General features: G+C 43.6%; 1 protein-coding gene across 1 annotated transcript; it reads left to right on the top strand.

The window, feature by feature from the left end:
- Positions 1–24,158: 24,158 nt before the first annotated feature.
- Positions 24,159–68,145, top strand: CDC16 (cell division cycle 16). Its single transcript, XM_073664842.1, has 18 exons — positions 24,159–24,426; positions 31,865–31,919; positions 34,181–34,278; positions 37,296–37,334; positions 38,544–38,684; positions 40,306–40,465; positions 49,001–49,092; positions 52,578–52,711; positions 53,173–53,252; positions 53,354–53,403; positions 54,028–54,101; positions 57,643–57,768; positions 58,135–58,287; positions 58,372–58,435; positions 58,547–58,608; positions 59,965–60,100; positions 62,224–62,314; positions 67,390–68,145. Exons 1-18 carry the CDS (start codon positions 24,379–24,381, stop codon positions 67,656–67,658), a joined length of 1,872 nt encoding a protein of 623 aa, XP_073520943.1. The 5' UTR covers positions 24,159–24,378; the 3' UTR covers positions 67,659–68,145.
- Positions 68,146–72,089: the final 3,944 nt, after the last annotated feature.

The following is a 72,089-nucleotide window of genomic DNA, read 5'->3' as shown; positions in this document are numbered from 1 at the left end:
TTATAAGGTAGACCCTCCCAGGAGTACTGGCTAGCATAAGAGGCCTGGTCAGTCTGTGAGCAAGCAGGAGTTCCCCTGGCCAGGTGGAGTTGTAGGCCTCCCCGTCTGTCTGCACTCTTCCTGACTACCTTGCTGTAAGCAGGTAGAAGTAGCCCACGTCCCTGAGTGTACCGTGTAGTGCTCACCTGTATGGCTGGTGACTTGGGGCCTTCTGTTAGCCTCCGCTCCACGACGGCGGTGCTGGTCCCTTGCTTGTGACTGAGCCTCCGGGCTTCTATGGCCAGAGGACCTGAAATCCCCTGCCGGCTGGTTTCTGCTGCTGGATATATAAGTCCTCACAGCCTCGGACTCCTGTGTCCGGTTCCTATTGTCTTCTGCCAGGGCGAGCTCTGCTCAGCTTCCAGCCCCTGGTCTTTAGCTCCTAGCTCCTACAGAGCTCCTTGCTGTTACTTTCCCTTGCTCTCACTCTGACTGTTCTCTGTTCTCTGACTCACTCAGCCCCGCCCCAGATCCAGTTTATAAGGGCAGAATTCTCCCCTCCCAGGACTGGGGCAGGAGGATGTTGCATGTTTAAGGGATCCTGACCAGGAAACCTCCCACTTGCTCTCCGACGTAATATCTCTATTACTGTGGTGACCAGACCCCTGGGGTGCCACACATGGCTCTTGTAAGGGGCATTGCAGTTCCTCATAATTTTTGGAAAGCCTTCCATTCACTGCTTAGGCCAACAGTGCACAGGAGACCCAGTTGCTATAAATCGAAAAAAAGGTTTAGTTAACGCCCTCTGACCTCCATGTCATTTCCAAGGGGCATTGGAGTGCCTCGAAATTTTTGGTAGGCATTGCACTCACTGTATGCCCTATAACTGTGTAGCCGAACCGCTCCTTTTGTTACAGAAACATATCCTACAAGACATATCTGGTTGACTGGCCTGATATTGATGTAAATGGTCCCTGTTCCTCCTGCTCTTTCTCCTTTGCCACTGCCTCATCCATCATTTATCACCTGAAGCTTTGTTTTAACGGGAGTCATAGAACTTGGATAGTAGCAGGAAAACATCCAGCAATCCTCGGAGGAGGTAGGATATGCGCCAAAACGCTGACCACCTCAGGCCTAGCCGCTACTACATACATGCGCTTGCATTACAACAAAACAAAGCAGATGCTAACTTCTATCATCCTCATCATGCTCCTCACCTTGGCACTCTCAACTCCCCTGATGGAGAAGCCAGGGCCCACCGGAGGAGTCTGATAGTCCGGTGGGCTCGGCCAATGCTGCCCTAAAGCAGGCCAGGCTAAGAAAAGTGTGGGAAAGGTTACCGGGACAAATAGGGGTGGCTGGGGACCGAGTATGGACACCCGGCCACCCCCTGGAGGCTGGGGAGCAAGCGGGGACACCCGGCCACCAGGCGGCTGGGGACTGAGTATGGATACCAGGCCGCCGACACAGCCATGGCGTGGTGGCCAGATTCCGCCTCCACATGCCTAAAAGGCCCAATTTAAAGTGCAAGCAAGCAAGCAGTATGGTATTGCAGCCTGGGGGTGGGTGGGTGGCAGGCTGCATACTTGCGCTTGCATTGCAAGGAATGGGAGTGGTACAATTGAACACTGCCCTGGGACAAGGACTTGAATGGGGATAGTTGCAAGTCTGCAACGACAGGTGCAAGGTGGGAGGCATCTTCGCATGTACCATGAACAGGGGTTTGGCATGCACACACTACAGCGGAATAGGCTCTCCTTCCCACTAAATGCACTGGGGAGGGCACAGGTAATATTTTGGTATACGCGCTTAATCTTATGTATAAGGCACACCAGGACAAATAGGGGCGGCTGGGGACTGAGTATGGATACCTCGCTGCCTAAGCAGCCATGAGGTAGTGGCCAGCTTCGGCCTCCTCCAAACTAAAAGGCCCCATTTCAAGTGCAAGCTAGCAGTATGGAATTGCAGTCTGGGGGTGGGTGGGTGGCAGGCTGCACACTTACACTTGCATTAAAAGAAAACATAGCAGATGCTAACTTCTGTCATCATCATCATGCTCCTCACCTTGGCACTCTCAACTCCACCGATGGAGAAGTCAGGGCCCACCGGAGGAGTCTGGTTCTCTGGTGGGCTCGTCCAATGCTGCCTAAAGCAGGCCGGGCTAAGAAAAGTGTGTGGGGGGATGTTCCAAGGAGAAATAGGGGCAGCTGGGGACCATTTATGGACTCCCGGCTGCCCCCAGGCGGCTGGGGACCGTGTGTGGACACCCGGCCGCCGGGCGGCTGGGGACTGAGTATGGATTCCAGGCCGCCAACACAGCCATGACGTGGTGGCCAGATTCCGCCTCCACATGCCTAAAAGGCCCAATTTCAAGTTCAAGCAAGCAAGCAGTATGGTATTGCAGCTTGGGGGTGGGTGGGTGGCAGGCTGCATACTTGCGCTTGTGTTGCAAGGAATGGGGGAGGTACAATTGAACACTGCCCTGGGACTAGAACTTGCATGAGGATAGTTGCAAGTTTGCATCTTCTGATGCGGAAAGGATCACTTATGATGGGCACACTTTTAGACAGTGACCTGGGAGTCAGAGATGCTTCCAGGGGTCTTCCCCATGCTGTTCCCATGTCTTTTCAGCACTTTATGCATGTGTCACACAGCACATGGCCAGATAAGGTTGTAAAATGTTAAAATGACATTTCCCGGTGAATGCATTTGTCATAGTTGAAAGCAATACAAAAGTGCAAAAACGCATAAAAAATGCTACTTGTGAACATAGCCGAAGGTGTGGAGGAGTATTTTTGTTTTTGGTGATTTATTTTAACTTATACACAAGTCTTTTCCCTGGAAAGGAACTTCCTTAACATATTTCACCGGAAAAAAGTTTCACTTTCGTTTTTGAACGTTTTATTGTGAGCCCGTAAAAGTGGCTTAATACCTCTGACCACGTTGTTGACAGCAGTGACCTGGGGGTCAGAAATGCTTCCTGGGGCGATCCCCATGCTGTCCCCATGTCATTTGAGCACCGTCACTATCGTTTTGGGCACTTGTTAGGCTTTTAAAAGACTGCCGGGGGTGCCACCGCAAAAATGCTCAAGTCTCCCATAGACTAACATTGGGCTCGTTGCTCGGGTCGAGCACCCGAGTATCACGGCGAGCTCGGCCCGAGCTTCGAGCACCCGAGCATTTTAATGCTCGCTCAACACTATTCATAACCTGTTAGTCCATACATCTAGAAAAACTGGGAAAACAGTATTAATAACCAGGGTACAAACATAAAACTTTAAATATATACACTGTGCATTTTAGATCTGCCACCACTGCCAAGAATTCTAGCTTGAAGGAGCTGTAATTCTCCGGGTTTCTTTCAGTGGGCCTCAGCTTCCGGCTGGCGTACGTGATCACCCTTTCTCTGCCCTGTTGGTTCTTTAACAGTACGGCTCCCAGCCCCACATTGCTGGTGTCTGTGTGGAGGATAAAAGGCTGGCCATAATTGGGGTAGGCCAGGATCTCATCCCCCGTTAGGGCCATCTTCAACTGGCGGAAGGACTCCTCTTCCGGCTTGTCCCACTTGAAGGGTGGCTTTTGGCTTCTGGTCTTGGATTGACCTATCAGGAGGTCCTGCATTGGAGCTGCCATCTTTGTGAACCCGGGGATGAACCTTCGGTAGTAGCCTACCAACCCGAGGAATTGCCTCACTTCTTTGATGTTACAGGGGCTTGGCCAGCTCTTGATGGCTGTAACCTTGTCGGGGTCGGGGGCTACTCCCTCTGCACTCACCACGTGTCCTAGGTACTGGACCTTCGGTTTCAACAGGTGACTGTTATGATCTGCTACAAGCACTAAGGAAAGAAAGGAGATCTGTCCCTACAATAGAACTAAGCTAGATCCCTACGATGTAACGGGGAGCCTGATCCTGTGATCAGACCCGCTAAAGTCCTCGGCTAGTCTGTACGAAGACCTATAGATGCAAGGGCGGGATTCCTACAAGAACTAGGGACTGGGATAAAGTTGGGCTCCTCCTAGCAGAAATTGTAGCAGTAAAAGACAAACACACAACATAGAACATAAAGGTCCGAAGACCTAGCTAAACTGACTGAGAAAGGTAACTAAGCACCAGGCAAACTTAAGGGTAGAAATTACAATGAAGTCCAGCAAGACCAGGAGGGCGGAGCAGGATTAAATAGGCAAACAAGATCATGTGACCAGCAAGATAGAAAAAACCTAACAGGAGAGTTCTAACAGTGACACTTTGACGGTTTCACCTTCAGGCCATAGCCTGCCAGGGCTTCGAACACCTCGGCCAGGTGCTTTAGATGGTCCTCGTAAGTCTTCGAATAGACAATCACGTCGTCCAGGTAAAGTAGGACCGTCTCGAAGTTTCGGTGCCCTAGACAGCATTCCATCAGCCTCTGGAAGGTCCCAGGTGCGTTGCAGAGCCCGAATGGCATACAGTTGAATTCGCTGAATCCCATTGGGGTGGTGAAGGCGGTCTTCTCCTTGTCAGCCTCTGCCACAGGAACCTGCCAGTACCCGCTAGTAAGATCCAAAGTAGAGAAGAAATTAGCTGATTTTAGTGCGGCTAAAGACTCCTCTATCGTAGGTAACGGGTACGCATCTTTATGGGTCATTCGATTGATTTGTCTATAGTCCACGCACATTCTCATGGTACCATCTTTCTTTTTTGCCAGAACCAAGGGGGCTGCCCAGGGGCTACAGCTGTCTCTAATGACCCCGGGTTCTTTCATTTCTCTCAGCATGCCCTTTGCGTTCTGATAATGTGCGGGGGGTACAGGCCTGTATCTCTCTTTTATTGGTGGGTGGCTCCCCGTGGGGATGTGGTGTTCTACTCCCTTTACTCGGCCGAAGTCTAGTGGGTGCTTACTAAAAATTCTCTCGTACTCTTGAACCACCCGGTAGACTCCTTGTTTTTGGTGCAGGGGAGTGGAGTCAGCACCCACATGGAGTTTCTGGCACCAGTCCTCCATGTGTTTCTGGGAGCCATTACCCTCCACCGGGGGAGATGGAGGCAAGGGTTCCACGACCCTGATAGCATTGTGCTTGACGGCAAAAATTTGGCTAGTGTAGCGTACCGGGGCAAGTGTACTTCCCTTTCCCCGATGTTTAAGATCCGGACGGGCACCCTTCCATGGCGGACATCAACCACCCCCCGGGCTCTCAAAATGGTGGGCCTGCTGTCTGAGTACACGGGTTCTACCATGGCTTGATAGTCTCTCCCTCTTAACCCAATTGCAGTCCGACACCAGATCATCATTTCGCTTTTGGGAGGCATGGAAATGGGGAACGGGTCGCTCATCCTCACGCTACCGATCTCACCACCAAACAGTTCTACCTGTTGCCGTCTCATCAGGGCTCTTATCTCTTTCTGGAGGACCCTCTGTTGGCTGGAGCTCGCATTCATCGCCACCTGCTGCAAAATCACAATTACTTCTGAAAGACAGTTTTCAATCACATTAGTACCAAGGTTATTTTAGGGTGACTTTCACGACGGTCAATATCCACAATGATCACTCCCTGTGCCGGCAGTTCAACCTTACCAATCTTGATAGTCATCTCTCTGAACCCCACCTGCGGCACGGGTTGGCCATTGCTGGCGATGATGCTTAAGTCATCGTCTGGATAACGTGTTATATCAGTGTCACTCCAGTACTGCTTGAAAAGTACGTAGGGGATGGTAGTCACTTGAGACCCGGTGTCCAGTAGTGCACTCATGGGGATACCGTCCAGCACTACGGGTATGACCGGGCGTCCCCCCACGTACTTATTGCGCCAATTAGACGGGCCTGATGACCTTATGCCTGGGAGTTGGCCCTCTGCCCCAGGTCGGACCCATTTAAAGTACAGTACCTGACTATGTGTCCTGGCTGGCTGCAACGGCGGCAAATCGGCTGTCCATCCTCGGTGTAACGGTCGGCGGGCCTCCCTCTGAACGACGGGATCCTCCTCTGTCGACGCCACGAGACATCCTCCGGACTGGAAGTCAGCTTGATTGGTCTTGATGGTTCCATCTGCAACAACTGTACGGTCCTGGTCAATGCAGCCACACTCTTGGTTAATTCTTGGACCTGATGGTACAGCTTGGCAGGCTGGGATGGATTTAGGGCCTGCGCATCAGCCCCCACAAGGTCTGCGGGGTAGGGCTCCGCCCCCTGGTGGTAAGTGATGGCAGGGCGCCGGGACGCTACAGCGCCACCTGGTGCGGGTTCTCGAAGCACCCGGATGGCCCTATCCTTGAACTGCGCAAAAGTCAGATCGGGGTTCTGTAGGGCCATGAGGTGCAGCTGGGTTCTGTGGGCGCTGGACAGCAGACCTTCTATGAACTGGTCAGTCAACAGTTTATCGATATCCTGCACGCTGCCAGGGTCAGCTTTTTTGATTGCTCCCAGAGCTTCTTGCAGGTTCAAAGCATAGTCTCTGATACTATCTTGGGCTCGCTGCTTACAGCCATAGAACCGCATTTTGATCTCTGCTGAGGTACGGGTGTCAAAGGTACCCCGCAGCAGGGTCAGAATGTCCTTTACAGTCCTTTTCTCCTCATCTGACCATGATTTCACTTCCCGCTGGGCTGCACTGGTTAGCTGCCCCGTCAGAATGCTCATTTTCTGTTCTTCTGTCAAGGAATAAACTTTAAATAAACTGTGCAGTCTTTCCTTAAAGTCAGTTAATGTATGGGACTCCCCTGAGTATTGGGGCATCCAGGCAGCTCTGGGGATGTAGGGCATGGAGAACGGCATCAACGATGCTGCAGCCACGCTGGTGGTAGAAGGTCCCTTCGCGTCCGTCATCTTCCTCCCCCCTAGTTAACCGTGGCCTACCTTCCGTTGATCCTCTTCCATAGGCCGCGGCTCCGCTGGTGCTGCTCCGGGCGAGGACATTGCGTCGCGTCCTGGTGACGTCAGCGTCGCTCTCTCTCCTTCCAGAACCTTGCGCAGCGTCGGTGCGTAGGGCGGGGCTTCAGGTCTCGCGCGGTTTGGACGTCCACGCCCCTCTTCTTCCCGCGCGGCGTCCCGAAGATGGCGTCCGTTGGCGGGAAAACGGCTGAAGATGGCGGGAAAACAGGTGAAGATGGCGGGAAATGGCTCCGGATGGCGGGAAACTTCACTCAGGTAAGTACAAAGTCTTTTTCAGGCACGCAATACCCGTTTGTGGTGGGTTGGTCACAAACCTGCCGACTACGCCAAAGCTGACTCACCCCCTGGGCCGTGGAGTACCCGGAACCGGGCTTCAGTTCAATGATGGGGGTAGTAGTGGCAACCCGATCCCGTGGCTCAGGGTGGTCAGACCAAATGCTGTGGCAGTCTATTTGTAGGGTTATGAAAGTCCGACTACGCCACCCGTGGATTGCGGTCAGGGATGACCGTCGCTGCAAGGCAGACCGCTGAGGCTGATGTTGGGGTGCAGTACAGGGATATGATAACTCCCCATGGGAAGAGTGCAGCCTCAGGGCAGTGTATGAGTATGCTGGGGGTGATAGTGCAGGCCGCAATAATCAGAGTTCAGAGACCGCTTCAAACAGTCCAGGGTCTTTATTGCAGGTATTTCTAATGACCAAACAGGAGTACTGGGTAGGAATGGGCCTGGCTGTCTGAGAACATTCGGGCGAGCCCCACTGGTCAGGGTGAGTGTGAAGGCCTACCGTTCTCTCTCTGCCCTTGCTGACTATCCCCCTTTTCGTGGTGTGATAGCCCACGTCCCTGAGCTGGCCGTGTACTTCGCCTGTATGGCTTGCGACTCGGGCCTTAGGTACCTGTTACTTCTCCCTGCTGTACTGGTCCCTCTGTGTGGCGGAGCCTCCAGGCTTCTTAGGCCAAGGGACCTGGAATCCCTTGCGGGTTGGTTATCTGCTGCAGGGCTTGCAACACTGACAGCCTCGGACCCCAATGTCCGGTGGTGACTCTCTCAGCCAGGACCGGCTCTCGTCGCCTCTGTCCCTGGCTTGCAGATCCTCCTCTGCCTCACAGACTCCTCAGCTGCAGCTGAACTGTCCCTGCTTCTCTGGGACCAGTCTCAGTCCTGAGCTAGGTTGTCCAGTTCTCTCTAACCCTGCCCTCAGCTCCAGCTTTTATAGGGGCAGCCTGCTCCCCCTACTGGCCTGGGACAGGAGGTGCTGTATGCTAATTGTCCCTGACCAGGGAACCTCTCTCCTGCTCTCAGACACAGCCTTTAATATTTGTGGCATCCAGGCCTGGGGTGACACAAATGCACCTGCAAAAAGTGAAAATCCCATAGTGGGACAAAGTAATAAAATAAAAAAAAGTGAAAAAAAAATTGTAAAAAAAATATATATACACTGCTCAAAAAAATAAAGGGAACACTCAAATAACACATCCTATGAATGAATTAAATCTTGTCATTGAATACTTTGTTCTGTACAAAGTTGAATGTGCTGACAACAAAATCACACAAAAATCATTAATGGAAATCAAATTTATTAACCAATGGAGGCCTGGATTTGGAGTCACCCCCAAAATTAAAGTGGAAAAACACCCTACAGGCTGATCCAACTTTGATGTAATGTCCTTAAAACAAGTCAAAATGAGGCTCAGTATTGTGTGTGGCCTCCACGTGCCTGTATGACCTCCCTACAATGCCTGGGCATTCTCCTGATGAAGTTGCGGATGGTCTCCTATGGGATCTCCTCCCAGACCTGGACTAAAGCATCCGCCAACTCCTGGACAGTCTGCGGTGAAACGTGACGTTGGTGGATGGAGTGAGACGTGATGTCCCAGATGTGCTCAATCGGATTCAGGTCTGGGGAACAGGCTGGCCAGTCCATAGCTTCAATCCCTTCATCTTGCAGGAACTGCTGACACACTCCTGCCACATGAGGTCTGGCATTGTCCTGCATTAGGAGGAACCCAGGGCCAACCGCACCAGCATATGGTCTCACAAGGGGTCTGAGGATCTCATCTCGGTACCTAATGGCAGTCAGGCTACCTCTGGCGAGCACATGGAAGGCTGTGCGGCCCTCCAAAGAAATGCCACCCCACACCATTACTGACCCACTGCCAAACCCGTCATGCTGAAAGATGTTTCAGGCAGCAGATCGCTCTACACGGCGTCTCCAGACTCTGTCACGTCTGTCACATGTACTCAGTGGGAACCTGCTTTCATCTGTGAAGAGCACAGGGTGCCAGTTTCTATTCTGTGTCCCCTCACACTTTTCTCCCAATACCGTCTCCTCACACAATTCCCCTCAATAGCCTTCTCACATACTTCTCCCTCCCTCATACTGTCTCCTCACATATCCCCCCCACTCACCATCTATACCCCCTTGCTCTCTATACTCTCTATAATTTCACCTCATACTGTTTCCTCAAACATTCCCCCCATACTGCCTTCTCATTCACCCCCCTCCAGACTGTTTCCTCATTCCTTCTCCCCCCTCTCTGCTCCACTTCATATACTATGTCCCATACTCCCCATACTGTCTCCTCCTCAATTTCCCCCTGCTCCCCATACTGTCTCCTCATACATTCCCCCCCCTCAACTGTTTCCTCACACATTTCCCCTTCTGGCTTTCCATACTGTTTCTTATACATCCCACTACCCCTATTATTTCGACACTCTTTCCCTACTCACCCTGCCTGCGCTCCTCATACTGTCTCCTCACACATTCCTTCCTCAAACTGTTTCCCACACAATTCCTTGTTCGCACTTTCCATACTATCTCCTCATACATCCCCTCACCTCACTATGTTTCTGCACCATTTCCCCCCTCTCCCTGCCCCGCTCCTCATACTTGAGTGGTCCTACAACGCCTGGGCATGCTCCTGATGAAGTTGCGGATGGTCTCCTATGGGATCTCCTCCCAGACCTGGACTAAAGCATCCGCCAACTCCTGGACAGTCTGTGGTGAAACGTGACGTTGGTGGATGGAGCGAGACGTGATGTCCCAGATGTGCTCAATCGGATTCAGGTCTGGGGAACGGGCTGGCCAGTCCATAGCTTCAATCCCTTCATCTTGCAGGAACTGCTGACACACTCCTGCCACATGAGGTCTGGCATTGTCCTGGATTAGGAGGAACCCAGGGCCAACCGCACCAGCATATGGTCTCACAAGGGGTCTGAGGATCTCATCTCGGTACCTAATGGCAGTCAGGCTACCTCTGGCGAGCACATGGAAGGCAGTGCGGCCCTCCAAAGAAATGCCACCCCACACCATTACTGACCCACTGCCAAACCCGTCATGATGAAAGATGTTTCAGGCAGCAGATCGCTCTACACGGCGTCTCCAGACTCTGTCACGTCTGTCACATGTACTCAGTGGGAACCTGCTTTCATCTGTGAAGAGCACAGGGCGCCAGTGGCAACTTTGCCAATCCTGGTGTTCTGTGGCAAATGCCAAGCATCCTGCACGGTGTTGGGCTGTGAGCACAACCCCCATCTGTGGACGTCGGGCCCTCATACCTCCCTCATGGAGTCGGTTTCTAACCGTTTGAGCAGACACATGCACATTTGTGGCCTGCTGGAGGTAATTTTGCAGGACTCTGGCAGTGCTCCTCCTGTTCCTCCTTGCACAAAGGCGAGGTAGCGGTCCTGCCCAGGCATTGTAGGGAGGTCATATAGGCACGTGGAGGCCACACACAATACTGAGCCTCATTTTGACTTGTTTTGATGACATTACATCAAAGTTGGATCAGCCTGTAGTGTGTTTTTCCACTTTAATTTTGGGGGTGACTCCAAATCCAGGCCTCCATTGGTTAATAAATTAGATTTCCATTGATGATTTTTGTGTGATTTTGTTGTCAGCACATTCAACTTTGTACAGAACAAAGTATTCAATGAGAATATTTCATTCATTCAGATCTAGGATGTGTTATTTGAGTGTTCCCTTTATTTTTTTGAGCAGTGTATATATATATATATATATATACATATATATATGTATATATATATATGTATATATATATATATATATACAGTACAGACCAAAAGTTTGGACACACCGTCTCATTTAAAGATTTTTCTGTATTTCCATGACTATTCACACTGAAGGCATCAAATCTATGAATTAACACATGTGGAATTATATACTTAACAAAAAAGTGTGAAACAACTGAAAATATGTCTTATATTCTAGGTTCTTCAAAGTAGCCACCTTTTGCTTTGATGACTGCTTTGCACACTCTTGGCATTCTCTTGATGAGCTTCAAGAGGTAGTCACCGGAAATGGTTTTCACTTCACAGGTGTGCCCTGTCAGGTTTAATAAGTGGGATTTCTTTCCTTATAAATGGGTTTGGGACCATCAGTTGTGTTGTGCAGAAGTCTGGTGGATAAAATGCTGATAGTCCTACTGAATAGACTGTTAGAATTTGTATTATGGCGAGAAAAAAGCAGCTAAGAAAAACGAGTGGCCATCATTACTTTAAGAAATAAAGGTCGGCCAGTCCGAAAAATTGGGAAAACTTTGAAAGTGTCCCCAAGTGCAGTTGCAAAAACCATCAAGCGCTACAAAGAAACTGGCTCACATGAGGACCGCCCCAGGAAAGGAAGACCAAGAGTCACCTCTGCTTCTGAGGATAAGTTTATCTGAATCACCAGCCTCAGAAATCGCAGGTTAACAGCAGCTCAGATTAGAGACCAGGTCAATGCCACACAGAGTTCTAGCAGCAGGCACATCTCTTCAACAACTGTTAAGATGAGACTTTGTGCAGCAGGCCTTCATGGTAAAATAGCTGCTAGGAAACCACTGCTAAGGACAGGCAACAAGCAAAAGAGACTTGTTTGGGCTAAAGAACACAAGGAATGGACATTAGACCAATGGAGTCTGAGCTTCATGACTTCATGTGCGAACTCAATAAGAACAAAAGGAACATTAAACTTACTTATAAATATTCAAAGAAAGAAATTGATTTTTTGGACGTGAAAATTAGAGTGCAAAATAATGGCGCACTCCAGACGGATGTGTATCGGAAGGAAACATCGGTCAACTCTCTTCTTCATGCAACGTCGGCACATACTGTGCACACAATCCGTGCTGTACCAACAGGCCAATTCCTTAGAATGAAGCGCATCTGCTCTTCTGAAGAGACCTTTGAGGCTCAGGCTCGGGATCTATCTGATCGATTCCTTGAGCGTGGATACAGTAGGAGAGCCATTAAGCGGGGTTACCATCGTGCCAAAAAAACATCGAGAGATTTATTATTGGCGAATAAAAGCAAAAATAATAGGAAAGACCCTCCTCTAAGATTTATCTCCACGTATAATAATCAATGGGTAAAGATGAGACAAACATTACAAAAATATTGGTCAATACTTACCTCAGAACCAACTTTGAGGAGAATTCTCTCTGATTACCCATTGCTCACTGCAAGGAAGAGTCCCAATTTGAAGGATATCCTTGTAAGGAGCCATTATGTGGCAAATCCTCCGAATCTGTTCGGTGCTGGTCTGCAGAGATGGGGTTGCTTTCCATGTGGATCTTGCATGGCATGCAGAAACATCAATAGAGCCACTAATTTTGGATCCTCTGATGGGGGTAGGGACTACCGGATCACTCACTATATTTCTTGTAGCACGAGCTACATCATTTATCGGGCCACTTGTACTTGTAACCTCCATTATGTGGGACTCACGTCTCGTGAGTTCCGCATACGAGTGAGAGAACACATTAGGGATATTAAAACTGCGAGTACAGCTGAGGATATCTCTATATTGAAAACCATCCCGAAACACTTTAGGTTATATCATAAGTGTAACACTGATGAAATCAAATTCATTGGAATAGATAGAGTTCTTTGTGGCATCAGGGGTGGTGACAGAAAGAAAATCTTGGCCCAACGAGAATGTCGTTGGATCTTTACTTTAAATACCATGTCCCCATCTGGACTTAATGAAAAGCTATCATTTTCACCTTTCTTATAAAAATCAATCCGCGTTATTCAATACACCTCTCTCTCCTATCTGTTTTTAAAGTGTATGTTATGTTTTAAATAATTATTATTATATATATTTTTTACTTATTTGTTTTCTCATACTTTATAGTTGGATACGATTTGATGTCTATTTATATGCCCTACCTATTGATGGACGTGATTTCAACCTTGTATATTTCTATGGGACCGTGTAAGGAATGGAGCGCTTATAAAGGGGAGGAAAAAGAGAAAAATACAGTCACATGTCTGGAAATGCAGAGGAAACATGGGACTATCCCCTTTGGGACCACATATGCTGATATATATTTGAGGGTTGTCCCATGTAATGAGACGTATATGTTTTCTTTTTCTTCTTATATGAACTGTGACTGTCTTATTTGCTGTCTTTTTAAGCTCCACTCCCGGTCCCCTATTTTTAAATATTTCATTATACTGGGTTTTGATTGAACAAAGAATAAGTCCTGCCTTTCACCTTTTGCCCACAAGAAAGATGGCCTATTGGATGTGCGCACGCGTAGCGGGCTCCCGCAATACCATTTCCATCTACGGCATCCATATGATGCGACGCGGGAAGTGACATCACAGGAAATGCTTTCCTGACCCGCGCCGTCATCAGGATAGCCGGAAATGGTGTGTGGATACCGGGACCCCGCTTGCGTGCGCCGCTACCAATGGCTGCGGCAAGGAGGGATATATAAAGAGACATGGTGACTACATACACATCACACTGCCCCCCGAGGAAGCCCACCACGCGAAACGCGCGTCGGGGCGCGATCACAGTGGACAGATATGGGTAAGCGTCACTTACATTTACTATTTTTTGAATAAACGCATAAATATACCCATATACTAGTGGCTTTAATTGACATTGGTAGTTATATGTAGCACAGTGGTACCATTATATGAGCCCATGCATGCTTGCACGTTTAATGATGTACACTATTTTTTTCTGTGCTAATTTACATAGAGGATCTCTTTTGCACTGTCTATTTAGCCCCTATGCCCTTCTGTGATCGTCTTTTTCATGTATTTCTCACTTTCATACCTATTTACCTGTATCTTATACTTTTGTAGTGTTTTTTTAATGTATTCTAATAAAATATATACCTTTTAATCTATCTGTTTGCACTCATCGTATTTTCTGGGGTGTACCATTTTTCTTATAGGTCTATATAAGCAAAAGAGACTTGTTTGGGCTAAAGAACACAAGGAATGGACATTAGACCAATGGAAATCAGTGATTTGGGCTGATGAGTCCAAATTTGAGATCTTTGGTTCCAACCACCGTGTCTTTGTGCGACGCAGAAAAGGTGAACGGATGGATTCTACATGCCTGGTTCCCACCGTGAAGCATGGAGGAGGAGGTGTGATGGTGTGGGGGTGCTTTGCTGGTGACACTGTTGGTGATTTATTCAAAATTGAAGGCTACCACAGCATCTTGCAGTGGCATGCTATTCCATCCGATTTGCGTTTAGTTGGACCATCATTTATTTTTCAACAGGACAATGACCCAAAACACACCTCCAGGCTGTGTAAGGGCTATTTGACCAAGAAGGAGAGTGATGGGGTGCTACGCCAGATGACCTGGCCTCCACAGTCACCAGACCTGAACCCAATCGAGATGGTTTGGCGTGAGCTGGACCGCAGAGTGAAGGCAAAACGGCCAAAAAGTGCTAAGCATCTCTGGGAACTCCTTCAAGATTGTTGGAAGATCATTTCCGGTGACTACTACTTGAAGCTCATCAAGAGAATGCCAAGAGTGTGCAAAGCATTCATCAAAGCAAAAGGTGGCTACTTTGAAGAACCTAGAATATAAGTCATATTTTCAGTTGTTTCACACTTTTTTGTTAACTATATAATTCCACATGTGTTAATTCATAGTTTTGATGCCTTCAGTGTCATTGTACAATTTTCATAGTCATGAAAATACAGTAAAATCTTTAAATGAGAAGGTGTGTCCCAACTTTTGGTCTGTACTGTATATATATATATATACATATATATATACTGTATATATATATATTGTACCCATAAATAAATATTTTTAGGAAAAAAAAAAAAAAAAAAGCACACATATTTAATATCGCCGCGTCCGGAACGACCCGACCTATAACATTGTCACACTAGTTAACCCCTTTACTGAACACCGCAAAAAAAAAAAAAAAAAGAGACAAAAAACAATGCGTTATCATCATACTGCCAAACAAAAAGTGGAATAAAAGGCAAATAAGAAGACAAATGTAAAAAAAATAGCACTGCTAAAAACGTCATCTTGTCCCGCAAAAAACAAGCTGCCATACAGCTTTATCAGCGGAAAAATAAAAAGTTATAGCTCTCAGAAAAAGTGATGCAAATGTAATTCTTTTTTCTATAAAATAATTTTAATTGTGTAAAAGTGCCAAGACATAATAAAACTATATAAATGTGGTATCGCTGTAATCGTACTGATCCGAAGAATAAAGCTGCCTTATCAATTTTACCACACGTGGAACGACATAAAAACAAAAACAAAAAACAATTCCTGAATTGCTGGCTTTTGTTTATTTTGTCTCACAAAAATCAGAATAGAAAGCGATCAAAAAATGTCATGTGCCTGAAAATGGTGCCAATAAAAATGTAAACTCGTCCCGCAAAAAACAAGCCCTCACATGACTCTGTCGGCCAAAATGTGAAAAAATTAGAGCTCTCAAAATATGGCAAAGCAAAAACTAGTTTTTGCAAACAAAAAAGCGTCTTTTAGTGTGTGACAGCAGCCAAACATAAAAAACAGATATAAATCTAGTAATGCTGTAATCTTACCCACCCAAAGAATAAAGTCATCTAATCACTGATACCACACAAGGAAAGGTGTAAAAAATAAATATAACCAATTCTTCACCTGCTGTTGGTTTTTTCATTCTGCCTCTCAAATATTGCAGTAAGGCTGGGTGCACAATTATGCTGTGCTCTGCGCTGAGCGCTTATATTGGAGCTTCCGTGTAAATCTCTGAAATACGTGATTTAGACGGAACCCCCATGTGAAGTCCCGGGGTCTTCCGTGGGCGTAACGCTACTCAGACAACACAGGGTGATGGTAAAACGGCATGGCAATACTTTGTTGAACCGCAAAGCGGACAATAAACAAGTAGAACAGTCCCAGCAAATACCCAAGATGGTACAACATTACACAGTCTCACCCTTCCTTCTCCGCCCGCTTGGTATAGAACAGCTGCGACTTTGGAGACTTCCAGGGTCGACTACCTCAACCAGTGGCCCCCCGCTTCTGGCGGGCCCCCACAGAGAGGAGTTAGCGACAAGCTTAGGAAGCTATCAGTCCATAGAGGTACAAGGCCAGGAGACCCGAGGGTTCTAACCTTGTCTCTCCGAGAGTTTCGGTGGGTTGCAGGCGACTGGTGGGTCCCTCCTGACAACCCCAAACAACATATCCATGGGGCCAGGTGACTTCTGGTCTCTCCAAAATGTATCCATGGTCTCTGATGGTCAATGGAGCAGATCCAAATCTTTCCAGTCAGGGCCGGCACCCTTAGGCTGGAATCATATAGAGTTCAAATCTGAGTCTCTTTGGGTAATGCCACGCAATCCATCTGCTATCCTGAAGGATGTCTCTCATTCTCCTTGTAAAGTTTTTCTGATGCTCCTTGATTCTCTGTCCCAAGTCTGATTGCTACATTACACATGTCCCTTCTGCTTCTCTGGGCTCAGCCCCCTGAATGGCAGAACTGCTCTCACCCTCCTTCCCCAAAGCTAAGTGTGCATTAGTGGAGGCATCTTTCTCAGGTGACCTCATCACCTGGGTCTACATGTGAGACTCCCTGTGGTGAAGGCTCCGCCGGATCTTCTTTCTACACTTACACAATGGGCCTAGACAATTTTTTTGAACAATGGTTAGAGGCTCCTGATATACTAATGAGATTAATGGAATGCTGGACACTTTACAAGTTAAATTAGTGTACATAAACTGACGAGCAAGCAGAACATTAGTAAAACACAGCCAGCAATCTCTAATAAAACACAATAATGTATTTCTCTTGGACTAACAAATCTAATCGTCTGACTAATTAAGATTTTACGCTGTATCGTCACACCCCGGTGGAAGATTTCCTATTATGAGGCAGATGGAGGCAACGTGGACGCCAACTTGCATGTGATCCAGCGGTGTCCGTATTTTTAGTCGTGCATAAAAGTGCAGTCAGCCACAGTTTTGTGCACCTCTGAAAAAAAGGACACCCCTGAACAGAGGCCAAAAGGCATCCAGAGTAACTCTGCTGCCTCATTATAATGAATGAATCCCTCCATCCGGGGTTTCATCTGAATCATGTCACTCAGAGATTTAAATGGAAACACCGATGTAAGTGCTCAGCGTAGAGCGCAGGATAAATGTGATCCCAAACGTCATGTAATATTTTCCCAATAAAAGCTTCAACTCAATCCACAAAAAGGCCCCCACTCAGATCTGTCATCTGTTATCGGAAATATAAGGGGCTTCCACGTTACTGGTAGTACAAAGGCTCTGGAAAAGCAAAATGCCGCCTTGCCCCCCCCCAAAAAAAATCCCCCAAATATAAATGAAGCCCCTCCCTTCTGAGCCTCAGTGTGCCTAAAACAAATTTATCATCCACATGTTTGGAATTTTTGTAGCGATGAGAGCTTGCCTAATTTACGGGTGCATGTCTCCAGAAGCATGAGCTGGGCACAACGTACTGGTCACCACAACGTACTGGGTCACCACAGCATACTGGTCACTACAATGGCAGTTTCCAATTTTCACTTAGCAAGATCTACTGCTACTTGTTTCTGGAAAACACCCATTGAGTCAAAATCGTCACTACACCTGTAGATAAATTCCCAAAGGGGTATAATTTCCAAAATGGGGTCACTTGAGGGGGGATTCTGCTCTTCTAGTGTGGCGCCCCTGAGGGTGCAGTCGCCACAGGGGTACTGCACCTTGTAAAAGAGGTGTGGTATTTCCTCTCCGAGGTAAGGATGGAGCATCACACAGGACCCCACTACACACCCAACACCACACTGCTCCCATTCTGCAGGGGGTGTAAAGCACAATGTGCTGCCCTGGTCCTGAGTGGAGGAGCAAGGGGGGAACCAAAGATAGGGGGAACCTAGTGGATAGTGAGGGTGGAGGAAGCACTTTACGTAACACTAACAGAATTCATATAAATTTGGTGGCCATTTTAATAACCGGGTCTTTGGTTGCAGTTCCCTGGAATGGTTCGCCAGTACATCTGCAGCTGCTCAGGATGCTGCGATTCCCGGTTTCAGGCCTCGAGACTGAGGGTCGGGGCAGAGCTGAGTTATAACCGGCTCTGTCTTGGATCTTAGTCCGTACCAGAAGGCTCAGGAGGGGAGCAGAGGAGGAAAGCTCCACAGGCGAAAGGATCTTGGGGCTGCGGACAGAGCGGAGTCGCCACCTGCTACCCTTATTCTGGCCAAGTCAGAGAGACCCTGCCGCAAGAGGGGGTACCGGTCCCCGATTATCTGACTTTGCACTTCACGTCCCTGTCAGAGAAGTCCGGAGGCTGAAGTGGATCCCAGGAGGATATGGACGGAGCGGCGTACGCCACCTGTATCCCTTATTCTGTGTTCATCCAGAGGGACCCGGCCTAACGCCATGTTTCACGCCACAGTCACCAATAAGGGACCCAGTCGGTCCGGGAGCTATAAGCTACCCTTATAGGACATTGCAGTACCCGTACGGGACTAAGTGGGGAACATAAGGCGGTTCAAGTACAGCTAGAGTGAGGAACACTCTGGTGCATGGGTCCTGTCAGATGCACTCGAACTACCCGGAGTGTGCTGAACCCCCTTTCTGGTGGACGCAGCGCGCTGCGGAAAGCGGAGGGAAGCTTTGCACCTGCTACCGTGAGTAAAGCTTGGAAGACTGAACTTTGGTCTCTGTAATTCCTTCCCGCGCGGGACAGCACACACCATTTGCCTCCAGAAATCTTAATTCCCTCTCTCTTGCACTACCCTGAGACCCTGCTCCGCCTGTGGGGAGCACTACCAGCTGAGCTGCCACGACACCCGCCTCAGAGGACTGCTGCAGCGCTGGTGGTAATCACCAGGCACCACAGGTGACGTAGTCGTTTGTCCACTCGATCACCATCGTCCCTCCTAGCCCCTATTTTTTGTTGTTTTTGCTGTGACGACCCTGGGCACGGACCGAGCCTAGGCCACGACTGCATCCACCTTACAACACCGGCCCGCCGTCCGAGTATCCCCATCTCTCAGGGTAAGGGCTAGCGAGTGAGGAGAGGCGTCACACTAGCACTTAGGTCAGCAGGGCAGGGCAGCACGGTGGCTCAGTGGTTAGCATTGCAGTGCTGAGGTCCTGGGTTCAAATCCCACCAAGGACAACATCTGCAAGGAGTTGTATGTTCTCCCTGTGCCTGCATGGGTTTCCTCCCACACTCCAAAGACATACTGATAGGGAATCTAGATTGTGAGCCCCAATGGGGACAACGATGATAATGTACGTAAAGTGCTGCGAAATATGTTGGCGCTATTTAAAAATATTATTATTAGGGGCTCTGTATATGGAGTCTGCAAACTGTTCTAGAAAAATCTGTGGTCCAGGAGGCAAATAGAGCTCTGTCCCTACCGAGTCTCGCCGTATGGCTAAGCAATACTGTACAGCCACATATAGGGAATTTCTACATTCAGCAAAAATTGTGGGACAAATTTTGGTGCCATTTTTACCCATTTCTCAGTGTGAAAATGTAAAATCTGGGGCTAAAACAAAACTTTGGTGGTAAAAATATAATTATTCTTTCTTTTCCGCCCAATGGTATAAAATTCTGTGACCCACCTGTGATGTCAATATGATCACTGCTCCCCTAGATGAATTGATTGAGAGGTGTAGATTGTAAAATGGGGTCTCTTATGGGGGGTTCTGCTGTTCTGGCACCTCAGGGGCTCTGCCAATGTGACATGGCACCCTCAGACCAGTCCAGCAAAATCTGAATCCCAAAATGGCGCTCCTTCCCTTCTGAGCTTTGCACTGTGCCTCAAAAATAGTTTTTGACCACATATGGAGTATCGGCGTACTCAGGAGAAATTGCACAACAAATTTTGGGGTCCTGCTATCCTTGTAAAAATGAAAAAAATTGGGGCTAAAACAACATTTTTGTGTGAAAAATATATTTTTTTCATTTTCACAGATCAACATTGTAAAATTCTGTGAAGCACCTGTGGGTTCAAGGTGCTCATGACATGTCTAGATAAATTCCTTGAGGGGTCTTGTTTCCAAAATGGGGTCACTTGTGGGGGTTTTCCACTGTTTAGGCACAACAGGGGCTCTCCAAACACGACATGACACCCACAGATCATTCCATCAAAGTCTGCGTTTCAAAACATCACGCCTTCCTTTCTGAGTCCTGCTGTGCGCCCAAACAGTAGTTTTCCCCTACATATGGGGTATCTACGTACTCAGGAGAAATTGCACAAAAAAATTTGGGGTCCATTTTCTCCTATTACCCTGAAAAAAAAATTGGGAGCTAAAAACATTATTGTGGGAAAAATCAGTTTTTTTATTTTCACAGCTCAATGATATAAACTTCTGTGAAGCACTTGGTGGTTCAAGGTGCTCACCAGACATCTAGATAAGTTCCCTGAAGGGTCTAGTTTTCAAAATCGTGTCACTTGTGGAGAGTTTCCACTGTTTAAGCACATGAGAGGGCTCTGCAAATGCGACATGTCGTTCGCTAATTATTCCAGCACATTTTACATTCAAAAAGTCAAGTGGCATGCTTTCCCTTCCAAGCCCTGCCGTGTCCCAAACAGTAGTTTTTCTCCACATATTAGGTATCAGCATACTCAGGAGAAATTGCACAACTAATTTGATGGTGCAATTCTCTTGTTACCCTAGTGAAAATGCAAAATTTGAGGCTAATTTTTTTTTTTTTTGTGGAAAAATGTGATTTTTTTATTCTCACGGCTCAATGTTATAAACTTCTGTGAAACACCTGGGGGTTCAAGGTGCTCACTACACGTCTAGATAAGTTCCCTGAGGGGTCTAGTTTCCAAAATGGTATCACTTGTGGGGGTTTCCATTGTTTAGGCATATAAGGGGCTCTCCAAACGCGACATGGCGTCTGCTAATTATTCCAGCACATTCCCTTCCAAGCCTTGCTGTGTGCCAAAACAGTAGTTTTTCTCCACATATTGGGTGTCGGCATACTCAGGAGAAATTGTATGGTGCAATTTTTCTTTTACCCTAGTGAAAATGCTAAATTTGGGGCTAAAAAAAAACATTTTTGTGGAAAAAAATTTTTTTTTATTTTCACGGCTCAAAGGCAACATGGCATCCACTAATTATTCCAGAAAATTTTACATTCAAAAAGTCAAATAGTGCTCCTTCCCTTCCAAGCCCTGCCGTGCACCCAACCAGTAGTTTTCCCCCATATATGGGGTCTCAAGATACTCAGGTGAAATTGCACAACAAAACTGTATGGTGCAATTTCTCCTGTTACCCTTGTGCTATTGCAAAATTTGGGTCTGAAAAACATTTTTGGGAAAAAATTAGATTTTTTATTTTCATGGCTCAACATTATAAATGTTTGTGAAACACCTGGGGGTTCAAGGTGCTCACCACACATCTAGATAAGTTCACTGAGCGGTTTAGTTTCCACAATGGTGTCACTTGTGGGGGTTTCCACTGTTTAGGCACATCAGGGGCTCCCCAAACGCAACATGGCATCAGCTAATTATTCCAGCAAATTTTACATTCAAAAAGTCAAATAGTGCTCTTTCCCTTCCAAGCCCTGCCGTGCACCCAAACAGTGGTTTTCCCCCACATATCGGCGTGCTCAGGAGAAATTTCACAACAAAGTTTGGGGTCAATTTTCTCCTGTTACCCTTGTGAAAGTAAAAAAAAATTGGGTCTAAATTAACATTTTTGTGAAAAAAAGTTAATGTTTATTTTTTTCTTCCACATTCCATTCATTCCTGTGAAGTACCTGAAGGGTTAATATACTTTTTGAATGTGTTTTTGAGCACATTGAGGGGTGCAGTTTTTAGAATGGTGTCACTTTTGGGTATTTTCTGTCATATAAACCCCTCAAAGTAAAGTCACTTCAAATGAAATGTGGTCCCTAAAAAAATGTTTTGTAAATTTTGTTGGAAAAATGAGAAATCGCTGGTCAACTTTTAACCTTTATAACTTCCTAACAAAAAAAAAATTATATTTCAAAAATTGTGCTGATGTAAAGTAGACGTGGGAAATGTTATTTATGAATTATTTTCTGTGACATATCTCTCCGATTTAAGGGCATAAAAATTAAAAGTTTGAAAATTGCAGAATTTTTTAATTTTCGCCAAATTTCAGTTTTTTTTCAGAAATAAACACAAGTCATATCAAAGAAATTTTACCACTATCATGAAGTACAATATGTCACAAGAAAACAATCTCAGAATCAGTGGGATCCTTTGAAGCGTTCCAGAGTTACTACCTCATAAAGTGAAACTGGTCAGAATTGTAAAATTTGGCCTGGTCATGAAGGTGAAATCGGCTTGGGGGGTGAAGGGGTTAAAGGGAACCTGTCAACTGGATTTACCCCTAGAAGGTATTAGGAGCGCTTTATCAGCCTCCAAATATATTCATTAATGATGCCTATATTAGCTCTAAACGCTAAATGTATTATGATTAATTGTCCCTGCCTTCGGTCAATAGACTAGTCTGCCACCTCTGTAAATCAAAACCCCTGTGTGAGGGAGGGCATGCCCTCAGTAGTGCAACTCACATCCCGGCATGTGCACGGAGAGCAGGGAGGAGAACAAAAAGACATCCCTCTTCTTCACCCTACACACAGAGTACCAAGATGGCAGTGGCAAGGGCATACAGCATGCTCGGCGCTGCCAGGCTGGATGGTCGCGTCAAGCTACTATCCAGCCTGCCATCTAGATGTAGCAGAGCTGGAGCTGTCGCGGGACACTTGGATTCTGTTCTTCACGTCAGAAAGGTAAGGATGAGGTTGTTTCATTATTTTACTCTTATTACAGGAGACATAGGATTCAGATGGAATGGGCTTGATGGTAAGTAGAGTTTAATTTAGAAGATTAAAGGGTGTCTGTGTTTATTTCAAATAAAATAATTTATTCACGGTCACGGTGTGGGTGTCTTTTTTTCACATATCACTTCCGCTATGGGGTTAATAATGAGGACATCTTATAGACGCCTCTCCATTACTACTTGATGTCAGCTGGCATTATAACCTGACATCAACCCCAGCCCTATAACCCCACTTGCCACCACCACAGGGCAATGGGCAGAGCGAGGCTAAGTGCCAGAATTGGTGCATTGAGTATATGGGGGTCACTCTATATGTGAATATATGGAGGGTCACTCTATATATGTAAGTATATGGGGTCACTCTATATGTGAGTATATGGGGGGTCACTATATGTGAGTATATGGGGGTCACTCTATGTGAGTATATGGGGGGCACTCTATATGTGAGTATATGGGGGTCACTCTATATGTGAATATATGGAGGGTCACTCTATATGTGAGTATATGGGGTCACTCTATATATGAGTATATGGGGGTCATTCTATATGTGAATATATGGGGGTCATTCTATATATGAGTATATGGGGTCACTCTATATGTGAGTATATGGGGGTCACTCTATAGGTGAATATATGGGGGGTCACTCTATATGTTGAGTATATGGCGTCACTCTATAAGTGAATATATGGGGGGTCACTCTATATGTGAGTATATGGGGTCACTCTATATGTGAGTAAATGGGGTTACTCTATATGTGAGTATATTGGGGTCACTCTATATGTGAGTATATGGGGGTCACTCTATATGTGAATATATGGAGGGTCACTCTATATGTGAGTATATGGGGGGGTCACTCTATATATGAGTATATGGGGGTCATTCTATATGTGAATATATGGGGGTCACTCTATATGTGAGTATATGGGAGTCATTCTATATATGAATATATGGGGTCACTCTATATGTGAGTATATGGGGGTCACTCCATAGGTGAAGTATATGGGGTCACTCTATATGTGAGTATATTGGGGTCACTCTATATGTGAATATATGGAGGGTCACTCTATATGTGAGTATATGGGGTCACTCTATATGTGAGTATATGGGGTCACTCTATATGTGAGTATATGGGGGTCATTCTATATGTGAATATATGGGGGTCACTCTGTATGTGAGTATATGGGGGGGGGGGGGTCACACTGATATGTGGGCATCACACTGTACTGTATGTTAGTTGAGCAGTCAGGCCGGAACCTCCGGTTTAGGACTTAGTTTCCGCTCGGCGGATGATGTGTGTAACACTCATCCAGCCCCAGCAGCCCTGTGATACCGCCGCACACCCGGGAGTAATAGGAGAGGGAGCTGCAGATCGGGGACTCGGTTAACACAGCCCAGCATCTGATCGCCCGCGGATCGGCGGAGGTCGGGAGCGCGCTGCTCTGCAGGGGGCGCGCCTCGCTGTCTCCGTTGGGCAGACGGTGACCATGAATTTAGATCGTCTTAGGAAGAGAGTGCGGCAGTATATAGAGCAGGTAAGAGCACGTGATCACTGCACGTCACGTGACTGGGCATCACGTCTGCTTCTGGACCCTCATATGTTGTGAGTGGAGGAATGGTTTCATACAGACGGTGTTCTGGAGGCCATGTATGTCCTGCCATAGCAGTGCAGGGAAGCTGCCCCCATGTCTAATAGTCCCCATTTTGTTGCTTGCTCATTGGGGAATAACTATAAATGTAACTTTAAACTCTGCTCTCTGTAAGTCAGATGGTGATTAGTCAGGATGGGGAGGAGGGGGTATTGATTTCTCCAGACTAATCCCCCCCTCATTCATGTAAGCACACCCTTGTGGGCGTGAGAGTGGTGAATTGTAGGAGCTATGTCACCACCGTCTCAGACAGTTTAAGATGCCAGGTGTACCCTCCAGACTTCATCGGAGCACGCGTAGGGGGGCAGAGATTTGGAGAGAGACTGTGATGTCACTCACAGGCAATTAGATGGAGGATTGGTCTGGAGAAATCTTAACACCCACCACCTAACACCCCACAAATAGACACCTACTGATTGGCATTGGTGCAGGGTTTAAAGTTAATTTTCTAGTTATTCACCCATCGCTAAGCAGCAAGAAAGGGGCTCCTTAGAATGTAAGAAAAGGTTGAATTACCGGGCAGCACGGTGGCGCAGTAGTTAGCACTGCAGCCTTGCAGCGCTGGGGTCCTGGGTTCACATCCCACCAAGGACAACATCTGCAAGGAGTTTGTATGTTCTCCTCCTTGTTTGCATGGTTTCCTCCAGGTTCTCTGGTTTCCTCCCGCACTCCAAAGACATACTGATAGGGAATTTCGATTGTGAGCCCCAGTGGGGACAGCGATGATAATGTATGTAAAGCGCTGCAGAATATGTTGGCGCTGTATAAAAATAAAAGATTATTATTATTAATTGCAGACATTGTGGTGGTTTAGGGGGGCTAGGGCAGCTGACAGGTTGCCTTTAATTAAAACAAACCTGTCATCAGGATTGTGCTAAAACTACAGACAGTGTCAGGTTGGCATCGTAACACTGATTAAAATATTTGAGTTGATGAAATCCTTCTTGTGATTGTTTAATCTGTGTTTGCAGTTTGGAGATAATGATATGCTTATGCTCTGGGGCAGGACTGTGGGTGGGCTTTCGTTGGTGCTGTGTTCTCATATTCCTCCTTATGGGTTTTAATGACAGGTCATGGAACCTTCAGTGTCCTGCCCCCTATTTTAAATACTGTGCTTTCGCAGTTCATATTGTGGTTTTTCAAAATAAAAATTTTACTTCAGCATAATGGCGTTGGCGGCTGAATTTGTGCAGTAGCATATATCCGCAAGCACTGGCAGCGCCATTTTGTTGGAGAAAAAATAACTTGGCTGCAGCAAAATGGTGCTTGCACAGAAACATCTATCAGCAAGCAATAAATGCTATTGTGTAAGTGCAGCTGCCGGCGCCATTTCGCTGTAGTTAAATTTTTTTTTTTACTGACTACAACATGAACTGCGCAAGCGCAGTATTTAATATAGGAGGCAGGTCACTGAAGGTTCAGTTAACAAATAAAGTAGCACTCTACAACGCTAAGTATGCGAACATGAAATATATGAAATATATGAAATTTGAATAGCATTACTGCTGTAGAAAATAGAAATAAGTGAGAAATCTTAGCGCATAAGTTGACCAATTCATGTGTACCTGGTAGCCACGGTAAGGCGTTTCTCAATACCAGGACCCTATCAATGTGAACTCCTTTCTAAGAGACCAAAGTCTGAATGTGTATGGGAAGGCACGATCCTACTGCAATTAAAATTGCCTTACCGTGGCTACCAGGTACACATGAATTGGCCAATTTATGCGCTAAGATTTCTCATTTATTTCTATTTTCTACAGCAGTAATGCTATTCAAATTTCATGTTTGCATACTTGGCGTTACAGAGTGCTACTTTATTTGTTAGTTGTATATGGAGATAGCTGCTCCTAGTAAGCACCTGTGCACACCTATTTCTTGTTTTGGATGTGCCAGTCAGTTTTTTCTGTTTATACCAAGAACATGCACCAAAAAAAGCCCCGCCTACAGTCCCGCCCGGGGGCACAAGCATATCATTATCTCCAAACTGCAAATACAGATTAAATAACAACTACAAGACTGATTTCATCAACCCAGGAATCATTTTAATCTGTGTAACGGCACCAATCTGACAATGCATGTAGTTTACTTAGCAAAATCCTGATGACAGGTTCGCTTTAAAGAAGTTGTCCACTACTTTTACATTGATGCCCAATCTGTAGGATAGGGCATTAGTGTCTGATCGGCTGGGGTCCCGCACCTGGCATCCTCAACGATCAGCTGTTATGGGTGCTGGCGGCTGGCGACCAGAAGTACTTCCTCGCGGAGCTTAGCCGTCTAGTTGTAGTGGCCATCGCGGAGTACTGCACATCCGTCTCCAATTCAATGGAAGGTGGATGTGCAGTACTCCATGGCGGCCACTACAAGTAGACAGCCAAGCTCCGCTAGTAAGTACTTCCAGCCAGCAGAAATTCCAGAGCGTTTCAGAGAAAAATACACCTGGCTGCAAGTGTGCTGCCAAGCTCTGATTCATGCTGCCTGTCGTTCGGATGCATGAATCGGATGACAGATTCCCTTTAAATTGACTCTGTCAGCACAGAGTGCATCATGGCGTGGCCAGCCATTTAACTGTCCTTCCCACCCACGTTTTCCCTCTCTTTCCACCCCCGTCATCTTTGATTGACAGCTCTGGCTTGATAGAGGCAGACAAAGGCTGAGATTGGGAACGAGCTGGTGGCAAAGTGTAGATAAATATTTGGCCCTGCCATGATGCACCGAGCGCCTTTACTTGGTTTGAAGAGTGGTTCTGTACTGACAGATTTTTTTAAAGGGGTTTTCCCACGAACAAAGATAATTTTAATAGATCTTGGAATAATAATATCTTCCACAATTGGATGTCTTTAAATAAAATGTCCCTGTGCTGAGATAATCTTATAAATGTGCCCCTGCTGTGTACTGTGTAATGGCTGTGTCTGACCGTACAGGAACATGGTCTGATCATACCACAGCTCCTGGGCAGGGGAGGAAGCAAAAGAGTATACAGACATTACAGCAGGGGATCACAGCTGATTCTTTTGGTGAGGTAAAACATTTCACTGCCTGTTTTTAAAAACTGTTCTACCTCAAAGAAAGAATCAGCTGCAACCCTGTTCTGGCTACTTTTCGTGTGGTGACTGGTCCTCTTTAAGGTGACCCTCCACAACCCATAGTAAATGTGACTATACATTTCTAACATATAGGTGCTGATTTATCAAAGCTTTCATGCCGGAATTCTGGCGTAAAAGTGTTGAAAAGTCGTAAAATTTAAGCGCAACTTGGAGTAGCACCTACATTTTGAGACTTTTAGTGCTTCAGTTTCTCCCAGCTCTGACAAAATGGGTGGGATGGGGACACGGCAGGGGCGTAACACCGTAACTCGTCTAATTTATGACAAGTTGTGACATTCCCTAGTCCAGAAATCACACTCCAGTCTCCCTGACTGGAATATGATTTTTGGCGTGGGGCACACAATACCTGATATAACTCAGAACACACAATGGTTAGAAATAATGTGGGACGTTCTCACCCATTCTGCTCTCTTCATTTCAGGTGGGGGTGTATGCCATGTTTTGATTTATGTTTTCTAATGTGACATGGTCTCATATACAGTACAGACCAAAAGTTTGGACACACGTTCTCATTTAAAGATTTTTCTGTATTTTCATGACTATGAGAATTGTACATTCACACTGAAGGCATCAAAACTATGAATTAACACATGTGGAATTATATACTTAACAAAAAAGTGTGAAACAACTGAAAATATGTCTTATATTCTAGGCTCTTCAAAGTAGCCACCTTTTGCTTTGATGACTGCTTTGCACACTCTTGGCATTCTCTTGATGAGCTTCAAGAGGTAGTCACCGGAAATGGTCTTCCAACAATCTTGAAGGAGTTCCCAGAGATGCTTAGCACTTGTTGGCCCTTTTGCCTTCACTCTGCGGTCCAGCTCACCCCAAACCATCTCTATTGGGTTCAGGTCTAGTGACTGGAGGTCAGGTCATCTGGCGTAGCACCCCATCACTCCCCTTCTTGGTCAAATAGCCCTTACACAGCCTGGAGGTGTGTTTGGGGTCATTGACCTGTTGAAAAATAAATGATGGTCCAACTAAACGCAAACCGGATGAAATAGCATGCCGCTGCAAGATGCTGTGGTAGCCATGCTGTTCAGTATGCCTTCAATTTTGAATAAATCCCCAACAGTGTCACCAGCAAAGCACCCCCACACCATCACACCTCCTCCTCCATGCTTCACGGTGTGAACCAGGCATGTAGAGTCCATCCGTTCACCTTTTCTGCGTCGCACAAAGACACGGTGGTTGGAACCAAAGATCTCAAATTTGGCTCATCAGACCAAAGCACAGATTTCCACTGGTCTAATGTCCATTCCTTGTGTTCTTTAGCCCAAACAAGTCTCTTCTGCTTGTTGTCAGTCCTTAGCAGTGGTTTCCTAGCAGCTATTTTACCATGAAGGCCTGCTGCACAAAGTCTCCTCTTAACAGTTGTTGAAGAGATGTGTCTGCTGCTAGAACTCTGTGTGGCATTGACCTGGTCTCTAATCTGAGCTGCTGTTAACCTGCGACTTCTGAGGCTGGTGACTCGGATTAACTTATCCTCAGAAGCAGAGGTGACTCTTGGTCTTCCTTTCCTGGGGCGGTCCTCATGTGAGCCAGTTTCTTTGTAGCGCTTGATGGTTTTAGCAACTGCATTTGGGGACACATTCAAAGTTTGCCCAATTTTTCGGACTGACTGACCTTCATTTCTTAAAGTAATGATGGCCACTCGTTTTTCTTTACTTAGCTGCTTTTTTCTCGCCATAATACAAATTCTAACAGTCTATTCAGTAGGACTATCAGCTGTGTATCCACCAGACATCTGCACAACACAACTGATGGTCCCAACCCCATTTATAAGGCAAGAAATCCCACTTATTAAACCTGACAGGGCACACCTGTGAAGTGAAAACCATTTCCGGTGACTACCTCTTGAAGCTCATTAAGAGAATGCCAAGAGTGTGCAAAGCAGTCATCAAAGCAAAAGGTGGCTACTTTGAAGAACCTAGAATATAAGACATATTTTCAGTTGTTTCACACTTTTTTGTTAAGTATATAATTCCACATGTGTTAATTCATAGTTTTGATGCCTTCAGTGTGAATGTACAATTTTCAAAGTCATGACAATACAGAAAAATCTTTAAATGAGAAGGTGTGTCCAAACTTTTGGTCTGTACTGTATGTATCTTATATGTTCTGTCCATCCTAGTCTGACCACTGTCAGTATTGTACCTACGATATCAGTGAAAGCTAGGTTAGGAACAGATAGAGCTACATAAGATGTTGTCCTATAGATGTGTAATAGGATATTTTGTCTCCTGGAGGTGAGTGGACCATTGGACAGTATTTAACCAACTGCCCCTCAGTGTCCAACTTACTCCACAACACAACTCCTAGGATGTATGAATCTGATCTCCATACGGCAGGGTAGATCAGATCACTCTTCACTGATTTTGATTTTAAGGTAGGCAGACCTCTATATTGTACAAAAAGTAACTTATACCTACGATGGAGCATCTATCCTGTTTTTTTCAGATGGCATTTTTGTTTTGTTGTTAACTCTAATCTATTAAAAGGTAAGTTTTATTATAATTCTCACAATTGCTATATTGGGTCTAATAGAGTGGGATATCTGTATTTGTCAGTGGGCAATCACTCCAACCATCTTTGCTTTTTCTTTGTCCATTTTTACCATCAGTGTTTGGTCCGTGTGTCCGTTTTTACCATCAGTGTTTGGTCTGTGTGTCCGTTTTTACCATCAGTGTTTGGATTATGCGTCCGTTTTTACCATCAGTGTTTGGTCCGTGTGTCTGTTTTTACCATCAGTGTTTGGTCCGTGTGTCTGTTTTTACCATCAGTGTTTGGACTATGTGTCCGTTTTTACCATCAGTGTTTGGACTATGTGTCCGTTTTTACCATCAGTGTTTGGTCCATGTGTCTGTTTTTACCATCAGTGTGTCTGTTGAATGATGCATAAGGGTACGTTCCCACGATGAGTGTTTGTTCAGGCTTTCACGCAGCTGAATTTCCTCATGAATCTCGCTCCTCAGCTCACTTGCGTTTTTGCCGCATGCTTTTTTGTCTCCCTTTGGTATGTTAGATTAGATGTGCAAAGATGTAGATAGATGTCTGTGAGATATATAATTATTGCTTAGAGTGTATAGTTTACTGTACATGTATTAACCTAATAAATATATAAATGAAAAAAATTACGTGGGGTCCCTGCCATTTTTGATAACCAGCCAACGTAAAGCAGACCGCTGCTTGTTTATATTATCAGGCTGGGAAGGTTCCTGGTTATTGGGCCCTTCCCAGCCTAAAAATATCAGCCCGCAGCAGCCCCAGAATTCGCACATCACATTAGATGCGGCAATTCTGGTGCTTTGCCCGGCTTTTTCCGATTGCTCTGGTGCGTTGGCAATCAGGGTAATGGTAGTTGGGGTCAAAAATACAAAATATAAGACCCAACAGGGACTCTATAAAATAAGTAGAACTGCAGGATACATACCAGGGAAGGAAGTAACAGTATAAAGATATAGATTGGGGTGACAATCGATACATCTATGAACTATACCCCTAATCTTTGCATACATATGCATTATGTACTTTAATTGGTGATGGAGTATGCAATTTACACATAGAGCATTAAAGATTTACTATAGGTCTAAGGGTATGTGCAATTATCTACAGCACATTTCTGACCTGCCATACATTTAACCTCACTTGCTCTGCATACTCTGGTTGTGTCATACACATGTCCTTGTTCTTTGGCCCTGACATTACCTACATCTTCTATCAGATATATAGATTGGGGTGACAATTGATACCTTAATACTGTTACTTCCTTCCCTGGTATGTGTCCTCCAGTTGTACTTATTTAATCGAGTCCCTGTTGGGTCTTATATTTTGTATTTTTTATTATGCGTGTGCACTTTTTTCTTTCCTACTCCGTACCCATTTGTATAAATAATAAAGGTGTTTTTTTTTTACTAACTATTGATGTTCAAACCGCTTAATCGGATCAACTATATTGGTTCTTGGATAAGTCACTGCCTGGATAAACATGGTCAATTCACACTACTGATGGGTGGGGAAGTGAGGATTGTATGGGGACACGCACCGTGATAGTCTGTTAAGAATCAGCCATCAATTTGTATTTCCAGAAGGCCTCATTAACAGTAGGATTGTTCGGAGCTGCTATAATACAATAATGCATTCTGGAGCTGGTATAAAATGTGCATATTACTTACCATATCCTCATGAGTAAACATGTCAAATAATTTTGTGTCTTGCAGCAACAATACCAGAGTGCCTTATTTTGGGCAGATAAGGTTGCTTCATTATCTCATGGTAAGGATCTTTGTTTATGCCATTATCAGTAATATTCTGTATGTTATATAAGTCAGGATTTGCTAAATCACTCACCAGCTACGACACTTTGCCAATTCTTTTTCCGGCACTTCCTGGTATGGTTTGATGTCTGCCAGCTGTAATGTGAAATAGGAAAGATTAGTGTCCTTTATGAAGATCACATCATAGAGGAATTTAAAGGGGTTTTCCCACAAACGAAAGTTCATTTTAATCAATAGATCTTGGAATAATAATAACTTCCACAACTGGATGTGTTTAAATAAAATGTTCCTGTGCTGAGATAATCTTGTAAATGTGCCCCTGCTGTGTACTGTGTAATGGCTGTGTCTGACCGTGCAGGAACATGGTCTGATCATACCACAGCTCCTGGGCAGGAGAGGAAGCAAAAGAGTATACAGACATTACAGCAGGAGATCACAGATGATTCTTTTTGTGAGGTAAAACATTTGCTGCCTGTTTTTAAACAATGTTTTACTTCAAAGACAGAATCAGCTGTGATCCCCTGCTGTAATGTCTGTATACAGCACGTAGGAGGGGCACATTTATAAGATTATCTCACCACAGGAACAATCAGAGAAAAAGTATAATAGAAAAACGTCTGGTTTTGGCTTATAAATACTGATGTAAAATCCTGGATATCTGAACGTGGCCTAAATCTGTGTACAGTGGTGACCAAAAGTTTTTTTTTTAAAGTGTGATTACTTCTGTGTGGTTGTTGTGATGCCGTTTCCCTCATGATGAATTGAAAGTGCATGAAGTTGTCATCGTGCAAGACCTTAATTTTAACCAAAATGCTTTTGAATATAGGTATGGCCATTTAATTAAAGAAAACTGACTGGCGAACAGGCTATCTCTGCATGTGTCACAGCTGTCTAACAGCCATGACACTTGTAGGCGTGGCGACAATGAATGAAATGCTGAGCCAGCAAAAATGCTCGCCGAAAGGGTTAATGAGGCATACTCGCTCATCACTACTTGCCATCACTACCAAACAGATTGAACTTGGATTCATCCGACCACAACACCTTAGACCAATCTGTCTCTTTCCATTGGCAAACTCAAGTCGGACCTTCCGGTTCTTTGCAGAGATGAAAGGTTTTTTGACTGGAACTCCTATTCATCCCTACTGCTCTTAGTCTTCGCACCACAGTTTGGTGACTCACTTTGACCCCATATTCTTCTTTTATTTCGTGTGAAATCTGTACAGCACTTTTATGGACTTCACATACTGACTTTTTCTTAATAATGTGATTAACTCTGGAGGAAGTTTTCTGTGGCCATCCACTTCTAGGTTTGTCAGCTGTTCCTTCTTTCTCTTTCTTTAGTACACGTGACACTTGACTCTGAGAACAGTTGTATTCCATAGCTACCTCTTTTTGGCTTTTGCCTGACTTCACTCTCAGAGTAATAAGCTTCCTGACATCTGGTGATAAATTTGGCTTAGTCTTTGCCATGTTTTAACCTAAAAATACACACATAAAAAAATATATATATTTAGGCAAAATTCGAGTACCCATGGCAAAATATGCAAAACATTTGGCCCAGCAAATGTTGAAAACTAACACATAAAGGGATAAAACAATGTCAAACACAATTTTCGTCCTTATAGCTGACATCCATTTGCTTCCGGTTTACTAAAATCACCAGGACAATGGCATCACAACAACCAGACAGCAGTAAGCACACTTTTTAAAAAAAAAATGCAAAACTTTTGGTATCCACTGTATATGTGTACTGCCGTGTGTTAATATACTCACCTACTGCCATCTTGTCTGGGATCCAGCGCCATTTCTGTCTTCTTAGTGACATCACCACTCTTCAGACTCTCTGGGTCACTCTATGCTCTATATGTGAGCTGGAAGGATAAGGAGTCTCGGTCTGACGCTTCATACACTTCCGGTTTGCGCAGAGCGTGGCGTGACCCAGAGACTGAAGAGCGGTGGTGTGTGTGTGTGTGTGTGTGTGTGTGTGTATATATTAACACACTGATACTACAGTTTATGCAGAGGTTTAGGAGGAGCAGAAAGTTCATGTAAGGGATTTTTTAAGCAGGTTCATCCATACAGTCCTATCTGTAGGCTCTCCCCATGATTCCTGCTTGGACCTTGTGCCGCTATTAGAAGCTACATTGTCAATGGTCTATGGCACAAGCATATGAGCAATTTCTTAGGGCTTAATAATTTTTTTCTACTATCTGCTAGATCTATACTAACACTGTGTTCATTGTTTCTTTGTTCTAGAGGAACCACAAGATATTTATTGGCTTGCACAATGTCTGTATCTGACTGCTCAGTATCACAGAGCCTCACATGCACTGCGATCAAGAAAACTGGATAAGGCAAGTTTTATTTTTCATTTTGAGAATGTTCTGATTCTCAGGGAACAGTTTTCAAAAGCTGCATTACCTTTATTGACAATCTGTTGAGAAATGGCAATACATTTTACAGAGGTTTGCACTGTCGTTTTGGAGCTATGGAGTTTGCAGGGGTCTCCTCCCACATTATAAGAACATACAATAAAACAGCAGACTCGATGTTAGGAGTGAATGCTCAGCACATCAGTGTAGATGTAAATTTTCCTACATTGGACAGACCTTTGCCACCTTTACGTTGTCAGTCCAAATTGATAACTGGTTCTTCAGCTAAAATCCGCATGTTTCTGAAATGCATGCTTGTCCGACTGCCTAGGCTGCAGAATCCCTTATGGAGTTAGAAGTTCTGGCGACACGGCCTTTAATCTTAATTATCCAGATGTCTAAATTAAGTAGGCCAGGAGAAATACACTATTATTTTTATGTTGACTTTTGAATTTATGTGTTTTTTTTCTTCGGGTGAGACAAGAAACATGGACTTTTGTCATAAAGTCTGAATGTTGGCTTCTCTTGTAGGTTGAGTTGAGAATTATTTGCATTTTATATCAGCTCCTACAGTTTATTGTACTGTAATCTTTGCACAGGGTCTTTGAACAATGAATGTTTGCTAAATTTGAAGAGGGACTTTTGAAGAGGTGGTAGAGGATAGGATTAAGAAGAAGTGCAGAGCTATAATGGGCAACAACACACACCCGCTTTATGAACTGTTTGCGAAACAGAAGAGCACATTCAGCAATCGCCTAATACAACTAAGGTGTAAAAAGGAAAAATACAGGAGATCGTTTGTTCCAACAGCTTTGGGGGTGTTTAACAAATGTCTGAAAAGCAATGTCTAAAGCATTCCAAATGTTATGTTATCATATGTGTCATGTTCGAGATCTGTGTTCTGCTGCTGTGATACCGCAATTTCCTCCGGGATAAATAAAGTATATCATATCTTATTTTATCTTATCTTATCTTAAATCTGTTGATTAACCATTGTGTGGGCCCTGTGACTTGTTAATTCGCAGAGCAGAGGAGTATAAGCTATGCAGGTCGATTAAAGCGCACCTGTCAGCAGGATTGTGCTCTGTAAACTACATAGTGTCAGGTGGGCAACATTACACTGATTAAAATGATACCTTGGTTGATGAAATACGTCTTGTGGTTCTTGTGTAATCTTCACTTTCAGTTTGGAGATAATGATATGCTTGTGCTTCGGGGCGGCCTGCGGTTGGGCGCTCTATCTGGTGCTTTGCTTACATATTCATCTGTATGCTCTTATGACAGCTCACTGTGGCTTCACTCACTTGCCTCCTATTTTACCTAGCCCCGCACTACTAGATGCATTATGTAAAATAGGAGGCAGGTCAGTGAAGGCACAGTGACCTGTCATAAGAGCATACAGATGAATATGTAAGCAGAGCACCAGATAGAGCGCCGCCCCGAAGCATGAGCATATCATTATATCCAAACTGAAAGTGAAGATTACACAAGAACCACAGGGCGGATTTCATCAACCAAGATATCATTTTAATCAGTGTAATGTTGCCCACCTGACAGTGTGTGTAGTTTACTGAGCACAATCCTGCTGACAGGTGCACTTTAAATGCTCTGTAGAAAATGTCTTGAAGGACAGTTGTGAACTATATAAGGAGTCTTTTTACAAAACCACAGACAGGAACATTCTAAGTGACAGCTCTACAGGACAGCATGGCTCCATCCACGGGGAGACCGATCTGCTCCATTGATGATCACTGAACTCTGAGATGTTATGAGGAAATCCAGGTTGGGACCATTCGGTCACCTGGTTCCATGGGTATGTTTGGAGAAAGCCAGGTTGGGACCATCCAGTCACCTGGTTCCATGGGTATGTTCGGAGAAAGCCAGGTTGGGATCATCCGGTCACCTGGTTCCATGCATATGTTCAGAGAAAGCCATGTTGGGATCATCTGGTCACCTGGTTACATGGATATGTTCGGAGAAAGCCAGGTTGGGACCCTCTGGTCTCCTGCCCACGTACCTCAATGGACTGTTGGCTTCCTAAGCTTGCCACTACCTGCTCTGTCATTGTCTACCCAAAGCGGGGTCTCACAGGTTGAGGGAGTTGGCCCTGGAAGTCCCAAAGTCGCAGCTGCTCTATTCCCAGCGGGAGGGTGATACTGTGTAATTTTGCACGATTTTGGGCATTTGCTGGGACTGTTCTATATATTATTGTCTGTTTGGTGGTTCAATAAAGTATTGCCACACTGTTTTACCCTCACCCTGTGTTTTCTGAGTAGTATTATGCCCATGGGAGACCCCCGGTCTTCACACACAAGTCTTCTGTCTTCTCCTTGCCGGCACCTCTTTTTTTCACCGCTGTTCCTCATTTCATCTCCATTGCGGCACCGCAGGGTTGTGTGGACAGTGCTGGTTTAGAAGAACAGAAGAAGCACACTACATAGGCTCCCAATAAGATCCTTTTACCCTACGCTAATATTATACGTATGGGACATCAGATTTAAGAACAGCATGTGAATAAAATATTAATAATTGTTCATCCCTCCCGAGGCAAGCGTGCATTATGGGCGTACACTGTTTTTGGCTGGAGAACTAGAGGAGTTATAAACTTGGACTAACGACAGGCGATAAGGCCATGTGGTTTGGTTTGAGACTATTTGCGCACTGTGGGAAAGTATACATCTACACTGGTCTGGTGAACATTCATTCCTAGCACTGAGTCTACTGTTGTATTGTGAATGTATTCTTTACGATTATAGCGAGTGATTGCTCGACTTGTGATAAAGCTGGGTTATCCCTCAGTCACTCCATGCCATACTTATAAAATTTTGATACGTTAATTTCTTTATTCTCTTGTTCTCAAGGAAATAATCAACTGTCAGATGATTCTGGTGGTGATTTTCACCCCTTATTATGACAAGCAAACTGGTGCAGCACTGCAGTACATGATGTCTGTTGTTGTGTTTCTTGCTTATATGTGATTTGTACTTTTTCTTCAATAGGCGTATGAGGCATGTCGTTACCTTGCTGCTCGGTGTCATGTAAGTATTATCAAAGTGCACAGCTTTCTTTCCCTAGGTAAAAGACAAGATTATTTTTGGGGGTCGGTGACACAGACTGTGCCCATTTGATTATTTACCACATGCTGACTGCAAGTAAATACAACACATATGTCCACCCTGACATTCTCTCTAGACTATTCATATCCATACATGTGGAGCAACATGACTAGCTTTGAAAATACATATGATTTTGAGATACCGGTATATCATGAGTTGCATATGCTATGTTTGGCCATCCAGTGGTTGTGTTGTGAATTGCATCCTGTCAAAGGTTTTGCTTGCATGTGATATGGTATAAGTGCCCAATTGCTGGGGGTCTGACTGCTTGGTCCCCCACGATCCCACCTCTGAAGAACCCCTCGGGAATGGAGCGGTAGTCAATCATGAGCACTGCTGCTCCATTCATTCTTATTGTAGTGGCATAGCACTAGGCTATCTCCAGCTGTTCCATAAAGAGCCCCAGTTGTCAGAATCGGTGGAGGTCTCAGCGATTGGGAAACCATTCCCTGACCAATGGATAGGAGATTGCTTCCAAACTTGAGAATACACAATCTACTAGTATGTTTTGCAGGTGAGAGTGTGTATAACTAATGTGCATCAGTGATTCTGTGTTTGTGGGAATTTTATTCATGATGGTTTTTTTTGATATTTAAGATTGTAGGTACAATTAAATTATTTTAAGCTTACATTCAATAGTTCATAAAGTTCCATAAAGCAGTATTTTTACTGTAACATTCTGAAATATATGGGACTAGATAGGTGTCAACTTATCAGGAATTCCAGATTATGATAAAAATCACTACTACAGGTATGTGTTATTTATTTGATCATACATCAGTGTATTATTGGTGAAGGTCCTACACGTCAGTGATTGCTGGAGCCTTCACAGCTCTGCTCTTTGCCGACATGTCTGTACTGCAGCTCTACTGCATTCAAGAGAATGGTGCTGGACACAACTGCACAGACTGCGTAGCAGCCATGATTATTGAAGCTGGTTGGTTTTGTTGCATAACACCATATATTAATGGCCTAGTGTACAATTTGGCTACCAGTATAAAGTCCTAAAAACTCATTTATGCAAAGAATATTGATACAGTATTAAATGTTAATATAAACATTTAGTGGTTGATTTGTGTTATGATTATTACTACTTTATTAAATATATTTTTCTTTTCTCTACCTAATAAGTATGCTGCAAAAGAGTACCAGCAAGCTCTAGATATTCTGGATATGGAAGAACCGATTAGTAAAAAACTGTTTGAAAAGAGTATAAAGGATGACAAATTATTAAGAGATGGTTCTGGAGAATGGCAGATGTCACAGTCATCGGTAAAGTTTTGTTTTAGTCTTTGAAAAGATTTTTTTGCTTCATAAATGAAAAATTATTCCATAGCTTCTTTCATTTTAAAAAGAGAATACCATACAATTCTGTCCAAGCCAAGGCATTTTCCAACAGAAAACTCAGATTTTAAATGAAGGTGTCATCGACTTAAATATTGTTTGATCTGCAGGGGTGAAGAGTGTTGGACCTCCTTGATCTAATATCAATAGGTTATCCTTTAAAGCACCCATCCGGCATATTTTTTTTAACTTATCGCCTCACTAATGTAAGTTCCCTTTACGTAGTATTATACTTTTAGCCGCCATTGTCTTCTGTTCTCGGTGCCGCACTGGTCGTCTTCTTCTGTTTGATGTGCCAAATGGCTCCGGTGTTTTCTGGGTGGGCCGAAGGTTATTTCTCAGCTTAACTCCATGAGACCCAGGACAAAGCTCTCATAAACCTACATTGAGAGCTTGTGACTGTTACCTCTGACTTCAGTCAAGAGCTGTGGTCAGAGGGTGGCGGAGTGGGACCAGACCAGTGCCGGGAAGAGCAGAAGACTTAGGCTGGTAAGTATATTACTAGGGTCTGGGAGCATACATTATTGATAACACTCTAGGGGCGCGTCAGACAGCCGTAAAAATCGGACCGCAATGCACGGACTGGCCGGCGCCTCTCTCGACCCAAGCGTGACACCTTCAAATATATCTATGCAGCTGTCACACTCGGGCCGGGAGAGCCTCAGCCAGTCCAAGCACTGCAATCTGATCTCTGTACGATTTTTCTTCTGACTGCTCCCTAGCAGTGAAATAAAAGGAAAAAAACTAGAGTGGTGCTTTAAATACACCACCATTATCAATATTTAAAGAAGTGGATACTCATTTAAAGGGAACCTGTCATCAGATTCATGTTGCCCGTACCAAGTTTTACATAGTTTAAAAGGCTGTCTGGGTATGATAGGGAGAGATCTGACTAGTCCGATGATGTTTCCAGCGGAATAACAGGTCTCTGCCTCTCTGGTCTCTCCCTGTATGTACAATCAATCAACTGGAGCAGGTAGGGGAGTAGCCAGCCGGGGACGTCATCACACTACTCATCTGAGACACACAATCCCCAGCCAGCTTTTGTTTTCTCTGATAGAGGACAGTGTTACCTGGCTGCAATCGCCAGACTCTGATTCATGCTGCACGTGATTCAGGCGGTATGAATCTGATAACATGTTCTATTAACCCTAGAACGCATGACCATAAAAATCTACTTTTTCACATACCTGGGGCCTTTTAGGCCCGTGTGCAAATAACATGGAATAACTCAAACAAAAATGACAAACAACTATATACCTGAGGAATACCTAGAGTTTCAAAATTCTACTAAAGTAATCTTGGAGAAAATAGAAAACAATTAACAGGGCAGGCAGGCCTGCGAGGCCCCAGGTGTGCGTTCTAGGGTTAATGGAAACATTTCTGTGCAAATCATAATCCAGAAAAACATAACAAATCAGTAAAATACAGAACAGACAGACCAGGGCAGCAGTTAATGATTTTCCATATTGTCTCTTATTTATTTGTGCTATATTGAGATGTACAGTGGGAGTCCTAAAACCATAATGTGTGAATGATTTTATAACAGATCAAAAGCTCCATTTGCCTTTTACGTGGAAAGATCTATGATGCTCTGGATAACCGAACCCTGGCAACCTATAGCTACAAAGAAGCCTTGAAGTTTGATGTTTACTGCTTTGAAGCGTTTGACCTATTAACAGCTCACCATATGCTGACGGCTCAAGAAGGTTGGACATCTACATGTTCCTCAAGTGTCTACAAGTACTGTAGTTAAAGCCTCTTGCATTTTTCTGAAATTGCTTGTTCTAGTATATATTTGCGCTACAGCATTTGGGGAAGCACAAATGACCAACCGTGCCGACCAGACAATTTATACCTTTACATCTAGATAAATTACAAGTGCAGCAGTGATAAAGATTTTGTAGTAAGTATACTATACATTAAATCCCATACGCAGACTATAGGATGTCTATAGTGTGAATAGGACACAGTAGTAAGAATTCCTGAAGTTTGTTAACCAGTGAAGGGCTATGGGAAGCACTGTAAACTTACAGTTGCTTCTGGACTCTGCACCATTATAACTGTGTGCTGGTTTATAGTCCTTGCATAAACTATTATACAGTTTTAGGTGGTGAAATACAGCAAGACATGCTACCAAGAAGGCAAGGGCTTCCTTCTTCTTCAATATATACACAGGTTCAATGTGTGCCAGCAAAGTGCTTGCTATATTACATCTGGAGACCACGCGACAAATCGTGATCTCTCAATACCCTCAAAAATGTAAGACCCTGATTAGTAAAAAAAATAAAACCATATTATACCTTTCATTATATGGAACAAAAAAATATCATTTGGATATCTTGACAAGTAAAGCAATTATAGGAGTTAAAGAAAGTAGATCTCATTAAAGCATACCTCCAGCAGATCTCCTATGTCATTTATACATGAAAAGTTAGGGTCCCAAGATCAAGCATGATTTTGCTGCTACCTACTATAACTACGGAAAAAATTCTGCTCCCCTTGCTAACTGTTTGATCCAATGTATCTCTATTGCTGGTCCCCTTGATCACGATTTTATCCAATGTATATGTATATGAACGTATACTTTTGAGAAGGTAGACCTTGTTTTTCTTACTAGACAACACCAATCTTTGTTCCTTGAAAAAAAACTTGTTGAAGTGTTGTAATTAGTGTTGAGCGATACCTTCCGATATCTGGAAATATCGGATCAGATTGGATCGGACCGATACCCAAAAAGTATCGGATATCGCCGATTCCGATACCGGAAACCAATGCAAGTCAATGGGACAGAAATATCGGAATGAAAATAAGCCCTTTCTTTCCTTGTAGGTTAATTCTACATGAAGGAAAACAACTAAGAATAATGTAGAATGTATTGGGGGAGGTGGGGGAGACAATAAAGGCATAGAGGTTTAGCACAATCAAATGGAATAGCAGGAATTATTTTTTTTTTTTTAAGACGTTCTGAGTTACGGAAATATTGGCTATGTTAAGTATTTTAATATTTTGTCAGATATTTATGTTTCACTACTTCCATGCTCTTCACCTTCTTTTTTACTTCTCCCACACTTTCTCCTTCATCATCCTCAGCATCAGCATCTTTTTCATCAACTTCTTCACCTTCTTCATCTTCTTCTTCACCTTCTTCGTATTATTCTTTTTTTTTACATTCTTCATATTCTTCTTATTCAACTATTATTCTTCTTCATATTCTTCTTCTTCATCATATTCTTATTTGTGACAGGCATTCCTGTAGTTGTTATCTATAAAAGTTTGAACATTACACCTTTCGTTCTGCCCGTCACAAAAGATTTACAACAGGATTTGTCCGCGTTCAGTTTGGCCTGCAGTAGCAGGTCTTTTCCAGGGGCACCACGAGGAGGAACGGACTCACCCCCATACACTGCTTAGTCATCTTCTGCTTATAATTTAGATATTATCTTTTGCTCTGATTTTTAGTCTTATGCTTAATGTTCTTCCGCTTTTTGTTCTGCAGCTTCTTGTACTTCTGCTTCTTGGTTTTCTGTCTCTTGTTCTTCTGTATCTTGGTGGGTGTCTTCTTCTTCTTTGTCCTCTTGGTCAACTTCTTCAGGGTCATCTTCTTGGTCTTCTTCGGGGTGGTCTTCAGGGTCCTCGTCTTCGGGGTCCTCGTCTTCGGGGTCCTCGTCTTCGGGGTCCTCGTCTTCGGGGTCCTCGTCTTCGGGGTCCTCGTCTTCGGGGTCCTCGTCTTCGGGGTCCTCGTCTTCGGGGTCCTCGTCTTCGGGGTCCTCGTCTTCTTCGGGTTGGTCTTCAGGGTCCTCGTCTTCGGGGTCCTCGTCTTCTTCGGGGTGGTCTTCAGGGTCCTCGTCTTCAGGGTCCTCGTCAGGGAGATCCAGAGTGATTACCAAGAACCATTTCAAAAGCTTGAACTTGGAAATGTAGCAGAAGGTACAAGAAGGCTGAGGAACTGCCGAGAACCAGCTGATGGTACTGGAACCCGGATGGGTAGCAGAAGGTACAAGAGCCAATGGAACTACCGAGGACCAGCTGACGGTACTGGAACTCGGTTACTAAGCAGGAGGTACCTGTGCCAGAAAGCACTACCAAGGACCAGCAGACGTTGGTGGAACTTGGATACCGAGAAGGAGGCACCTAAGCCAAAGGCACTGCCGAGAACCAGCTGACGGTACAGGAACCCGGATGGGTAGTAGAAGGTACAAGAGCAAATGGAACTACCGAGGACCAGCTGACGGTACTGGAACCCGGATGGGTAGCAGAAGGTACAAGAGCCAATGGAACTACCGAGGACCAGCTGACGGTACTGGAACTCGGTTACTAAGCAGGAGGTACCTGTGCCAGAAAGCACTACCAAGGACCAGCAGACGTTGGTGGAACTTGGATACCGAGAAGGAGGCACCTAAGCCAAAGGCACTGCCGAGAACCAGCTGACGGTACAGGAACCTGGATGGGTAGTAGAAGGTACAAGAGCAAATGGAACTACCGAGGACCAGCTGACGGTACTGGAACCCGGATGGGTAGCAGAAGGTACAAGAGCCAATGGAACTACCGAGGACCAGATGACGGTACTGGAACTCGGTTACTAAGCAGGAGGTACCTGTGCCTGAAAGCACTACCAAGGACCAGCAGACGTTGGTGGAACTTGGATACCGAGAAGGAGGCACCTAAGCCAAAGGCACTGCCGAGAACCAGCTGACGGTACTGGAACCCGGATGGGTAGCAGAAGGTACCCATGTAAAAAAAAGTTGCAAGGCCGCGAGCCGGCCGCCGTTACCGAAACCCACAGTCCTACAGGGGGTGCTTGTCCTATTAGCACTATGGAACCAGCCTTCATTGCCAGATCCCGCAGCCCACATAGGAGTCTCCTAAACTGCAGGCACCATAGAGTCGGCTAACCCGACCGCAACACGACAGGACAACGCATTGGAGGCAAAGTGACGTTGACACTACCTGGAAACAGCTGACGTGCTGGAACCAGGCTGGGCAGGAGGGAGTACCCGTGCCAAAGACACTGCTGGGAAACAGCTGGCGGTGCTGGAACCCAGGGTAAATACTAAAAACAGAGTGGAGCCAGAGGCGTAATTGGAGCAACTTTAAAATCTGTAGTAGTGTGAATGTGGACAGAGCAGGAGAAATTGCCGTCCGCACAGCTGGGGAACAGCTGACGTTACTGAACCCCAATAACACGGCATCAAGTGTTGACTGTGCAGACAGCACTTCTGAGTGCCAACTGGCGGTGTTGAAGCTGAGGGATTACAGTTCAGGTGGTAGAAACATGAACACAACAGGAGACCTGGATACTGTTGCCAACCAATTATTTATTCTGGAAGAGGACTGGCAAATTCATGAGAGATCCAGGCCTTGTTCATTTTGAGAAAAGTAAGCTGGTCAACGTTATCGGAGGATAGTCGCATGCGACGGTCTGTTAGTACACCACCTGCGGCACTAAAGACGCGTTCCGATAATACACTAGCAGCAGGGCAAGCTAGCACCTCCAATGCATACTGGCTAAGCTCTGGCCATGTATCCAGCTTACAGACCCAAAACTTGAAGGGAGAAGAGCCGTCTGGAAGTACACTGAGAGGGCAAGACATGTAGTCTGTCACCATCTGACGGAAACGTTGCCTCCTGCTGACTGGAGCCGTCTGTGATGGTGTAGACATTTGTGGCGGCGGGGACACAAAACTGCCACATTTCGGCCATACTGGTCTTGCCTTGTGCTGAGGCGCTGCTTCTGCTCCCTCTTTGTGCAGAGCTTCCTCCACTGCCTCGACACACTGAGCTGCTTTGTAAAGCACTAGCAGCACTGCTCTCGGTTGGAATGGAGAACATGATTGAATGCACCAGTGCGTCTTGGTACTCCCGCATTTTACGCTCCCGGTTCAATGGTGTTATGAGGCTTTGTAAGTTGTCCCGGTAGCTAGGATCTAGGAGGGTGAACACCCAATAATCAGCCGTGTTGAGAATGTGGGCGATGCGGCGGTCGTTTCTCAGGCACTGCAGCATGAAATCAACCATGTGCTGCAGACTGCCAACTGGCCAAGAAACGCTGTCCCCTGCTTGAGGCGTGATCTCTGCCTGCTCTGCATCACCCCACCCTCGCTCTAGATACTGACTACTAGAGCATTGTGTACCTCCCTCCTCTGGACAGATGTCTTCCTCCTCCATTGACTCCTCCTCATCCTCCTCACAAAGTGTCCCCTGCCTAGGCCTTTGTGAGGAACCACGTTGCGCAGACTGTAGAGAAGCAGATGGCATTTGTGACTCCTCATCCTCCACCTCTTCCAAAACTTCGTCCCTTAGTGCTTGCAGTGTTTTTTCAAGCAGGCAGATAAGGGGGATAGTCATGCTGACTAGTGCATCATCTGCACTCGCCATCCGCGTGGAATAATCGAAGGCACGCAAAACGTGGCAAATGTCCTTCATAGGGGCCCACTCAGTGGTGGTGAAGTGTGAACGGCGCGCACCGTTACTTGTTTGCGCCTGCTGCAGCTGGTACTCCATTATTGCTGCCTGCTGCTCACACAACCTCTCCAACATATGTAACATTGAATTCCACCTGGTGGGTAGGTCACATATGATGCGATGTTCCGGAAGGCGTAATCGGCGCTGCAGAGCTGCAATGCGCGATCTTGCGTTGCTGGAACGCCGCAAGTGAGCGCACTCTATGCGGACCTTGTGAAGCAGTGCATCAAGATCCGGATAGTCCCTCAAAAAACTCTGCACGACCAAGTTGAGCACATGTGCCAGACATGGGATGTGAGTGAGGTTGCCTAGGCCCAGAGCTGCCACCAGATTTCGGCCATTGTCACACACTACCATGCCTGGCTGGAGATTCGCTGGCACAAACCACACGTCGCTCTGCTGCTTGATGGCATTCCAGAGCTCCTGCGCTGTGTGGCTTCGATTCCCCAAAGAAATTAATTTTAATACGGCCTGTTGACGTTTGGCCACGGCTGTGCTCATATCGGTCATCATAACAGGTAACCGTTCACGGGTCGATGTGGAGGTAGACCGTGACGGCTCCTGCAGCGCTGATTCAGAGGAACTGGAGTATGAGGAGGAGTCAATGTGTACAGACTGGATTCCTGCAATCCTTGGAGTTGGCAGAACACGTACAGCGCCACTCTCAAGATCTGTACCCGGCTCCACAACATTTACCCAATGGGCAGTGAGGGAAAGGTATCGTCCCTGTCCATGCTTACTGGTCCACGCATCGGTGGTCAGGTGGACCTTGCTACTGACGGCGTTTTGTAGCGCATGTTTAATTTTTCCCTCCACATGCTGTTGCAGGGCAGGGACGGCTTGCCTGCTGAAATAAAAGCGGCTGGGCACGTTGTATTGTGGGACTGCCAATGGCATAAAGTTACGGAAGGTGTCAGTCTCCACCAGCCTGAATGATAGCATTTCAAGGGCCAGTAGTTTAGCAATGCCAGCATTCAGATCCTGTGCTCGGGGGTGGTTTGCTGAGTATGGGCGCCTTTTCTCCCATGCCTGTGCTAACGATGGCTGTAGACTGGCCTGGGAGTGTGAGGATGACAGGGAAAGTGGTGCTGTGGGTGGAATTACACTGTGTCTCTGTACAACAGTGCCAGAGATTCTTCCATGGCTATCCTGTGAGGAAGCTGAACCAGCTGTGTGTGAGCTGGAGGAAGAGGCTACAACACGAGCTGAAGAGGTGGTAGGTGGCGCTGTAGGTTGGCCTAGGTCTTCAGTGTGTTTTTGTAACTCCACCACGTGCTTGGTCCGCACATGTTTCCACATATTTGTGGTATTGAGGTTGCTGACACTTTTCCCTCTTTTCACCTTCTGATTACACAGCTTGCATTTGACAAAGCAAATGTCATCTGCAACTGTGTCAAAAAAGGACCAGGCACTGCAAGTCTTGGGAGCGCCCGCTTTGGATTTTGGAAGAGCCATGCTCCTAATGGGTGCCGAAGTGGAGGCTACAGGCAACCAAGTCTGCCCCCTCCCTCTCCCTCCTTTTTGGGCCGTTCGGGGAATCTCTTCCTCAGAGCTGCTCCCACCACCTTCCTGTCCCTCACGCCATGATGGGTCAAGGACCTCATCATCTACACCACCCTCTTCTAACAACTGCTTCTCCTGGGTAGTCTCGACAGCACAGTACGCACCAGAAAGTGGCACCCGAGTCTCATCATCAGATGCGTACTGAGGTGTGCTGCTGACCATAGGCACTGGCCCACCCGCCTCTTCAGATTCAGAGAGACAAAACGGTTGCGCATCACTGCATACTACCTCTTCTTCAAATTCTCGAATTCTGCTTGGCTGGCCCCCTCTTTCCAAGCCAAGAGATTCAGAGAACAGAAGTAGAGATGGCTCCTGTCCAGGGCTCTCTGACTGCCTGGGCAACTTGGCAGGTGGTGAAGAGACAGATCTGGAGCTAATTGAAGTCGATGCGTTAGCTGCCATCCATCCGACAACGGCTTCAATTTGGTCCTCCCGCAACAGTGGGGTATGGCGAGCTCCTACAAAGCTGTGCATAAAGGACTGTTCCCTGGTAAAACTGGGGGATGCTGAGTCACTGGTGCCCGTAGCAGGTACAGAATCCCCACGTCCTCTCTCTGCAGGCACAGAATCCTCACGTCCTCTCCCTGCAGGCACAGAATCCTCACGTCCTCTCCCTGCAGAAACTCCACGCCCACGACCACGACCACATGCCTTACTCCCTGCCTTCTTCATCTTGGTAGACTGATAAAGATAGGCAGAAAAGTACTAAGGGCTTAGTGTGCTTATTCCTGAACAGCTGCTAACAGGTATAAAAAACACAAATTTTATAAAGTGTGGACTAGACTTTAATATGAGCTAATGTGGCCTACACAACTGTAAAATGGAGTGTTTTGTGATTTTAATTTTTTTTTTTTTTGTCACAAAAAGACACTGGATGTGCCGAAAGATGTAATACCGATAGTATCACAAACTTTTTGTAGCTATTACAATGTAGGAAGGTAACCTACAATGCAATAGATGAGGCTACAAAAAATAGGCTAATACTAATCTGGCTGGGGCTGCAGGGCACAATGCTGCAGAAAGGCTCCTCTAACTACTCCTATATAGTGTGTTTGGAACCAATTTAGCTGAATACGGATGGAACCACCACACTAATAGGAGAAATCAGGAAAAATTATGAATTGGCAAAAAAGGACAATGTATGAGGCAGTGACGCACGCTGAGCGCACTACAACCAGACGTGGCTGAAGCACACACTACAGGGTGAGCTGCACTCACACACACAGACCTTGCAGACAGCGGTGAACAGTGCAGATGCAGAGCACTGTGCACTAGCGCTGCAAGACCAAAAAAAATTCTCTATCTACTCCTATATAGTGTGTTTGGAACCAATTTAGCTGAATACGGATGGAACCACCACACTAATAGGAGATATCAGGAAAAATTATGAATTGGCAAAAAAGGACAATGTATGAGGCAGTGACGCACGCTGAGCGCACTACAACCAGACGTGGCTGAAGCACACACTACAGGGTGAGCTGCACTCACACACACAGACCTTGCAGACAGCGGTGAACAGCACAGAGAACTGTGCACTAGCACTGCAAGGCACAGCGGTTTATAAAATAGCTTGGGTAAAGCAGAATAGACCTAATAGGTAGCTAAAACTGTCCCTCAGAACAACAGCGTCCTATCCCTAACTGAATTCACAGCAGAGTGAGCTGAAAATGGCGGCGGCGGCTTTTATAGTGCATCATGACATCATTTCAGCAGCCAATCACAGCCATGCCATTAGTTAAGATGCCTACATGCCTAACAGGATGTGCCCACACTTCTTAGGATCCTCATTGGCTGAATAAAATGAAACTGGCTCATTACATTATGGGAACTTCCGATTCCGGTATACGATATTGCAAAAGTATCGGAATTAAGTATCGGAATTCCGATACCGCGAATATCGGCCGATACCCGATATTTCAGTATCGGAATGCTCAACACTAGTTGTAATCCGTTAATCACCATTTCTTTTATAGAAATTCCCTGCACTGGTGCTAGTTTTCTGTGGACCAGGACCTGCACACGTGTGGTGCTGTTCAGTGTGATGCACGGATGGATGGGGCCACCTTACATGTTCCTCCGTCTGCAGCCTTTTAAAAGATGAGATTGGTGGTGCTGTACAGGGAAAAAGACTCCACTAACAAGGGGGCAAGGCTCCACAATGTAATTAAACAATTTGAAAACCCACATTTCTAATCTAAGTGTTCATTTTTACACAGAAAAAGAACTTCTTGATTCTCTACCTCTTATTAAGAAATGTCCAGAAGATCAAGAACTCCTTCGTTTCCTATTTGAAAACAAGCTGAAAAAGGTAGTAGTTCACCTGTAAATAAAATAAATTGTCTATTAGGTACTTGTATCATTAATATGTACATTTTCATGTATACTGTGTTTCCACAAAAATAAGCCCTACCTCGAAAATAAGCCCTAGTATGATTTTACATGACTTTTGGAGAATGTTTGAAATATAAGCGCTACTCCAAAAATAAGCCCTAGTTACAGTCAGGAATGACGCTTGAGTTGAGGCTGGTCAATTTCCCAAGGGCCCCACTCTCCTAGCAGCATTTCTGTTCCTAGATTAAAACTGCTTATGGACCTTTGGTGACCATGATGTCACCAAAAGTCTTTTAATTGCAAGAGCCTAGAGCAACTAAAGATGAGACAGACTGGTATGTAAGGCTGGCGTTGGAGAAAGAGGGCAGGGGAAAACTGGGCAATTTCTCAGGGCCCACAGCATTTCATGGTCATATGACCATGATGTCATCAAAGGTCCTTTAACTGCAGGAGCCTAGAAGAACTGAAGAGGAAACAGGTTGGTATGTACAGTACAGACCAAAAGTTTGGACACACCTTCTCATTTAAAGGTTTTTATGTATTTTCATGACTATGAAAATTGTACATTCACACTTAAGACATCAAAACTATGAATTACCACATGTGGAATTATATACTTAACAAAAAAGTGTGAAACAACTGAAAATATGTCTTAAATTCTAGGTTCTTCAAAGTAGCCACCTTTTGCTTTGATGACTGCTTTGCACACTCTTGGCATTCTCTTGATGAGCTTCAAGATGTAGTCACTGGAAATGGTTTTCACTTCACAGGTGTGCCCTGTCAGGTTTAATAAGTGGGATTTCTTGCCTTATAAATGGAGTTGGGACCATCAGTTGTGTTGTGCAGAAGTCTAGTGGATACACAGCTGATAGTCCTACTGAATAGACTGTTAGAATTTGTATTATGGCAAGAAAAAAGCAGCTAAGTAAAGAAAAACGAGTGCCCATCATTACTTTAAGAAATTAAGGTCAGTCAGTGCGAAAAATTGGGAAAACTTTGAAAAAGTCCCCAAGTGCAGTTGCAAAAACCATCAAGCGCTACAAAGAAACTGGCTCACATGAGGACCGCCCAAGGAAAGGGAGAACAAGAGTCACCTCTGCTTCTGAGGATAAGTTTATCCGAGTCACCAGCCTCAGAAATCGCAGGTTAACAGCAGCTCAGATTAGATACCAGGTCAATGCCACACAGAGTTCTAGCAGCAGACACATCTCTTCAACAACTGTTAAGAGGAGACTTTGTGCAGCAGGCCTTCATGGTAAAATAGCTGCTAGGAAACCACTGCTAAGGACAGGCAACAAGCAGAAGAGACTTATTTGGGCTAAAGAACACAAGGAATGGACATTAGACCAGTGGAAATCTGTGCTTTGGTCTGATGAGTCCAAATTTGAGATCTTTGGTTCCAACCACCGTGTCTTTGTGCGACGCAGAAAAGGTGAACGGATGGACTCTACATGCCTGGTTCCCACCGTGAAGCATGGAGGAGGAGGTGTGGTGGTGTGGCGGTGCTTTGCTGGTGACACTGTTGATTTATTCAAAATTGAAGGCATACTGAACAAGCATGGCTACCACAGCATCTTGCAGCAGCATGCTATTCCATCCGGTTTGCGTTTAGTTGGACCATCATTTATTTTTCAACAGGACGATGACCCCAAACACACCTCCAGGCTGTGTAAGGGCTATTTGACCAAGAAGGAGAGTGATGGGGTGCTACGCCAGATGACTTGGCCTCCACAGTCACCAGACCTGAACCCAATCGAGATGGTTTGGGGTGAGCTGAACCGCAGAGTGAAGGCAAAAGGGCCAACAAGTGCTAAGCATCTCTGGGAACTCTTTCAAGATTGTTGGAAGACCATTTCCGGTGACTACCTCTGGAAGCTCATCAAGAGAATGCCAAGAGTGTGCAAAGCAGTCATCAAAGCAAAAGGTGGCTACTTTGAAGAACCTAGAATATAAGACATATTTTCAATTGTTTCACACTTTTTTGTTAAGTATATAATTCCACATGTGTTAATTAATAGTTTTGATGCCTTCAGTGTGAATGTACAATTTTCATAGTCATGAAAATACAAAAAAAAAATCTTTAAATGAGAAGGTGTGTCCAAACTTTTGGTCTGTACTGTACATGTAGTGATAAGACAACTCACTCGGCTGCTTTCAGAAGTAGACTCAGGAATGTTTTCGTCTGCGGGTTTATTTAAAATGGCATAAAGCACTGCAAGTTCAGCAAAATAAACACAGCCTTGCTGGCATAACGGCAGAACAAAAGATAGACAATAGTACAGTCCATATTTGTGCGGGATTTGTCTTCTTCAGTTGCAGCACACTTCAGCTCCTACTGAGCTGAAGTTCCACAGTCTGGAGACTTCCTTCTCCAAACTCACAACAGAGAAGGAAAAAAACAGTGACTGTGCATTTAACTTGCCCAGCCACACCCTGAGGTGGAGATATGGTGAATGACCTCCCGCCCTTCTCAATGTCATTTACAAAAAAACACTCTCTTTTAAAATGGTGGTTTAACCCCTAACACATAACATGCTGGAAGAAAATTTGTAGGCTTAGTTCACTGAAGCTAGTAGCCACAGTGAAACATATCTCACCTCACCTATATCACCAGTGACTCTGTCAAAATGTGCAGTGTGTATATGTGCAGTGTGTGATGACATGATTATATTTGAATAAATGTTGATTTTTTTTTTTTTTTAAAGAATAAATGTGGATTGTTGTTCATTAAAAAATGACACACCCCCTGAAAATAAGCCCTAACCCATCTTTTGGAACAAAACATAATATAAGACCCTGTCTTATTTTTGGAGAAACACGGTATTTATAAAAGATGCATAAAATTGGACATGTATCACTAGATGAAAAGTATAGTGCTTATTTTTATGATTTAAGGAAATCTGTCAGGAAGATCTACCTACCCTAACCACATATATGGGTATGGTTAAAATATACCATAAATCCATTCTATCTGTTGCTGCATTCTTGAGAGATTAGCATTTTCATCCATATGCAAATGAGGCATTAAGTGCTCTGGTTGTGGCAGAGCACTTATGGAGCCATTGCCATCCTGAATAGCACCAGCCTCTTTGGCTTGATTGATAGCTCACTGTCTGTGTGATGTCTTATTCCAGGTAATGAAATCAGACAGTGAGCTATCAATTAAGCTAAACGGGCTGTGTCTGGGCAGGGAAACAACCTAGGGAGTCAGAGGCTTCTTAAGTGCTCTGCCATGCCCAGAGCGTGTCTGATTTGCACATGAATGAGAACTCTGGAACACTTCAAAGACCTGCGAGCTCATATATACGGTTTGGGAAGATTGATCTTCCCGATTCCCTTTAATGTTTGTATTACCTTTTGTTGTGTGTTTCTACAGTATATCTTATATAGAAAGCAAAATGGTCTAATCAGTAGTTATACTTTTATTTTGTTGGTGTTTTTATACCTTTTATTTTTTTGCAGTACAACAAGCCCAGTGAAACAGTCATACCAGAATCTGCAGATGGTCTTCAAGATAACCTGGATGTAGTAGTTTCTTTAGCAGAAAGACATTACTACAATTGTGACTTCAAGATGTGCTATAAACTTACATCTGCGTAAGTAAATCTGTGACATTGGCACCAAGCCTTCACGGTAGAGTTTGATGTATAAACGCACTCCAGAGACAAACATCACCCTCCTGCTTCTAGCCTTGCAATTCACTCCCCAGTGCTTGGAAATCTCACCCATGTTTTCCACAGGGTCCAACAGTTTCTGGAGATGAGGATGTCACTTATGTGCACTAAGGAGATATAGTTTTGATAATGGTGTGGGGAGTATTTGTTCGGGTCTTCCCTACATTAGTCAGAGTCAAGAACCTTGCTATGGGAAAAATTAAGACACATTGTAGCATGAAGTGTTCATAATGTAGCATTGTATTTTGAGACTATACAAGGCACAGCGCAGTCAATCAGTTTTGCACAGTACTCCTTTACTACTAAATAAAGGTTGAACATACTGACTGTAACGTATAGCATTTTCAGGCTTATGTGGTCTTATTACGTTCATTGTTTTTCAGAGTAATGGAGAAAGATCCCTTCCATGCAAACTGTTTACCTGTACATATAGGCACTCTAGTAGAGCTGAATAAAGCAAATGGTAAGTTCCTTTAAAAGAGATTGTGTCATGCACTTACTACATTTATGCAATATTTTCTTAGTTCAAGTTGATATTTTAAACTTTATGGTTTATCTTTTCAGAACTTTTCTATCTTTCCCATAAACTGGTTGATTTATATCCTAGTAATCCTGTAAGTATTAATTTTTCATTCATTATGTGATGACAATGTTCTTCTTTCTTGGTATAATTTTTATTTCTGCTCAATCGCCCTGATTAATTAAGACTGGCATTTCATGCTTTGGCTGGGCACTACACATGAATTGATGTGAATAGGGCGGATGTGTGGTACCCGACTGCGACCGTTATACAGTTGACGGAGCTGTGCAATTCCATCCGCCGCCAGCCACCCTCACCAAAATGATACTAATGACCTGTCCTAAGGATAGGCCATCAATGTAAAGTACTGCACTACCCCTTTAATGGATGTTTTTTCTAGGATGTATCATCACTTACATGGCATATCAGGATGATAAGGGGGTTTTAGATTCTTCACCGATTCAAGTGAATGGATCTTTGTTGCTGTTCCCTGCACATTAGGTGGCTTTGAGTGTCTCTGTACACAATATGACAATATGTGCCGATGGGACCTCTCTTGAATCATCTCTTGATTCAAAAGAAATCCTGGAGGTCTTATCCACACTTATTATAATGTTGTGTCATGGTGTCATTAGGTGGCAATACCTCTTAAGATTGTTTTTGTTCTGTAATATATAAAGAAAAAAATGGTTCATGTATTTCTTCTGTATTACTTCAGGTTTCCTGGTTTGCAGTAGGGTGCTATTATCTCATGGTTGGCCATAAAAATGAACATGCCAGGCGATATCTAAGGTAGGAAGTGCCTCTATAATTAAAGTACATAGATTATTAACTAGATTCCGGACTGTCGATAGACTGGTTCGCAATTTACTCTGTGTGGATGTTTTAAAACGTCAATGCAGAGTAAGCTGTTTGCATCACATCGTGCAGCAGGGAATCTGCTGTCTGACACAGCCGGACTCACGGTAGACAGGGCAGAGATGTATTTATTACTTTATTATTTTTACAGAGAAAATAGCATATAGCACTGCTCACTAAGGCATTTAGCAAACATAAAAACGCCATGGTTTAGACAATAACCGTTACGGTGGTGTTCAGTTACTAAATGTAAGGAAAGCAAAAGTCCATAGAAGTCCTTAAGAAGAAATAGGGCACTTTGCAATCTGTATAAAAAATTTCTTCCTTTATTGAAAAAAGTGCATATTCAAGGGAGAGGGAGGGCGTCAGCTGTTTTGCGTTCAAACACAATTCCTCTGTCCCTCAGTGTATTTATTACTGTCTCTACCTTCCCGATCACTGTATGCACAGAGATGAACAAGCGCTGTGTAAACAGTATAGGAAGCACTGACAGTGCTTCCTCCTCCAGACATAGTGGTCATGTGATCTCAGGGTGTAGGGAAACACCAGGAGTTGTTTGGTCCAAGAAGACCTAGTCAGATCTGTTATGCAGGCAGGGAGGCTGCATTTTCCCTGCAGCTGTGGCTAATATACAAGCTCCAGTTACAGGGAATATCCGCAATAAAATGAATGTATTAATTTGTTAAAATCCCTCCTCTTTAATGTCACGCTATCCCTGCAGCCATTCAGCAGCCGCTTCACTTTCAACTTCTTCAAACAAACCAGATATCTGGAGGAAATGAGAGAACGAAAGATTGCTTTCACCATTAACAATAAACTTACAAAAAGTACTTCCATGCGAGAAATAATTAAACAATTAATCTTTATTTGTATTCATGAAAAATATAAAAACAGATAAAAAAGATATACTGCAGAATGAAAACAGCTGGTATACAGAAGCTATGTGTCACATGCATAAGATAAATCCAGATTTTATAACATATACATATGTTCACTTATATGCAGAGAGACATATATACACACATATGCCCCCTTAATAAATACGAATAAATAACTATGGGACAAAACATCAATAGAGAATTAGCATGTATATTGATGGAAATTACAACTCTGCTAAACAGAAAAATGTCACCTTTGAACAATTTGCTGCCTGGGCATTCAACATAATAGAAAAGTGCAAGTGCATGTGTCAATATTCTCAAAGGCAAACATAAATACTCCTTAGTGAAACATATATATATAATATATATACAGTACAGACCAAAAGTTTGGACACACCTTCTCATTTAAAGATTTTTCTGTATTTTCATGACTATGAAAATTGTACATTCACACTGAAGGCATCAAAACTATGAATTAACACATGTGGAATTATATACTTAACAAAAAAGTGTGAAACAACTGAAAATATGTCTTATATTTTAGGTTCTTCAAAGTAGCCATCTTTTGCTTTGATGACTGCTTTGCACACTCTTGGCATTCTCTTGATGAGCTTCAAGAGGTAGTCACCGGAAATGGTTTTGACTTCACAGGTGTGCCCTGTCAGGTTTAATAAGTGGGATTTCTTGCCTTATAAATGGGGTTGGGACCATCAGTTGTGTTGTGCAGAAGTCAGGTGGATACACAGCTGATATTCCTACTGAATAGACTGTTAGAATTTGTATTATGGCAAGAAAAAAGCAGCTAAGTAAAGAAAAACGAGTGGCCATCATTACTTTAAGAAATGAAGGTCCGTCAGTCCGAAAAATTGGGCAAACTTTGAAAGTGTCCCCAAGTGCAGTTGCAAAAACCATCAAGCGCTACAAAGAAACTGGCTCACATGAGGACCGCCCCAGGAAAGGAAGACCAAGAGTCACCTCTGCTTCTGAGGATAAGTTTATCCGAGTCACCAGCCTCAGAAATCGCAGGTTAACATCAGCTCAGATTAGAGACCAGGTCAATGCCACACAGAGTTCTAGCAGCAGACACATCTCTACAACTGTTAAGAGGAGACTTTGTGCAGCAGGCCTTCATGGTAAAATAGCTGCTAGGAAACCACTGCTAAGGACAGGCAACAAGCAGAAGAGACTTGTTTGGGCTAAAGAACACAAGGAATGGACATTAGACCAGTGGAAATCTGTGCTTTGGTCTGATGAGTCCAAATTTGAGATCTTTGGTTCCAACCACCGTGTCTTTGTGAGACGCGGAAAAGGTGAACGGATGGACTCTACATGCCTGGTTCCCACCGTGAAGCATGGAGGAGGAGGTGTGATGGTGTGGCGGTGCTTTGCTGGTCACACTGTTGGGAATTTATTCAAAATTGAAGGCATACTGAACCAGCATGGCTACCACAGCATCTTGCAGCGGCATGCTATTCCATTCGGTTTGCGTTTAGTTGGACCATCATTTATTTTTCAACAGGACAATGACCCCAAACACACCTCCAGGCTGTGTAAGGGCTATTTGACCAAGAAGGAGAGTGATGGGGTGCTACGCCAGATGACCTGGCCTTCACAGTCACCAGACCTGAACCCAATCGAGATGGTTTGAGGTGAGCTGGACCGCAGAGTGAAGGCAAAGGGGCCAACAAGTGCTAAGCATCTCTGGGAACTCCTTCAAGATTGTTGGAAGACCATTTCCGGTGACTACCTCTTGAAGCTCATCAAGAGAATGCCAAGAGTGTGCAAAGCAGTCATCAAAGCAAAAGGTGGCTACTTTGAAGAACCTAGAATATAAGACATATTTTCAGTTGTTTCACACTTTTTTGTTAAGTATATAATTCCACATGTGTTAATACATAGTTTTGATGCCTTCAGTGTGAATGTACAATTTTCATAGTCATGAAAATACAGAAAAATCTTTAAATGAGAAGGCGTGTCCAAACTTTTGGTCTGTACTGTATATAATATGCATATGAGAAAGTCCACACTATAATTACCAGACATAGCCGTCTAGCGTACGTTTCGTGTGCCTTGCTTCCTTAGAAAGGGCGTATGAGGAAGTTAGACACGCGAAACGTACGTTAGAGGGCTATTTCTGGTAACTATAGTGTGGACTTTCTCATCATCAATATACATGCTAATTCTCTATTGATGTTTTGTCCCATAGTTATTTATTTATATTTATTAAGGGGGCATGTGTGTATATATGTCTCTCTGCATATAAGTGAACATATGTATATGTTATAAAATCTGGATTTTTCTTATGCATGTGACACACACAGGTTCTGTATACCGGCTGTTTTCATTCTGCAGTATATTTTTTATCTGTTTTTATATTTTTCATGAATACAAATAAAGATTAATTGTTTAATTATTTCTCGCATGGAAGTACTTTTTTTAGGTTTATTGTGTTTTGCGCTTCCAGCCAATATATGACCGTTTAGGTTTATTTCACCATTAACAGTAGAAGAGCTTGCCTTTAGTATAATTGTCACATTAGCACTAATGATGATTACCAAATTTTCCACTGAAGTATTATTATTTGCTCCTTGTAGCAAGGCCACCACATTGGAGAGAAGCTACGGGCCTGCGTGGATTGCATACGGTCACTCCTTTGCAGTGGAGAGTGAACATGACCAGGCAATGGCTGCCTATTTCACAGCAGCACAACTGATGAAGGGGTATGTTGTCTTGTGTGATGTAGATTTCATTTCTATATCATTTTATCTCAAAACTATCTTGATTTTTTTGCAATGGAAAAAATGTTTCTTGATTTGAAAACTTTTAGGATTAGTCAGCGACCATTTTATACATCTATAAACTAATCTAATTAATGAAGATTTCAATAATCTGGAAAAAATGGTTTTCCTTCTTTCCCATATAACAAAGGATACCCATGCATGTGAGGCTCAGTGCAAAGTCTCATCAGTCAAACAAGCACTGTTTAGACATTTCTTATCTATTAAAACAATTTGTCAGAAATGTTTGTTTTTTACGTGGAAAATCTTTCATGACTTATCATATTTTCTTTTTTTACTTGTTCTTAGATGTCATTTGCCAATGTTGTATATTGGACTGGAGTATGGGCTCACGAATAATTCAAAGCTAGCCGAACGATTTTTCAGCCAAGCATTGAGTATTGCACCAGAAGATCCATTTGTTATGCATGAAGTTGGCGTGGTGGCATTTCAAAATGGAGAGTAAGTCTGAGCGTTTCTACTCGCCTTTCTTACTGTCACTTTTGATCATACTTATGGATCCGCACTTCTGTTTCTAATTTGCAGCTGGAAAACTGCTGAGAAATGGTTCCTGGAAGCACTTGAAAAAATTAGGGCAATTGGCAATGAGGTAAAACTACTTTGACAGTCTTGTAACACCTATTCATGCTGGTTGAGTTTCTGCACAAGCATTTTGATGAGCACCGTTTTGGTAAGATTATTTTTTGCCTTTGTTTTCTAGGTTACAGTTGATAAATGGGAACCTCTGCTGAACAACTTGGGTCATGTCCGAAGAAAACTCAAGTAAGTAAATACAGAAACTGCATGGGATGGTTGTCTCTTTGCCTGGAGGAAAACTGCAGCACAGATGGGGGTAACTGGTGCTATTACACATGTACTTGAGGTACTGACTGTGGTGACCACTGATTGCCAGGCTGCACTTGGACTTTCCATCATTTCAATTTGCAGAAACTTGATTTAAAGGGAATCTTTCACCACACCCCCAACACAAACTGTCATACACTGGACGTAGCCCCTAGAGAAACACACATCTTTAGTGTACTAAGCCTTTCATTTAGTATCCAGGGAACACTAATTAATATGCAAATTCTAGTGCCTGGTGCACCATTCCACCCCTTGCATTAGCATGGCTCCTCCCTGTATCTTGGTTGACAGATCAGAATCCTGCATGCCGGGCAAACACTGACAGGTTTAGGAGTCGACGCACGTACAGACCTGTCTGCTGCGGCTGCTTACTCCTCTTCCAGGGGGCATCAATGTAGCGCGTGGCTGCAGCAGAGAGGTCAGTGTGTGTACCTGCTAACTCCTGCACAGACATGGTAAGTGCACGTGCCAGCTCCTGACTGTCAGTGGGTGTGCGCGCTTGCAGGAGGGTTTGGATCAGGTAGTGCTCACTCCAGGCAAGCAAGAGGTGTTAATCAGGGTACAGGGAGGGGCCATATGATGCTGTTTCAGGGGGTAGAATGAAGCACTGTGCCGTGGGCCATAGCCTAATTTTCATATTGAATAAACAGCATTTTCTGAACATTAAAGGCAAGGATTAATACACTATTCGCCCGATTCCTTAAGACTGGTGTGTGCATGTCACCGAATGAATTAGGTGCATCTTACAAGTGTATATACAAATATACCCATAAATTTGTATTGGCACTTTTCATCCTTGATACTGGAAAAAAAAGGACAAGTCTCCATAAGTTTTATTTAGACACATGGTCCGTAAAAAACATGGACATCTGAATAGCACCATAGAGTATAATGGGTAAGTGTTCTATCTGTGAAAAAAAAAAAACAAAAAACGGCTACAACACGGATGTCTGAATGAGGCCTTACTGTCATCAGTATTCTGTCCCTGAAATTTGCTTTGGAAATTAGACATCCTATGCAAAGAGTAAGGGTAATGTGACATATCAGAAATTACAAGACCCAAATTACAAAGACAACAGGTGACAGACCCATTCCTAATGGTTTCTGCAATTAAAAAATACATGCTATTGTCTTAAAAGAATACTTTACATTTGAAGCCCGTTTCCACCATGGTATCGACACACATATTATAATTCCAATCGTCCATTAGATTTATTGTTTCACTGTGAGTATAAAATTGTTTAATCTGAATTGTTTTTTTTTCCTTAAATGTAGAAAGTATGAAGATGCATTGGAATATCATCGCCAGGCCCTTGTTCTAATACCCCAAAATGCTTCAACTTATTCTGCAATTGGATACATTCATAGTTTAATGGGAAACTTTGAAAGTGCAATTGATTACTTTCATACGGTAAGATGTAAAAATCACTTCTAAATTATATCCGGGTCATACGAGTGCCAATGTACTGAGAATTTTGTTTCTAGTAGCTAATGTTCTGAAACTTCTGTGCTCCTCTTGTCTATGTGCGATTTCTCAGTGCAGCTCCATTCACGCCAGTCACTTGAAAAATCTATTAAAACCAGTTTAATAGACTTTTGACAGTTATTTTAAGCCATTAAGATAAAGTTTTATGGCAGATTTTCTTCATGCAGAAACTATGATCTACTTTCCATTTTTCCATTAATGGGCTGTCACATTCATCTGAATGTCTGAGTATCGCGGGTGCTCGAGTGACATGTTCGTGTCTCCGCGACCGCATGTTTCGCAGCTGTTAGACAGCCTGACAGACACGGGCAATGCCCTCATGTTTTGTCGAATGCGAACATCTCACTCGGGCGCCCGCGCTACTGGATAAATACCCGAGCACCCTCGGCAAACTCGAGTAACGAGCACTTGCGCTCATCACTAGTGGCTGTATATCTGGTCTTCACCTTCTGCAATTGTCTTTGATATTTGAACTTGTCTAAAGCTAGTTAGGTAACAGTTGTAAATGTGCTAATCAGGTAGGAAGCTGTAATTTTTTTTTTTTAAAGGGATTGTCCAATACTTGAATAATTTTTTCTAGGCATGAATGGTTTTAAAATGATAAACAGAGGCATGCTCACCCTTCAGCAACCTGCAGATACAGCACAGACGGCTCCCGAGGCTGCTTTTTTTCTTTTTCCCAGCCTCCTGAACTTGCCATCCACTCGAAAAACACAGCTCAACTGTCTTGCAGCAGTCCTAACAACCTATACATGGCATTATTTAAACTACTTTGTACATCAAAAACAATTACAGATTTGCTGGTAGTACAATACATTATATGTGCCAAAAAATACAATCCATCTTGCAAAAAAGTAGAAAATTAAGGGTCTCTGAATGTGGCAACATCATAATAAAAAAATTAGCTCTTGGAGTGCATAGCTGGAAATAGTTCCCAAATAGGCTGGTTCATAAGAGGTAAAGGTTTGTTCTTCTGAGACTCTCAATAACTGAGGTGGCAGATCACAGCCATGGTCTTCTTGTGCAGGTTGAGTCTTCCATATGAAGCTCCTAAAAACACTGATCCAGAAGTGCAATTTCAGGATTTTATTTTTGGGATTTTTTTTTCATAAATCCCAAATTTAGAAGAATATAACAATTTCAATGTCCAGACTAAAGGCCCTGGTTGTGAGAAGTCTAAATTTCTATTGCTAGAATGTGCACTCAGGGTAACATTGGCAGGGGCGTAACTGTTAAAACTCCCATTGATTTGCTACAACCAAGTGGCATTGGCGAGTGCTGCTCTGTTTTTTTTTTCCAGAGGCTGCATGGTTAGCCATTGACTAAAATAGGCTGTCTTTACTGTCTCTGGAGAAAGCCAAGCAGAGCTGCCAGTAGATGGAGGCACAGCAGTTTACTAGTGCAACTGGACCTTTTTATCCTAATGATTAGCATGGATCGCATCAGTTGGCTCGGACACTGACGCCTGATACTAGTGACACACCATCAGTGTTTGTTATACTTTCTAAGGGGGAATGATGCTCTTTATGTAGAATTCAAAGCCGGCATAAGGAGACTTATGAGCCATGGAATGCTTCTGTGGGAAATTAAATATGTAAATAGCCTCTTCGGGACTAAAGCTCTAGCGCCCTATTGACCCTATAAGGAGCTTTGCATTGACTTGGCACTCTCCAAGGAGAAGCGTTTCCCTTTAAATCAGATGTTAGAGGCCTCTCCGCAGCCAAATCAGATCTCATGCTTTGCACTAGTGAGGGGCAAACATCCCAAAACACATGTTTGCAAATGAGTGTCTGGTTATTCTTTGTCATATGGCAAGGCTCATTAAAGGGACGATATTGACATTTTGTATTGCTACATCAGTAGGTGGCGCTAGAGTTTGATTCCTTTCTGAGGATGCGATTTGCCTGTTATAAGACACCCTATATAAGCTGTAATAGTATTTGTTACTTAAAACCAGTAACATGCAGTACATTTTTGAGAATACAAGGCTAATGCTTGTAAAGTTATATGTGACATTTCTTGATCGTTTAATTGTGCATTTTTCCCAGGCACTTGGATTAAGAAGAGATGATACATTTTCTGTTACAATGCTTGGACACTGCATAGAAATGTACATTGGTGATTCAGAAGCCTACATTGGTAAGATGTACCAAATAAAATCACTGCTTAGGCAGTAGTTGTTCTAAATATAAGATTTACAAATGCATCTTACCTGTATATTTTAGTTTTTTTCTTCCCTCTGCTCAGTTCTTTAAGATGTTTTTCCACTAAATATATCACAGAACATCTGGGACTGCCAGAGGCCCCTGTGTGATTATAGCAGTAGTAAGCGTGTGTGACCACTGCTCTATTCATTCTTATGGGTTTATTGAAGTGCCCATAACCACCACAGCCCAAAAAAATAGGGATTGAGCGATGGTCACACATGCAGACTGCTGCTCCATTCACACAGGGGAATTTTTAACCATTGGTCTATAAATCGGTGGGGCCAGTGGTTAGAACCTACTCCCACTAAGGATCATCCATTTATTACTTATCCTATGGCTAGGTGACAAATGTAAATAGTGGGAATGCCCTCTTAAATGTACATTTTGTTTCTCTGTGCCTTAAGTTTGCAGGATCTTCCGAGCTTGATGTCAGAATTAAAGTATTTACTGTGAGCCTTCTATATACCTTTCATAGCTGATGTGCCGTGTGGATAATCAATCATCTTGATTTCTTCTGATATGGTTCCTTTAACCCCTTCTCGCTGTGGCTATTTTCCGTTTTTTCCTTCCCTTCTTCCAAGAGCCATAACTTATTTTTCTGTCCCCTTAGCCATATGAGGGTTTATGTTTTGCTGGACAAGTTGTACTTTTGAATGACACCATTCATCTTATCATGTAATACACCGGAAAGCAGAAAAAAATTGCTTTAAATTTGCAAAAAAAAGTGTAATTCCACAATAGTTTTTTTTTAGTAAAACTTTTATTTTAATCTTTGAAATCCTTGGTATTTGTATACATATGAGTAGCATATGAAAAGAAATAATGCGGCACCAGTCACACTATGCAGTCTTCAATTGTCGAGCACTAATCGCTGCACTCTACATATGAAAGAGTGTTAGCCTGAAAACCAGGTAGACAGGGCACTAGCCGTGTGCATGCGAGCCAGGTGGTGCAAATTCCATATATAGTGAAACCTGAGCCGTCAAAGCTATAGAAGTGGAACAGATAATGCACTCACCAACAGTGTTGCTTGATAATAGTCCTGTTTATTCGGGGTTACACATGCGGAGTGGTGGTGCAGGTTCTGGTGTGCGGGGGTAAAAGGACAACGGCCGTTTCGCGTGAGTCCTGCGCTTCAACGGGTCCACTCACTTTGGTAGTGGACCCGTTGAAGCTCAGGACTCGCGCGAAACAGCCGTTGTCCTCTTACCCCCAGAACCTGCACCACCACTCCGCATGTGTAACCCCGAATAAACAGGACTATTATCAAGCAACACTGTTGGTGAGTGCATTATCTGTTCCATTTCTATAGCTTTGACGGCTCAGGTATACATATGAGTTCCGTGGAAGGTCCTGCTGAGTGATTGATGGCATGCAGAGAGGGCTGTCAATCATTGAATAGGACCAGCCAATGAACTCATGCAACAAATACCAGAGATTTAGGCTAGGGTCACACGAGCATATAAAAAATCGATTTGATTTTCATTCAGAAAAGTGGGACGATTTTTTCTCACTTGTCATCTGTGTGAAGTCCGTGTGCAATTCGTTTTTTTACTTAGTTATTAATCATTTACTTGACCATTCATCGTTTTCTATACTACAGAATGTATCCATAAAAATCTGATGATATACTGTGGCTCCGTATGGCATCCGATATTTTTTTTCCCCTCTCTCCTATCCGATTTTGGGGTGAAATCGTAGTATGCTGCGTTTTTTTCACAGACCGATCCCAACAGTGGAAAAAATCGGGTCATCAGCACTGCCTCATTGAGTAACATTGGTCCCAGTGCTATCCGATAAAAAAAAATCGGATAGCACTCATCTGATTTATATGGTGGTGTGAGCGAGCCCTTATACTGAGTATTTTCCCACAAACCTATATCTCATTTTGCTCAACTTCTCCTTCTATATAGCATATCAGAAGAAAGTACAACATGGCAGGTTCCCTTTAACTAGCAGACCACGGAACTGGAGCAATTAGAAATATGTTATTACGTTTGACATTCATTTAGCCTTGATTTTATAGGCTGGAAAACCCCTTTAGTCCAGCCTACATTTTCCATGATGGCTTTGCATAAGACTTACTGCATTGCTCTGAGTGATATGTTAGGGCAGCAGGGAGAGTCTGTGATATGCAATCGTGCTCATCAGTATTGGCACCCATGAAGTTTAAGGACATAATGTTGACTATCTCCTGAAAAAAATAAATCAAGTGAAACAGTTTTTTTGTATAGAGCACTCGAGTTACATACAAAAGAGCCAAGGATAAACAATAATTTAAAACCAAAAACAATGGGAGGGAGAGAAAAGAAATACCTAAAACTTACTGTGTCACTGGTATTGGCACCCTTTACATTAATTTAGTATGGAAACACATTTTGACTCGCCTATGGTAAATCACAAAAGAGATTCTCCATGTGACATGACATGTCACATGACATGTGCCCATGTGACATGAATTAGCCAATGAATGATGACTTCAGTGTTTTAAAAAGCCACATGGTAGGCCCTGTTCCTTTGTCACAATGGTGAAGACAAAGGAGCTGTCTGAGGACATCAGAACTGCTATTATTAGACTTCCAAAGGGTATAAGGCCATCTCCAAAGACCTTGATATCCCAGTTTCAACAGTGCGCAATGTTAAGTTTGCCAAGCATGGAACAGTCAAGAACGTTCATGGATGTGGGGGAAAGAGGAAATTTGACAAGAGATGTCTTCAAAGGTTGGTGCGAATGGTGGAAAAAAACACCACGTCAAACATCCAAAGACCTGAAGGCCATCTTGGAACAGTCTTGGGTCAGGATTCCATCAAGTACCATGCAACGCACATTAAACTAAGCAGAGCTTTATGGGAAAAGGCCAAGGAAGAAACCATTGATGAAGAAAAGACATAAAAAGGAACGACTGATCTTTGCCAAAGAGTACCTTGACAAACCACAATCCTTCTGTGAAAATGCTCTGTGGACAGATGGAACAAAAGTAGAGCCTTCTGTTTACAGATGGCGCAATGAAGCTTATAAGGAAAAGAACACCTTACCAGTGGGTAAGCATGGTGGAGGATCCATAATGCTGTTTGGTTGCTTTGCTGTGTCTGGTACTGGAGGCCTTGAACATATCACAGGAATCATGAAATCAGAGAATTATCAAGACATTTCCTACTCAGTGTAAGAAAACTTTGGTTTGAGTCAAAGATCATTGGTCCTCCAGCAAGACAATGACCAAAAGCACACATCCAAAAAGTACACAGGAATGGCTGAAAAAGAAAAAATGGACTGTTTTAAAATGGCCAGCAATGAGTCCTGACCTCAATCCCATTGAAAATCTTTGGGGTGAGCTGAAGTCTGCCATTGGCAAAAAGAACCCTGCAAACATTCAAGAGCTTGAACAAACTGCAAAGGAGGAGTGGGAGAAAATTCCAGCTGAGAAGTGCAAGAAGCTTATAGATGGCAATAAGAAACGTTTGGAGGCTGTCAGCAATGCCAATGGGTGTGCTGCGATGTATTAATTAGGGGTGCCTTTATTGATGCACATGCTATTTATTCTGTTTGTTTTTCAACTTATGTTGCAATTTCAAAGAATAATGTTTTATTGTTGTATTACTTTGGACCACTAATTAAAAAGTCCTGAGGATATAACTTTGGTACATTTCCATTTATTTCTGAAGATATTGTACAGTCTATGAAAAAAATAAAGCTGTGCCAATAATGTTCGCTGACTAGGCTGCAGAGTCTGTGTAGTCCTATAGCAACCCGTCTCCACTGTGACTTGCTTTTGATAAGTTTCTACCTGTCCGCTTTAATTAAATATGGGAGCAGAGGGGTAGTAATGTGATACAACATCTCTTCGGGGCACAGCTAACCATTGTATGGGCTAATCTACTTTATGGCTATGTGCCCACGATGCAGAAATGCTCAGGATTTTTTCCTGAGCGTTTCTGCATCTCCCTGGCAAAAAAAAACGCATGCGGATTGTACATGTGTTTTCCTGCCAGGGACATGCGGAAATGAAGCGTTCTTCACATGCATTTCCGCATGCGGGTTGACAATCGCTTTCCAAGCGATTTTAGCATCACTTGGAAAGTGCTTGTGACAACTAGGTCACACTATATAAATCCATGCTAATGGCATGGATTTATATAGTGTGACCCGAGAGAATGGTTAAAAATAAAAAAATAAACCTATACTTACCTTCCGATGGCCCCCCGAGACTTGCTGCGCTCCTGTGCTGGCTGCCGGCAGATCGCGCTACGCTGTACAGAAGGACCTGCCGTCACATGACTGTGACGTCACCGCAGGTCCTTCAGTCCTGCGCGATTGCCGGCAGCCAGCACAGGGAAGGAGTCCGGGAGCCGTCGGAAGGTGAATATAATCTATATTTTTTATTTTATTCTTTTTTTAACAGCTTTTAATGGTACCTGGGTGTGGAGGAGAGTCTCCTGTCCTCCACACCCGGGTACCATCCGCACATTAGAACGCGCCAATTACACAAGTACAGATGCAGTCTTGCCGAATTGGCGCGTTCTAATGCAAGTCAATGGCGGCGAAAACGCAGCGCTTCCGCAAAATTAATGGACATGCTGCGGAATTTTGAGTGCAGCATAAACGCTGCGGAAAAATTCGCAGCATGGGCATTGAAAGTGCGGAATTGCATTGGAGACCATGGGGGAAGGTTTACCAAGCGTTTACACTGCGGAAATTCCGCAGCATAAACACTTGAAAAATGCATCGTGGGCACACAGCCTATCACTGTTCTCAAACATAGAAAGGAATAACTGTAGAGCTTGGGAAGAGGGAGCGTGTCTGAGAATTGCCAGGGAAATCTGATAGTTGGTGATGTCATCCTGTAGTTCACGGAATTCATCTGCACAGGAGAGACTGTCTACATGTTAACGCATCATGGGATGGAACAAATTACACTGTGGGAATATATGCCGAGGAGTTAGGTAATTTCCTTTGAATATAAAATTCTAAGTATCCCTTTAAATGTCTGCTGTTACATTTTTTTTTAGGAACAGAGATTAAAGACAAGTTAAGATGTTATGACTTTGACGTCCATACAATGAAAACCTTGAAGAACATCATTTCACCACCTTGGGAAGGGAGAGAATTTGATCTTGAGCGCCAGTCCCTTGATGAAAATGGTATCATGGCCTTGGAGACCTCTCATTTGCTACCTAAATCATCTGATGCCAGATCACCAGTGGAAGAAGCTCTTGAGATTGAGATGAATGAAAGTGATATGATGCTGGAGACTTCAATGTCCGACCACAGCTCATGAGTAGTAGAGCATCGAGGCTGATTGTACTCCTTCGAACTGTTTTGCACCGTGAAATCTAGATATTTGATGTGAATTGACACGCCACTTATTGCCTGAACTGGTAAAGAAGCATTTGCTTCCTCACAGAAGTGCCAGTGAAGCATGAACTGCTGGTTTCACTTGTTGGAAACCGTTTAATGGTATGTTACCTACCAGAGGTTTTACATTTTTAGCGTTGTAACATGTATTTCACCTATTTTCTTTTTTAACATTGTACTGTGGACTGCCTTGTATTACACTGATGTATCATTAATCACATATAAAAGAAAAATCTTTTAATATGTTACAGAGGAAAGAGCATTTGTTGTCCACTCTGGTTTGATAATGTGAAATTGCTTTACTCTAAAATGTACAACTTGCACCATGTTTTTCTTCAGTGTCTACAATAAATGCTTGGATGGACAAAACTTTTTTATTTTTTTTTTACTTATTAAATATATCACCTCCACTGAGTTGTTTTGGGTGCATTTTACTTTTTTACCTGACAGTGAATCACTATCCCCTTTCTCAAGACTTATGCTTTGCATTGTATTTTATAAGAAGGCTTTTAGGATCCATTGGCAATAGTACTAGTGAGGATTTGTACTGTAGTCTGTGTCTCCAGTTCATTCAGACGTCCGTGATTTTTCACGTGCGCAAAAATGATCATTGTTTTTGTCAGTGTGTCAGTTTTTACCATCCATGTTTTTCATGTATGAAATAGAAAATGAATAGCAAAGCTTCCCCCATCCATTACAATGTTAATCACAGACAGCTCACTGATGCCATCCGTGTGATGTCGGGGATTTTCACAGACCCATAGACTTGTTTGGGTAATTTTCATCTGTAACGTGTATCAAAAACTGACATGTCTGTTATTTTTTGCGACACACGGTCCACAAAAAAATGATCATGAATAGTACATAAACTTTAATGGGTACATGTTTTATCCAAGAAAATCACAACTAGAACCCGAACATGATTCACAGTCGACTGAATGAGGTGTTAAAAAGTGACTATCGATTTATTTATTTAATTTTTTTGCATAAATCCATAGTACATGCGAACATACGAGGTTGTTGCAATGTGTCTTATTACAGATACAATACTGCCTGTGATAAAAAGCACTAGAGGTGGACAATACTGCCTGTGATAAAAAGCACTAGAGGTGGACAATACTGCCTGTGATAAAAAGCACTAGAGGTGGACAATACTGCCTGTGATAAAAAGCACTAGAGGTGGACAATACTGCCTGTGATAATAAGCACTAGAGGTGGACATACTGCCTGTGCAGCTAGACAGGTGCCAAGATAAGGGAGCCACAATAGGATTATGGAACAGCAGTTGTTAGGGAGTCCAGACAGAATTATTGAGAATGCTTTTTAGGCAAGCTATGTGATGCTTAAACACTTACTAGAACCACTGCAGATTTTCTGTCTTGATTTTTGGGCTGAAAATCTGCATAATTTTACAGTAGCAGCAAAGTGGATGAGAATTTGAAATTCTCATCCATATGTTACTGGTATTTTCCATGCTGAAATCAACCTGCAATCAACATCATGTCAATTTTTATGTTGCAGAAAAAAATGTAGTTTTATTGCAAAACTTCTCTTTTGTAGGTCAATAGGGGTGTAAAAATCTGCAATAAAGAATTTTTTTGTGTGGATTTATTTGCAGATTACTTGTGAGTCCGTAACAAAAATCATAAGTGCACAACAAAGAAAAGAAAAAAACCTAATACTTCCTTCCTAGCGGTGCATCCTTGTCAATCGTTGTGCATCCTGAGTTTTTGTGTTCTGTCTAATGTTATTAGATTTGGCAGTCAAAATAACACCATGGAGGGTCTGGCATGCACCGATAACAGGACAATACCACTGATAAAAGCGGCAAAAGACATCAGAATTCTAGTTTTTGGGGGGGTTTTTGTTATGAAATCAGTAGCAAAGTGCCAGCAAGGTCCACCTAACTTGATGCAGATATGGCATTATGGATATCCCTTCAAATTTTCTGCAGGAAGTTTTTGCCGTAAATAAATTCAATGTGACTGTAGACTAGGTCTACGTTCACATGGCAGTATTTGATCAGTATTTGTTAGTCAAAACCTAGTAAGGGTAAAAAATGCTGAAGTTCAAGTATTTCTATTATACATTGCTAGTTCCAGTCATGGATTTAGCTGATGAAAAATATTGATGTGTGAATGTAGTCTTAGGGTATGTTAACATTTAGTTAGTAATGCATGTTCGGCGTATGACGTTAGAAAATTCATAGTTCACCCACAGAAAGTATTAGACCCATATTTATCCAGCATATGCCAAAATGTAGCCTGCTGAGCTTTCCTATATGGAAGGAGTCTGTAAAAAAAAAAAAAAAAAAAAAGTATATGGTGCATTAAAGTGACTGTCCACTTTTATCTTTATTTCATCCAGTGTTGGGGACATGATTTTGAGGCTCTTACAGGTTCTCCTTCCTCGCAGACTCAACAGCACATCTGTCCATAACTGTTGAAGGAGTATGTGACCAGATCTTTCCATAAGACTCCTCCAATTGAAAAATAGGTAACATAGTTTTTAAGGTTGAAGGAAGACTAGGTCCATCTAGTTCAACCCATAGCTTAACATGTTGATCCAGAGGAAGGCAAAAAAAAACCATGTGGCAAACACTAAGCTCCACATTGGGGAAAAAATGTCCTTCCTGACTCCACATACGGCAATCAGACTAGTTCCCTGGATCAACACCCTATCAAGGAATCTAGTATAAATAACCTTTAATGTTATACTTTTCAAGAAAGGCATCCATGCCCTTCTTAAATGTTAGTAGTGAATCACTCATTACAACATCATGCGGCAGAGAGCTCCATAGTCTCACTGCTCTTACAGTAAAGAATCCGCGTCTGTGAATATGATTAAACCTTCTTTCCTCCAGACGTAGAAGATGCCCCCCTTGTCCCCGTCTCAGGCCTCAGAGTAAAAAAATCAGTAGAAAGGTCTTTGTACTGTCCCCTTATATACTTGTACATACTAATAAGATCACCCCTAAGCCTTCATTTTTCCAAACTAAATAACCCCAAGTGTAATAACCTGTCTTGGTATTGCAGACCCCCTAGTCCTCTAATAACCTTTGTTGCTCTTCTCTGCACCCTCTCTAGTTCAGCTATGTCTTTCTTATACACCGGAGACCAGAACTGTACACAGTATTCTAAGTGTGGTCGCACTAGTGACTTGTATAGTGGTAAAATTATGTTCTCCTCATGAGCATCTATGCCTCTTTTAATGCATTCCATTATTTTATTTGCCTTTGCAGCAGCTGCCTGACACTGGACACTAAACGTGAGCTTGTCGTCCACCAATACACCCAGGTCTTTTTCAGTTACAGTTTTGCCCAGTGTTTTACAATTAAGCATACAATTATACATTTTATTTCCTCTGCCCAAGTGCATTACCTTACATTTATCCCCATTAAAGCTCATTTGACATTTTTCAGCCCAAGCTTCTAGTTTACATAGATCCTCCTGTAATATAAAATTGTCCTCCTCTGTATTGATTACCCTGCAGAGTTTAGTGTCATCTGCAAATATTGAAATATTACTCTGTATGCCCCCTACAAGGTCATTAATAAATATGTTAAAAAGAAGGGGACCCAATACTGACCCCTGTGGTTCCCCACTGTTAACTGAGACCCAGTCTGAGTGTGTTCCGTTAATAACCACCCTTTGTTTCCTATCACTGAGCCAGTTCTTAACCCACATACATATATTTTCCCCTGTCCCCATTGTTCTCATTTTATGTATCAACCTTTTGTGTGGAACCGTATCAAAAGCTTTTGAAAAGTCCATATACACAACATCCACTGCATTTCCTTGGTCCAGTCCGGAACTTACCTCCTCATAAAAACTGATCAGATTAGTCTGACAGGAACGGTCCCTCGTAAACCCATCTTGATATTGGGTCATGAGGTTATTCTTCTTCAGATACTCTAGTATAGCATCTCTTAGGAAACCCTCCAGGATTTTACCCACAGTAGAGGTTAAGCTTACTGGCCTATAATTTCCAAGTTCAGTTTTTGTCCCCTTTTTGAATATTGGCACCACATTTGATATACGCCAGTCCTGTGGTACAGACCTTGTTATTATGGAATCTTTAAAGATTAAAAATAATGGTCTATCTATGACGTTGCTTAATTCCTGCAGTACTCGCGGGTGTATCCCATCCGGGCCTGGGGATTTGTCAACTTTAGTGATTTTTAGACGCCGCCGTACTTCCTGCTGGGTTAAGCAAGTGACATTTAATGGAGAATTTTTGTTATCACTGATCATGTTTTCTGTCATGAGATTTTCTTGTGTAAATACTGTTGAAAAAAAATCATTTAGCATATTGGCTTTTTCCTCATCCTCATCCACCATTTTACCCAGACTAA

The sequence above is a fragment of the Phyllobates terribilis genome, unplaced genomic scaffold (genome assembly GCF_046119375.1).
Source record: "Phyllobates terribilis strain yellow unplaced genomic scaffold, ASM4611937v1 Scaffold_2__4_contigs__length_985480577, whole genome shotgun sequence".
NCBI classification, from domain to species: Eukaryota; Metazoa; Chordata; class Amphibia; order Anura; family Dendrobatidae; genus Phyllobates; species Phyllobates terribilis.
This window is presented reverse-complemented; position numbering and strand designations above follow the sequence as displayed.

Bases quoted from the DNA above. Each gene is read 5' to 3' on its own strand.
- CDC16 (XM_073664842.1), top strand. From the start codon at position 24,379: ATGAATTTAGATCGTCTTAGGAAGAGAGTGCGGCAGTATATAGAGCAG. The intron at 57,769-58,134 runs GTATGTTGTCTT...ACTTGTTCTTAG, and splicing joins GCAGCACAACTGATGAAGGG to ATGTCATTTGCCAATGTTGT. The intron at 62,315-67,389 runs GTAAGATGTACC...ATTTTTTTTTAG, and splicing joins TGATTCAGAAGCCTACATTG to GAACAGAGATTAAAGACAAG.